At 48.0% G+C, this 71,050-nt stretch overlaps 1 protein-coding gene across 7 annotated transcripts; it reads left to right on the forward strand.

The window, feature by feature from the left end:
• Window positions 1-15,918: 15,918 nt before the first annotated feature.
• Window positions 15,919-34,175, forward strand: MAF (MAF bZIP transcription factor). 7 transcript variants are annotated; one of them, XR_007147427.1, is made up of 4 exons: window positions 15,919-16,405; window positions 16,744-17,904; window positions 30,382-32,470; window positions 32,740-34,175. XR_007147427.1 is itself a non-coding variant. In XM_047836090.1 (4 exons), exons 1-3 carry the CDS (start codon window positions 16,347-16,349, stop codon window positions 30,413-30,415), a joined length of 1,254 nt encoding a protein of 417 aa, XP_047692046.1. In that variant the 5' UTR covers window positions 15,919-16,346; the 3' UTR covers window positions 30,416-30,442; window positions 30,674-34,175. The 7 variants fall into 7 exon arrangements, 6 of the variants coding, with proteins under 6 accessions (XP_047692046.1, XP_047692047.1, XP_047692045.1 ...); XM_047836090.1 differs by having other exon boundaries at window positions 30,382-30,442; window positions 30,674-34,175; XM_047836091.1 differs by having other exon boundaries at window positions 30,382-30,442; window positions 32,340-34,175.
• The last annotated feature ends 36,875 nt before the right edge of the window (window positions 34,176-71,050 follow it).

The following is a 71,050-nucleotide window of genomic DNA, read 5'->3' on the forward strand; positions in this document are numbered from 1 at the left end:
AAACATCCTGTCCTCAAGCGTTTGCCAAGACAAGGTGTAAGTACTTCCTCCTTTCAAGACTGAGAAAAGCCTTGTCTCTGAATATACTGTCATTGCAATTATGTCGTTAAGCTACATAAGGTTAGATGGCCACATAACGTCATACCAGCGAACTTGAAAGCACAGTGCCCTCACCCCAGGTGTTGCTTCCTCACCCCCATCACGTGTCTCTATTCTCTGTTCCTATAAGATGCAAACATGAGCACAGTTGGAAGTCCCAGCCGTATTTATCCCCGTATCTCTCCTCCTGCCTTTTCGTTGCTTCAGAAAGCCTTTCTCTTCCCCACTTCTGAGTGCCTAACATAGGAACTGGGGCAAAATCTATACAGACAGGAGTTTTGCCAAAAGGGCACTTGCCGTGAGAATATATCACTGTATTTGTAGGTGTTAGGTTCAGTTAGATTTGTTTCTTTTTTTTTTTTTGTAAGTTTATTTATTTCTTTATTTATTTAGAGAGAAAGAGGCAGACAGAGAGAGGGAGAGGAATCCCAACAAGGGTCTGTGCTAACAGTGCCAAGCCCGATGTGGGGGCTCGAACTCCCAAACCACGAGGTCATGACCTGATCCCAAACCAAGAGTCCTATGCTTAACCGACTGAGCCACAGGCACCCCTAGATTTTTATTTCTAAGAGCTGGAGATCAGCACAGTGCAGAACGTGGGGAGCATTCATCATATGGCACACTCACTGTTTCCGGAAGAGCTCTTTGGTCCCTAAACTGGACTGCCCCGGACACACCTTTAAACTTTCGAGAGGCTATTCGACTCCATTCAGATTGGTTGGTTCTCACAGAACAACAGGGAGACTAGGAAGGATGAGTTTCTTGACATGGGCTTCTGTCCGTGAGGTGTTCTGTCACCATGAAGCCTGGTAGAAACTCGATGAAGATGCTGGGAGCAATTTTATTCTCCCTCAGCTGAAACCGAATAATCACAGTGCATTCCATATGGAGTAGAGTCTCCTAGAGTTCTGGAGATACCAGTGAGGGGAAAAATTAATAATACTCCACGAGATCTTCACTTCTGGGAAACAAAACCACAAAATGTACTGAGTGCTGGGAGTGGGGGGCATATCCACAACGAGTTTGCTTTTCTGTTCAGATTCTCAAGTTCCTTTCTTAAAGCAGTAGAAAAGTAACATAGGTTCTTTGTCACCAATAGGCTGTTCCACATGTATTCTACAAGGTTGGTGTTCTTGTTATGTCTAATTGGCAAAGATATGTTTGTGCCCAGAAGGTAGTGCAAAGAAGTTCAAAAAGGTAGTGTTGCCTCATTGTACTTTCACATGTGCCCTGGGACTACTAATAATTATGGATCTGTATACAAAAATGGATGGATGGATGGATGGATGCATGCATGCATGCATGCATGGATGGATGCATGGATGGATGGGTAAATGGACAGAAAGATGGAGAAACTGATGGATGGATAGATGGATGGATAGACAGGCATATGGGATGATATGTGGATGAGTCACAGGATTTTATCCTTTATCCACCCAACTACCACAAAGCCTGATATCCAACAAGCTTTCAATAAGTGCAGACCTAACACTTAGTAATCACAGTAATGAATCAACTGGTCACTGCCCTTCAAGACTCAGGCTTGGAGGGAACTCAAAGTCATCTGACCTACTTTGATATTTGTTTATTCATCAAAACCCAGGGATTCAGAAGCCTAAGAGGAGTCTTCATGCATCAGTAAGGCACATGTCTAGATACTTGGGGGTAACTTGAGGATCTCTACTATTCCAAGACAGTTTCTGAAAAGTCTACCCTTCGTAGGATGACACCCAAGAGTGGGGCTGGGGACCAATGAAAGAAGACTTTCCTTCTTCCAGTCTATTTCGGAGACTGTCTAAAGAAAGCAAATGCCAAGCCTTTTGTTCAGTTCCCCCACCTCCTTGCCCAAGTTACTCTTTCCATCCAGCCTGATGAGTCCCCCTGGCCTGAATCACCACCAGCAACAAGGGAGGCTGAAACCCATTCAGGGGTGGCCTCCTAGAAGAAAAGCTGGTGATGGTGATGAGCCCATAATTGTCAAGTGCATTAACCTCACAGGTCCCATACTCCTAGAAAGAGGAGTCCCAAGGAACCAAATTAGGACCAAAACAAACAAAAAGTCTGATGTTCATGCTTCATTTCATCCTCTGTATTTCCTGTGAAGTGGTTCTGGTAGTTGTTGTGTCATTATCATCACCATTCCATTACTCCCAAATGATGCCAATGTTGTTGGGTTGGGGAGGGTAAGAATGTGGGCAACGGGAGTGCTAGCTTTTAGAAATCCAGCTGCTCCATCGTATAACTTTCAACCAGCCCTTTCCTCCCCGTGACACAGAAAATGGACAGCAATCTCATGTCGGTGCTCAAGGTTGGGAAGCGATTCCAGTACAAAGAAAGCGCACGGACTTGTGCAATGGCCAAGCAGGACCGGCGCTGCAGCTGCATTTATCGCTGGGAGTTTCTGGAAACAGATCTTTCTGACAGTAAATTACAATGCAGTTGGTGGGCGTTATATCAATGACTAGACTCTTAGTCACCTTAACGAACTGAAATCAAGTGACACCGGGACGGTGCAGGGAGGTGAGATATTAGCAAGTCCGATTGCAGATGTGAACGTAATTTCAGGGGCATTTTTATAATTGCTTTTATGTTGTGATTAAATGCTTCACATGATCCTAGGCTAGAAGGTGGAAGGCAGGAGTGAAGACAGGAAACCCAAGGGTATTTATTGGCCTTCATGTCCATGCTGCGAGAAGGCCAGGGGAGGGGATATGCTTCCTCGCCACATAAAACACAAAATCTTCACTGTGCAGGCCACCTTGTGCACTTTCACACTCAAACACAAGACCCTGCAAACAGACCGATGCTTATTCGTGTGTAGGCAACACCAATTTGAAGATAGTTCTGAAAATTTCAGAAGTGTCACATGCATCGTTTTAAAAAGGGGGAAGGTGGGGCGCCTGGGTGGCGCAGTCGGTTAAGCATCCGACTTCAGCCAGGTCACGATCTCGCGGTCCGTGAGTTCGAGCCCCGCGTCAGGCTCTGGGCTGATGGCTCGGAGCCTGGAGCCTGTTTCCGATTCTGTGTCTCCCTCTCTCTCTGCCCCTCCCCCGTTCATGCTCTGTCTCTCTCTGTCCCAAAAATAAATAAAAAAACGTTGAAGAAAAAAAAAATTTAAAAAGGGGGAAGGATTAAATGGCAAAGCTCTGTAACGTTTACGTTTGCCGCTTATCTCCTTTTCCACCTCTGTTCCAGGGCCGGTGATTCCCAGCCATGTTCTCTACCCAAAAGACCCAGGAATTCCTTAGATCTTTTCCAACTGAAGTGGCCTGTAAGTCTTAGGGACACAGGTTCAGCCTGGTGTCTTTAAACACCCACCACCCCTGGAAGCCAGAGAGCTCTAGGTCTAGAAATTTTTGCTCACCCGATCTCTCCTCAGACTTCTTCCTTTGAGTCCTTTGTTCTGTGACGAAAAGAAACACAGGAACGTAATAATGTTGTCATGACAAAAACAGTGTTCTCCGATCAAAGGATTCACGCTATACATGTAAAATGGTGCATTCGGTCACCTGGCCAACACTCATCCAACACCTCCAAGGCTCCACGCGGGTGATGCATGTCCTCAGGATGGACACGAAGATAGACCCCTTACCAACATCTGTCATGATATGATATGAAATGATATGGTACAATGATACGATGATATGCAATTCTATTCTGTATTATATAATGCCATGTTATCACTATGCTACATGATAGTATCGTAGAGTATAGTATATATTTCTTTTGTCTATTTGTCTGCCTTGTGTGTCTCTCTCTTACAATAGATAATAAAAGGGAATGGCCGGGAGTGTGGGCTTTGCAGCCATGCCTTGATATGAATCCTTGCACGCTCACCTTGGAAAATCTCCCTTAGCTCGCCCCTCTGTCGCATGGAAGTAACAGCAGCACATGTCCTACGGGGCTGTTGGGGTGATGCAGCGAGTTAAAACTGGGTGAGTAGCAAGTGTGTGTTGGCCATTTGTAATGCCATGATTTGAAGGCAGGCTCCGTGCCGTCGCCATGAGGCACAGCTTCTCCGTCACGCTCAGAGAGGCTCGGAGAATTCCCCAGGGCCCTGCCCACCCCATTTCTGAGTCTGAGTCTGAGTCACTAAGCATAGTTCATCCCTTTGCTCCAGGCACTGGTTCAGGGGTGGGTGGACAATCCAATGACCCAGACCGACTCCATCCGGAGAACCGGACCCTGCTACAACCATCGAGCTTCCGTGGAGAGCCCTGGTCTGGAGTCCACGCGGTAGGATGCAGGGACAACGGAGGGATGGAAGCCGGTTCCCGTGACATCACAGGGCTCCTGCCCCCAGCCAGGCCTGCAGCCAGTTCTGTTCCTACACCTGTTGGTCACGTGAGTCGGCAAGCTTCCTTTTCATTTAAGCCCATTTAGGTGGAGGTGTTTTCACCGACAACTGCAAAGAGGGCTAATTGGCACAACACTATATACTGAGACTCAGAGGGCACACAAAATGCCCCTCGGAGATCACACAAGTAAGGAGCAGAACCCCATGCCTGACCACTCCAAAGCCACACAAGGTTCTAGAAGAGAGGTCAAGCTACAGCTACAGGGACCCAGGAATGACACTTTTGGAGGCAGTAACCCTGCATTAACAACTAAGCTTTATTAAACGCTTATTAGATGCCAGTCACTACGCTCAGAGCTTCATGTGCAACCTCGGACACGGAGGTGTGCCTTGAGGACTGAGCAAGATCTGGGCATGTGGAAATGGAGGAGGGCTGGCCTTCTTATTGGAAGATTACAAAATATTGTCCATGCGCCTGGAGCCCTGAGGAGGCAGCTGTGACTCAAAGCTGAAACAGGGATGTCTTCGGTGACGGCAGTCCGTGCTGGGATACAGACAGCCCACCGTGCTCACGCCCGGGTATTTAATCACCGCCCTCCGCTCATCCAGAATTCCATCCCAGCAAGAGTTACCGATTTCCACTTTGGTTCCAGGGCCCGTGAACCTCAGCCACGTTCTCTACCCGGTGCCATCTCGGGAAGACGTAGGCTAATTAGTGAACGAGATAAGCATCCTGGTAATTGAGGGATGGGCCGATTGGGCTAAGTGAGCAGTGAGCGTAAGAGCAGTCATGTTGCAACAGAACAGCCAGCCACCCTGCCCCCATCAAAGTCAGGTTTTCTGGGACACTTGGCAGGACATTGTGTGCATTCGAACTTAAAAAAAAAAGAAGAAAGAAAAAAGTGGGGAGGGATCCGAGTGTTTATCAGTGGCTTTCAGTTAATAAACATTAATTGAGCACCTGCTGTGCACCAAGCACTGTAGTAGGCAAAGGAGGGGTGAGAGGCGCTGTCCTGGCTTCAAGGGGCTCAGAGGGTCCGCGGGGGAACTCACGTGGTACCGCAGAACTCCAAGGCAGTAGGCGCAGACCAGGCGCCCAGCCTGCCCTGGGGGCTGGTGGGCACGAGGATGCAGGGGAGGCTTTTTAAGAGAAACCCAGGAGGTCACGGAGAGTCAGAATTAGCCAGGAGACCGGACAGAGGGCAAGGAAGATGGGGATGGGTGGAGATCCAGGCGAGCGACGTTGTGCAGAGGCTCGACAGAGGGGGAGAGGGAGAGGAGCCACACGCAGGGCAGGGGGTGACCGCAGCTTTAAGGCAGGAGCATAAGCCAGAAGGAGGGAAATGGTTCCTGACCCCCTGGCGCCCACAAGGCCCTTAGGTGGAAATGGTGTGTGGAGAATGTCAGCAGATACCTTGCCATTTCGAGAAGAGGGAGTTCTGTGGGCACGTACCGGGGGGGGGGGGGGGGCAGGTGGATACCCGGCGACCGCTTGGTGCGCACGCTCACCGTGATCACAAGACTGTCCCCACCTTTGATCCAAGGGGCGAACGAAGGCCGAGAGGTCAGCTGACTTGTTCAGGCGTCACCCCTGGGACGGAGCAGGATTCACACCTGTGTTGGCCTGGTGCCAAAGCACAGCGTCCCCTGAATGTGTCTCCTTCCCTAGCCACGCTCAGAAATCCCTGCTTTACTCCCTCCCTGCCCTGCCTCCAAAGGCTTTCAACGTTGTTAACTACAATCCACAGCATCCCCTGGCCTGGAGAGGCAGGGGCGCGTGGCCCCGCCATGCCGACCCTGCCAGCCTGGCTCGGCCACGTTGACCCCGAAGACAATCTGACTTTGTCATGATGACCCATCAGGGCTCTGCAACGATCCAGCAGGTCAGCTTTCGTCTTTGCGGACGGTTTACTGACCCTATAGTCAACCTCTGAGGGCTGAGAACATTCGCTCCGTGCGATCCAGAATTTTTGTTAACCTCTTCACGCGGCCCAGTCCGTTTGCAGCCCGAAAAATGAGTTGGAGGAAGACAGCGAAACGCTTGGCTGAGGTCAGAGGGTGAATCAGCAGGCTGTCTCCAGGCCAGCCCACGTGCCCCCACCCCAGTCTGCCAGTACCCGCATCACTCGAGTCGTCCTGACCAGCCGCTCTTTGCAGAGCCTGAAGTCCACAGTCAGGGACACTGACCTGAAGAGTTCCGGCCATACCTCCAGAGTCCTGATGCTCCTGGGCCGGGTCTACTCAAACAGCCAATACCAAGCTCTCAGACGGGACATATACCGCAGACAGCAGGTCATAAATAACTCATGGGCCCCTCCTGCTCTCCTTCCCAGGTTTGAGGATGAGATGGGAGTCAGGAAAGGCAGATTCTGCGAAAGCCTGCACACTCAGGTCCTTTTAAGAGAGGCCAGGGGGAACTGATTGCAGCTCAAAGGTGGACCCTGGAAATTCTGAACTCTTCTGTTCAAGAAAACGCCTTGGGGCCTCCTGGCTTCAAAACTGGCATCAGGAAATGGCAGGAAAGTCAGCAATCTAAAGAGAAAAGCCAGGGAGGAAAGAACGGATCTCAAAAAAGCTTTTACACGTACACGGGATTCTTCTGCTTAGTTTCTCTAGGTTTACATCTATTTTTTATTAGTCTCTGAGGTCCCAACTTTGGGCAACTACTCTATATTTTGACGGGGCAACGGCTTATGAAGATCAGGGCAGCTGAGACATTAGACAATTACCTAAATAATCTGTCCTCTTTGACAGAGAACTTTGTCTATACCATGACAAATAAAGTTATTTTAGAATTGATTAGAAGGAATCGTGTAGGACACCCGGATGGAGTAATTTCGTTTTTCAATTTCCCCAATTACCAAATAAGGGTTTTATCAGCTTTACTGGGATATAACCGACAAATAGACATTGTATATATTTAAGGTGCACAGTGTGATATTTTGGTGTATGTATATATTTTTGAAATGGTTACTATCACTGTAATCATGGTTACTATTTTCTGTGTGTGTGTCAGTGTGTGTGTTCCTGTTACGAACTTAAAATCTACTCTCTTAGCAAACAATAGACAATACAGTGTTACTAACTATAGTCACGGTATCATTCAGTTGATCTCCAGATCGTATCTATCCTGCGTATCTGGAACTTTGTACCTTTTGGTCAACATCTCCCCATTTCCCCCACCCCCAGCCCCTGGTAACCACCATTCGATTCTCTGCTTCTGTGAGTGAGACTTTTTTGAGATTCTACGTGGAAGTGAGATCACACAGTATTTGTCTTTCTGCGTCTGGCTTATTTCACTAGGCATAATGTCCTCCAGTTTCATCCATGTCATTGCAAATGGCAGGATTTCCTTCTCCTTTAAGGCTGAATAATATTCCATTATGGTGGTATTATATATATATATATATATATATATATATATGTATATATATATATATATATATTACATTTCTTTTATCCATTCACCTGTCAGTGGACACTTAGGTTGTTTCCATATCCCGGCTAATGGAATAATTCTGCAGTGAATATGAGAACACAGGTATCTCTTTGAGATGCTGAAGTCATTTCCTTGGGACTTCGGGGTAAATTCCGTATGGTAGTTTTAGTTTTAATTTTTCGAAAAACCTCCCTGCTGTTTTTCACAGCGACTCTACGAATTTCTAATGCCACCAGCAGCGCACAAGGGTGCCTCTTCTCCACATCGTCACCAACACTCGTTACCATTTGTCTTTTTGACAAAGGCCATCCTAACAGGTGTGAGGTGACATCTTTTGGTTTCAATTTGCCGTGTCTGGGTGATGCGTGGTGTCGTAGACCCATTCGACTTACAGCATCCACGAGGGGACCTGACTCATCCGTTAGGTCGGTTTGCATAGTGATTGAGGTTGGGGAGGACAGTCTCTCCTGGGGTACCACAGGGCTTTGTCCCTTCCGCTGTTGCTGCCCACAAGTCGGTGGGGGGGGGGGGCGGGGATAGTAAGAAATGTACAAGAGCACCGACCATTGGTGGACCATCTGTGGCCTCACGTGGCGGGAGACACTTCTCCCTGTAACCCTGACAATATCCCACTTTGCAGAGGTGGGACCAGCTGCAGAGAGGTTAAGTCATGTAAAAAGCACATCAGTTTCATTTGGAGCTGGCCCGAGGCTGGGAAGCAAATTCAAACTAGTCGATGGCACATTCTGGATCCAAAGAGATTTAGACAAGCAGGGAACGGGCTGAGTCTAAGGAGACACAGTCTACTGGGATTGTTCTCTGTTCCTGTGCTCGGGTTCAAAAACATAAGCACACAAATGGAAGATGGGGTAGTGTGGGAGGAAAAGACCCTGGGGCCGCGCAATGAGTCACCGGTGTTCTGTGTCTGCCAGAGAGGCTGGTGAAATTACGGTCTGCATGGGGAGCAGACAGACCGCGGCTCACGGAGGTGGAGGGCGGTGCTTGCTCTGTGATGAGAGGCTCACACCTGGGGATCTGGGTTTAGTTTTAGGACCTGAGCCCGCAGACAGGGGAGCAACCAGGTGGCCCCGTCTGGCAGTCAGCAACCAGGAGGCAGGGGCACTTGACATTGAGGTGTAGGTGGAAATGCTAAAGGCACTGACTGTGTTTACAGTGAAAACCAAAAGGCAGGGAGAGGATGTCCTATTGGTGGTATTCCATTCCTCAGAGCCCCTGGGGGATGTGAGGACTCATTATACAGGACCTTGGAGGGTATGAAATCAGGACTCAGGTGTAGACAAAGAGGCTAACTGCATACGAGACAAACAAATGGAAAGCTGTCCTAACAACCTCCAGACCTGTGGAAAAAATAGATGGACAGGGTGGAGGGTGAAAGTGATAGGTAGTGAGTGCCCCGTCACTAGAGGTGATCAAGTGCGTGCTGTTGGGCCACACTTGGACTTCTGTGGGCGCTAGGCACTTTGCGTTCCGTAGACCCCTTTCTTCCATACACAAAATTAAGTATTATTTTATGACCGTGTTGGCATAATGACAGATATAATGCATACTCGATTACATTCATTTCTTTTCGTCTGACTTTAAAAGACAGGAAGGTGTTTTCCCGGGCCCCTAATAGTCTCATGGGCCTGAGGCATGGTGTCTGCTGTGTGTAAATCAGTCTTGCCTGCTGACTCACGGCCGAGTGTTGTGAGGCCAATTCTGATCATGCATTGGTCGGACGGAGGGTGTTGAGGTCAGATGCGTAAACCTCCCCAGGTCTGAGATGCTATTAGGTGAATTCTGCCAAAGCAGAGAAGAGCACTCCAGCTGCTTTTCGAGATTGTCGAGGTGCACGTGTTGCTAACAGCACGAGCTGAGGAACTATGTTGGAGCTGATTCCATGCCATGGAAATACGCTCATGGACCCCCATCGTTCGAGGCCGTAGCGCCCGAGGCCAGGATCAGGGGCTTGGGCTGGATAAGGAATTAGTGGTTTCTTTTGTTTGATATCCTCCTATTTCTGCCTTGTTTAAGTGTTGCTATTTGGCTTGCTAAAAGCCATGTTGCTAAAAGCATGGGTCACTGTTGCGAAACGACCAGAAAGAAATACGAACGTAAGATCTATAAATTGGGATTTGATTTGTATTTGGCTGCCCCCACCTCTTTGTCTGATCAGGAACACTATCATGATGGAGGGATGATGCCGTGAGGTGTCACGGGGCATATTTGGCATTTCCTGCGAACAGAACAGCAGGAGAGAAAGCTCAGCATAACCCATTATGCAACAAGAAGTCAAAGGTAAAAACAGGGCCACAGGGGATCCCTTTGCTCGGGCAGCCAAACAAATTCAGAAACACACGAATTCAGAAATCATCTACATCACCACGTCCCTGGCAATCACACAAGTATTTAAGTTTGGGCTCTGTTTTCCAGAACTTTCGGTTTCCTAGGTGCAGTGAGTGCTAAACGTGTCTGGAAAGGGACCTTCGAATCCCTCCATCCCCAGGGGTAGGAGGAAGAGGGACCCAAACTTCACAGAGCTACCACCCCCAACAGCCTGTCCTCTGAGTTACAGCGGATAAAAGGCACAGCCTGAGTAAACACTGTCCCAATATGAGGCCCCCCCTTTTTTTTTCATTCCTTTTTTTTTTTTTTATCAGTTCTGATTTCAGCACAAGAAACATCTTTGAAGGGTTGAATGCTTTTGAGACGTATTCCCTCATCAGTCTAAGCTGTAAGATCGCAAGGGAGGGGTAAATCTAAGAAGGTCCTAACTGGGAGGCGGGGGTGGGAGGTGAGAAATCTAAGGAGATGGCTATGCCCTGAAAAAAAAAAAAAAAAAAAAAAAAAAAACACAAAAGGAAGTCATGGAAATCTGTTGATTTGGAATGGCAGGGGTGGAGAAAGAGACCTCGTCATGCTGTATCTCTCTCTCTGCTGCCTAAAAACCAAAAGAAGCCTTTTCGTTCAGGGGTTCACGGGTGCGCGAAAGTCTGTCCAAAGCCTCCCGTCTGCCAGGCCATCCTGGGCATCTTTTTTTTCCGGGTGAAGAAAGGGAGTATATTTGGGGAGCTCGTCCCAGGAATGCTCACTTGAAGACATGGCTGGGTTTTTCACATCTCTTGTGCAAAAAGAACAAACGTTTTCATAAAGGATGTGTGTTGTGTTCTGGGGAGACCGAACAGACAAAATAAACAAAAACCGCCAACGGCCAATGCCACGTCACTTCCCTTCCGTGGTTCTTCCCAAGGTGGGGATGACACCTCGTTACAGGCTCTTTCAGGACCCACGGCCTCGCTTGTCTAGACCCTCTAGCAAGCAGTCCAGTGTATCAAGAGCCTAGCCTCTCCGGTGCCTCCCCCTGTCCTCCCCCGCAGACGCACCCCCCACCCCCTGCTGAATGACACCCCCTAGAAAGAGACCCGCGCATCTCCCTTGTCTATATTTTGCTTCCTCCTCATGATTGCTCTCCTCCTTTGCAGCCTGGCTTCCCCGAAACCAAATGAGTTGTTCTCTAACTGCACCGGAAAATCAGAATTTATTGTACATATGTTTGTGTTCCACTTAATAAAAAAACCTATATTTTAAGATAAACTTTGTTAGTAATTCACGAGGTAAGTGACTATTTATGCTAATCAGGCAGAAATATATTCTCAAGCATAATGCATTACATAAATTTGAATGCAAAATGTTCAATTATGAAGTAAATACAGGTAATGCAAATAATAAATTACCTCTAATAAAAATTATAAAAGATGTGTCTTCAAAGAGAGAGCGGCTTTAACTTACAACTGTGAATTGCTTAAAGAGAAAAGAATTAATAAATGCTGAATTACTCTGATGATTATTTAGCACATAATTCACCTATTCATAACGACTCCTAGTAATCAGACTGGTGTTTCACATTCTCCAATATGAGGCAAGACTGTTTCCTCAGCAATTTTACCCTTATCAGATTATCTCGTCTGATTCTATTAATTTTCTTCCATGGATCTGCTCACAGTGATTTGTGATTTACTTACCCAGCTAACTAAAGCCTGTTAAAAGGATTTATCTAACACGAGACCTAAGAACACTATATGTCTTACACCATTCAGTTACTCTGGGCAACTCTTTCCTCAAATCAAGTTAGTTGCTTTCCTGGTGAAGTGAGTGGACACTGGTTAGTTCTGCACCGTAAAATCAGTTTCTGGATAAACAAAGAGTTTAGACGCTGCCCTTGATACATCTTGTTCCTTTTAGATTACAGATGTCTGATTTTGACATGATATACCTGAGTTGCTATAACTCACAGTCAAGAGAAATATGTTGCTTTTAGCGTTTAATCATTGTCATTTGGACATGAACAAGTTTTTTTTTTTTTTCCTTTCTTTTTTCATGAAGTTCCTATGTATGTAGTGACATAAAACTACAACTGAGTCTTTGATGTTCCAGTGTTGCAATCATCCTCTACAGGATTCGACCCATACCCTCCCCCTCCACATTCTTCTATAAATATTCACTGCTTTCAGAAACTTTAATACTACTGGTTTGAATTGGTCAATAATGACAAACGCATGGTTTCTAAATTACTCTATATTGTTCTACAGAGATTACTAGAGTATATATAGCAAGGGGGTATTAAGCAGTAAGAAAACACAGTTCATATTGTATTTGGATTAGACTAGCTTGGAAGAAGTGAAACAATGTTCCCAAAGAAGTCTAAAGAAATGTGGCCTTGCTGTAATTATAGAGAATCAAAAATCTGAATAGTACTAATTAAAATGAGAGAGCTCAATTGTTACAAAAGAAACGCCGCTAACAGAGAACTGTAAATGTTTAGACACCCCTGTGAATCACTAACTAATAAAGCAAAAAGGACAAAAATGAGAATTCAGTTCTAAAAGCACTACTGCTTCCCATCTGAAAAATAATTCTAATCCTCTTTTTTTTTTCAAGAGAAAATGGGAGACTGTAAAAGACTGCAATAAGAGAAAGAAAAATACCATAGCTTGACAGGAGCGTACGAAAATAAACCATAAAAAATGTGCAGATAATAATACATTTAGCTGCCCAAACATGGACATTTAATTTCTAGAAATGATATATAATTGCAACAATTAGGTGCACGGCCATGAATCTGTATCCCATGGTCTTCGTCATTAGCAAACTTTGTTTATAAAGGTTGTTTATTTATAAACGTAGCAGTTTCAGTGTTCCTGGCCAAAAACACTTTCATGAGAGGCAGGGATCCTATCTTGCAGCTTTTAACGAAAATGTGATGCAAAAGGATAAAAAAAAATTAATCACAAACAAAAAAATGCGTCAATAAATACACTTATATTCATTTTCCATGAAATATATAAACTTCAGATTTTTGTGGCTAGTGAGAAAAAAAGGCATAGAAAACTATCACTATGGACCATGCTAAAAGATAGAATATGTTTATGTAATTTAAGCAGTGGATTTTCCTCTGAATGCATAAGCTATAATCTCTGCACTTCATTACTAGGTAAACTACCGTTTGAGAGGAGGAAAGCAAAGGAATTCTGTTAGGTTGCATAAATATTGACATAGTTTCACTCTTTCTTCCCAACTGGTAATAGACATACTTCATTCCATCCCTACAAAGTGCTCCCATAAAACCAAAACTATCCTTATAAACAGCTTCTCTGCAGCAATAATGAAAAGGAAAAAAGCGCTTTTCTGGAAAACACCAATGGCACTGGCCTCTTAGGGTTACGATGTGCCTACAAACCCTTTGGGGAGTCTCTCATTAGGGATTCTGGGTGTGCTGGAGCTGAAGGCTGCCAGCTTCAAAGAAATTAACACAAGTCTAATCTGGTGTAAGAAGCCAATGAGTGCCACCTAAGGTCTCCTTATAAATAGTCAAGGATGCCGTGGGGTGGGTGAGAGCAGTTCTGAAGTGCAACGTTCAAGAAGCTAGCTTAATATATGACTAAGTGTCAGAAGTCAGGTTTTCTGAGAATTACTTTTCAGATAAACAAGTTTATAGCACTGCACTTAATCATACTTACTAGAGACATCTCATTTATCACCGAATTACAAGTAACTTTAATTCTATTGATATTGCCATAAAGCCCGTTGAAAATCCATCCTGGGCACTTTTAAAGGGTTTGGGGCCCTGTTACATGGGAGTCATTTGCAAAAGTCTCTGCAAAGCCACACTCGGAAGGCTTCTGTGTCTTCTGGCCTCTTTGTTGACAGTCGAGGGGGACACTGGGGGGAAAAAAATGACTCCCGCACCTGCCAACACTCTCCTTAGCCCCTTTCCTACAAGGTCGGGTTCTCGCTCTACAGTCAAACTGACTCTCTGTGCCTCAGTCCCCCTCCCACCTTGGAAAACCAGCTTCTTTGCACTTCATCAACAAAACTGGACAGGGATCAATTTCAACTGACCTTTGCCGAAAGGTGGCGCTGTTGAGGTAAAAATCCAACAATAGTTTTCACTCTTGGATTCTTTTGCAGGCTTTTCAGAATTTTTTTTTTTTAAGTGCGCCCTCCTAGCGTCTCCCCCTCCCATAAAGTAAAATAAATATGATTAACACCGAATGCATTTCATTAATTGGAGAAATCAACAGTCTCAACATCCAAGTAGGCGGGCTGGTCTTCCAAAAGCTGGGTCGGCTTGGCGCACGCTTGCTTTCCCCCAAATAAATCTCGGTTTCTCCGACTTGCCTATCGCTTTAAAATCTTAGAAACAGTTGTTGGTTCTTTCTTTTCTCTTCTTTTTCTTTACTTTTTCTTTCTTTCTTTCTTTCTTTTCTTTTTTTTTTTTTTTTTTTTTTTTTTTTGCATAAGCTTTAAATGAATCCATCTAGAAAACTGAATAGTTATTAGCATCTGCAACCGGGAGGGGGAGAGGCAGCCCCCCACCCCACCCCACCCCACCCCACCCCCACTGTGGGTTTCCGGGCTGGTCGAGAAACCGCGGTTTAAAATTTAACCCTTCGAAGGGAGTTGGGGAAGGCTGGGGTGTTGTTTACCCCCACGTACAAACACCCCTTGCTCCTCTCCAGCGCCAAGTCTTGAAATAATTCAGTGAAACTTGAAAGTGCAAAGGGCGCGCGGGACCCTGATAAACAGGAGTCAGATTTCATATGGGGGTGGGTGAGCGTGTGCGTGAGTGTGCGTGTGTCTATGGGGGAGGTGGGGTGAGACAGAGAGAGAGAGAGAGAGAGACACAGACAGAGAGACAAATATGAATCTCTAAGGCCGAACTCCGGCCAGAGTTGGAAGCCCAAGGGCAGAGCCCGGCTGACCAGGCTCTGAGCTTCTGCGGAGTTAACTCGCGTAGGCGTTCGCTCCCCCCCTCCTAGGGCACGCGACGCCAGCGGGCAGCCAGTCCCCGCGCGTAATGGCCCCCGAACAACTTATCTCCCTTCCTTCAAAGAGGGCGACAAAACGGGCTTTCTCCCCGCGCGGACTCGGAACCGCTCGGGCTGCACGCGGAGAAGTGGCGTCCTGCGCGCAGTCGGGACCCTGAGTCCCCAGCACCCTTGCGCCCCCGAGCGCGCGGGCCCCGGGCAGAGGGACAAAGAGTTTGCGCTCTTTGGTTCGAAGCGCCAAGTTTGAGCTCCGGGCACAGCCAAGGCTCGGGGAAGGAAGGTCCCCGGAGCAGACACCTGGGTGCCAAAGGTGGAGCAAAGAGGAAAAAAGATGCCGAGCGAATTCGCAGTCCCGAGGATGGGGGCTCCCGGGGAGGGGAGACAGGCCAATCCCCCGGCAGAGCGAGGGGAGGGCAAGCCGGCGCTCCGGAAGGCAGGCCTCTCTCGCGCTCCGAAGTAAAGCAGAGGGTCCTCCCGGGTTCCCGAAGCCCCTCGGGACTACTCCTTCCCCTCTTGCGCCAAACTTTGCGCCAGGCTTCGCTCCCTCCCTGGGAGGCTGCGGCGCGCGAAGGGTTAAGCCAGCCTGTCCCAGCTGACAGTCAGCTGATTGGGCCCTGATTGACAGCTCCGAAAAGTTTCCTTGTTTCTATCTATTATGCTAATCGCGGCCGCTCTCGCCGCCTCCCATTGGCCTGGAGTACCAGTCAATTTCCCATTTGGACCTGACGTCACAAGTGCTATAAAACTCAGCAATTGCTTTAAACTCTTCTTGCTGGATCAGAGGCTTTAAAATCTTTTTTCATCTTCGAGCTGTGGCTCGGGCTGCTCGTCGGCTCGGCCTCCCCCCTCTTGCTCTCTGCCTCGCCTTTCCCCAGGACTTCGCTATTTTGCTTTAAAAAAAAAAAAAAGGCAAGAAAGAACTAAACTCCCCCCCTCCCTTTCCTCCAGCCGGGCTGCACCTCTGTCTTGCACTTTGCACGGAGAGAGCGCGCGAGGGAGAGAGAGGAAAGGAAAAAAAAATAAAATAAAAAGAGCAGGCAGAAGAGAAGGCGAGAAGCATGAAGTGTTAACTCCCCCGTGCCAAGGCCCGCGCCGCCGGACAGCCGCCCGCCGCGCCTCCAGCCCCGAGCGGCCGCCGAGCGCGCCCCGCCTGCAGCCCGGGCCGGCGAGGCGAGCCCTCCTTATGCAAAGCGCGCAGCGGAGCGGCGAGCGGGGGACGCCGCGCACCCGGCCGGGCTCCTCCGGCTTCGCCGCCGCCGCCGCCGCCGCCGCCACCGCAGCCCGCGGAGGACCTTCCCGAGCCTGAAGCCGCCGGCTCGGCACGCACGGAGGCGAGCAGGCGAGGAGGGGCCGGGGCGAGCGAGCGAGCACATTGGCGTGAGCAGGGGGGAGGGAGGGCGGGCGCGGGGGGCGCGGGCAGGGCGGGGGGTGTGTGCGCGCTCGGAGCTTTCGGGCCAGCCACCGCCGCGCGAGCTAGAAGCGCCCCAGCCCGGCAAGCTGGCTCACCCGCTGGCCACCCAGCACAGCCCGCTGGCCCCTCTCCTGCAGCCCATCTGGCGGAGCGGCGGCGGCGGCGGCGGCGGCGGCAGGAGAATGGCATCAGAACTGGCAATGAGCAACTCCGACCTGCCCACCAGTCCCCTGGCCATGGAATATGTTAATGACTTCGATCTGATGAAGTTTGAAGTGAAAAAGGAACCGGTGGAGACCGACCGCATCATCAGCCAGTGCGGCCGTCTCATCGCCGGGGGCTCGCTGTCCTCCACCCCCATGAGCACGCCGTGCAGCTCGGTGCCCCCTTCCCCCAGCTTCTCGGCGCCCAGCCCGGGCTCGGGCAGCGAGCAGAAGGCGCACCTGGAAGACTACTACTGGATGACCGGCTACCCGCAGCAGCTGAACCCCGAGGCGCTGGGCTTCAGCCCCGAGGACGCGGTCGAGGCGCTCATCAGCAACAGCCACCAGCTCCAGGGCGGCTTCGATGGCTACGCGCGCGGGGCGCAGCAGCTGGCCTCGGCGGCCGGGGCCGGCGCCGGCGCCTCCCTGGGCGGCAGCGGCGAGGAGATGGGCCCCGCCGCCGCCGTGGTGTCCGCCGTGATCGCCGCGGCCGCCGCGCAGAGCGGCGCGGGCCCGCATTACCACCACCACCACCACCACCACGCCGCCGGCCACGGCCACCACCACCACCCGACGGCCGGCGCGCCCGGCGCCGCGGGCAGCGCGTCCGCCTCGGCCGGTGGCGCGGGCGGCGCGGGCGGCGGTGGCCCGGCCAGCGCCGGGGGCGGCGGCGGAGGCGGCGGCGGAGGCGGCGGCGGCGGCGGCGGAGGCGGCGGCGGGGGCGCGGCGGGGGCGGGGGGCGCCCTGCACCCGCACCACGCCGCGGGCGGCCTGCACTTCGACGACCGCTTCTCCGACGAGCAGCTGGTGACCATGTCGGTGCGCGAGCTGAACCGGCAGCTGCGCGGGGTCAGCAAGGAGGAGGTGATCCGGCTGAAGCAGAAGAGGCGGACCCTGAAAAACCGCGGCTATGCCCAGTCCTGCCGCTTCAAGAGGGTGCAGCAGAGACACGTCCTGGAGTCCGAGAAGAATCAGCTGCTGCAGCAGGTCGACCACCTCAAGCAGGAGATCTCCAGGCTGGTGCGCGAGAGGGACGCGTACAAGGAGAAATACGAGAAGTTGGTGAGCAGCGGCTTCCGAGAAAACGGCTCGAGCAGCGACAACCCGTCCTCTCCCGAGTTTTTCATGTGAGTCTGACACGCGATCCCAGCTAGCCACCTTGATAAGTGCTCCGTGGGGGTCCGACTCGGGTGTGGGCTTGCTACTTCCAGAGCCGTGCTCGCCGCCACCTCGCCCCCTCCCCTGCCGAGATAGGCCCCGTGCCCCTGAACACACACACACACACACACACACACACACGCGCACACACACACACAGCCTGCTCCCAGTTGGCGGTGGTGGTGGCTGTTTTTTAATGGGGAGGGAGTGGATGTCTGGCTCATGGATTGCCAATCTGAAATTCTCCATAACTTGCTAGCTTGTTTTTATTTACAAACCGCACCCCCACCCCCCCCCCCACCATGTTCAAAGATCTCAGCAGAGTTCGTCATGCTCACCTTTGAAGCCGGCATCATTCACAGGTTTTGTTTTTGTGGGGTTTTTTTTTTCTTCTTCTTCTTCTTTTTCAGTTCATGAGCTGGTGTTCATTTTCTGTGTGTGTGTGTGTGTGTGTTTTATTTTGTTTGGATTTTTTTTTTTGTTTTTAATTTTACTTTTTTGGAGCTTGCTGTGTTGTTGCCCTTTTTCCCCCGACCTCCACCCTCACGTTCCTTCCACCCATCTCCTCAGAGATAAAAGAAAAAAAGAAAAAGAAAAAAAAAAAGCTAAGTTTTTTTTTTCCTCCTCCTGAGTTCTTCATATGTGAGATTGAGCTTGCAAAGGAAAAAAAAAAATGTGAAATGTTATAGACTTGCAGCGCGCTGAGTTCCATCGGGTTTTTTTTTAGCATTGTTATGCTAAACTAGAGAGAGAGAAAAAAAAAAATCCTCATGAACCTGCCACAATCAAGCCCGCATCAACCTTCTGGGTGTGACTTGTGAGTTTTGGCCTTATCATGCCAAATCTGAGAGTTTAGTCTGCCATTAAAAAACTCATTCTCATCTCATGCATTATTACGCTTGCTACTTTGTCTTAGCAACAATGAACTATAACTGTTTCAAAGACTTTATGGAAAAGAGACATTATATTAATAAAAAAAAGCCTGCATGCTGGACATGTATGGTATAATTATTTTTTTTTCTTTTTTTTTTTTTCCTTTTGGCTTGGAAATGGACGTTCGAAGACTTATGGCATGGTATTCATACTTTTGTTTTATTGCCTCATGACTTTTTTGAGTTCAGAACAAAGTGCCACCCTAGAGCCTTCTTCCCATGAAAGTTTGCATCCCCCAAACTGCTTTGAGTTACTCAGAACTTCAGCCTCCCATTGGAAATGCACTGAAGGCATTCCTTGTCAAAGATGCCAGAATGGGTTAAAAATCTAACAGTAAAGAACTCTTCATGTTTTCTTTTTAATAAGAATGACACCCCACTTTGGGGGACTAAAATTGTGCTGTTGCAGAAAGCAGTCTAAAATTTATTTTTAAAAAAGAAAAAAAAAAAGAATTCTGCCCCGTGATTTTTGGTTTGTTTTATTTTTATTATTATTTTTTTTTTCTTTTTGGCTTTTGGTCATTGTCAAATGTGGAATGCTATGGGTTTCTAGTATATAATTTAATTCTAGTTTTTATAATCTGTTAGCCCAGTTAAAATGTATGCTACAGATAAAGGAATGTTATAGATAAATTTGAAAGAGTTAGGTCTGTTTAGCTGTAGATTTTTTTAAAGATTGATGCACTAAATTGTTTACTGTTGTGATGTTAAGGGGGGTAGAGTTTGCAAGGGGACTGTTTAAAAAAAGTAGCTTATTCAAGCATGTGCTCGCAACTTAAAATATAAGTTGGATATCTGTAGTCTTTGCTATACCACTGACTGTATTGAAAACCAAAGTATTAAAGGGGAAACACCCCTGTTTATATCTGTAGGGGTATTTTACATTCAAAATGTATGTTTTTTTTTTCAAATTTAAAGTATTTGGGACTGAATTGCACTAAGATATAACCTGCAAGCATATAATACAAAAAGAATTTGCAAAACTGTTTAGAACGCTAATACAATTTATGCAGTTATAAAAATGGCATTACTGCACAGTTTTAAGACGATGCAGATTTTTTTACAGTTGTATTGTGGTGCAGAACTGGATTTTCTGTAACTTAAAAAAAAAAAAAATCCACAGTTTTAAAGGCAATAATCAGTAAATGTTCTTTTCAGGGACTGACATCCTGTCTTTAAAAAAAAAAAAAATGAAAAGTAAATCTTACCACAATAAATATAAAAAAATCTTGTCAGTTACTTTTCTTTTACATATTTTGCTGTGCAAAATTGTTTTATATCTTGAGTTACTAACTAACCACGCGTGATGTTCCTATGTGCTTTTCTTTCATTTTCAATTCTGGTTATATCGAGAGAAAGAATAATCTACAATAATAAACTGCATTTTTTTTTTTTGATTCTGTGCTCAGCTTCTTAGCGTGCAGTTTAACTGGGCCCAAACCCGCATTAGAAGTGTAAAATGCATCCTTTTCTCCAGAGGAAGGATTAATGGAGGAGTAGGGAGGCAATCATTCAGGGTGAAACATAGGCTGTTCTGTGTGGCTGGGGGGAGGGGGGGACAGTCCCTTTGAATAATTAGCAATATTTAATATAAATGTAAATTCTGACCTCTCAAAATGCCCTTCCCCACAAGTTTTCAGTTTTCAAGTGAGTTGAGACATCATTGCCCTCTGGTGAAAACAAACAAACGAAAATCCCAACCAGAGAGAGTAGGGCCTTCTCAGCATTGCCCTGAGCTTCCGGTCCAACAGCAAGCCCATCTAGAAAGAAATGGGCCGGGCAGACGGGGCCTGGCAGACAGGGCTTGGACACATATGCATTTAATGGTAAAGATAAACAATTCTTGCCTTTTCGCTAAAATTGAGTATTTTTCCTTCTTCCCTTTACACACTATGATTTTCTTGGTAGCAAGGCCTGCCACGACTTAACATCAACACTTTGGACAAATCAAGTTGTTTGTTGGTTTTTGGGTTTTGGGTTTTTTTTTTGTTTTTTTTTTGTAATTTGGAAGGTCATTTGTCTTAAATAGGAACAAGAACCCCCCTCCTCCTTACTTACATAACCCCAAGTACATCTCTGGATTTGAACTGTGTTATTAAATCATACTTCACTGTGAATATTTAGCAGAGGGCTTCTCCACTTAGGCGAGTTGGCAGTGATTTCCAATCACCTTAACTCCAGAAATACAAGCCAGCGAAAAGTAATGCCTTGGTCGAATAAAGGCTGTGCTTTAATTGATGGGTATTTGCCCCTAAAGAGGCTGTGTCAGGAGGCTAACTTAAAAAGATGACTGAGAAAGTCAGTCCAGCCACCTTCCCTAACAGCACTGACCTATTTTAAAATGACACAAATTCATGCAACTAATGTTACAAATCCGTGCAGTTTGCACTCCTAATCAACCTCCCAGAGAATGCTAAAAGAATGTTAGACAAAGCCAACCCTGTTCGCAAAATATAGCCAAACATGATGACTTCTGTTTTATTTTGTTTTCGGGCTTTTGGGGGTTTTTTTGTTTTGTTTTGTTTTGTTTTTTTAAGATAATACTGCAACTCTGAACGGAGGCCTTATTTTGCAGAAAACAGGTTGCGCTTGGCGGGGGTGAGCTCTGACCAGTCGATCATCTTGTCTTCCTTCCTCTTTTTCACAGAACGCAAAGACACTATACCCACTGCATTTAGACCTTCCCTTTGGGTGCCAGTTTGGATTGAACTCCTGAATCCACACTTAATGTGGCTTAACAAAAGTCTTCATGGTACATGCACTTCTTCGGTGTGCTGAACTTAGCTAGCTGTTCTCTGTTTTGCAGATTTTTGTTTGTTTGTTTTTTCGGGGTTTTTTTTTTTTTCTCTCTGATTCCCAACGAGGAGATACGCAGTTTCCCCCTGAAGAGGCAGAAATGGAGATACCATTTATGCAAGACGCTCGGCCTCAGAGGAAAGCTTTTAGGCAAACGCCTTCTCAAAATAAGAGTGCCATGCAGGATGGGCTTCCCTGCAGTCACCTCCTGCGGGACGGGACTTGGGAGGAAAAACAGTCGTGCCACCCTTAAGCATTTTGTTAGGACTCCACAGGGCAGCTCAGTATCATAAGCGGGGTTTGGCCCCCAACGTTACAAAGCAGAGAGGCCCCGGCAGAATGGGGTTTGGGTGGCTGGTTTTAAGAGAAGGTTAACTCCTTAGTGAAGGGCAGTTTTAGAGATCACCCTTACTAAAAACTTTGCAGTGTGCCAAGAGAGGCAAATGCAAATGCACGCGCGCGCGCGTGTGTGTGTGTGTGTGTTTAACAAAGAAACCCCAAGTTCTACCGAAGTGCCCTTAGCAGAAATACGTCTCCAAATTAGAAAAAAAGAGAGGAATCGTGTAAGGAAATCTAGCTTTCCCTTTCCACTGCATCTGAGTCCTTGTCTAAATAGTGTTAAAATTCCTTTCATTCCACTTACAGAACTGAGCCCACTCGTGAGTTGGAGCCATCAGTGGGATACCCCACGTTTTGGAAGGCCCAGCAATGCGTACCTGCCAGTGTACTCACAAAATGAAATCTATGCGCGAACCGTACATTAAAAATGTATTCTTGTTATTATTATTTGCGGCCTTGGACAACACCCTGCCCCTGACTTCTGTTTAGTTTCCTTTTTAAAGAAAAATGATTGTGTTAGAGAAGAAAGCCAGCAAATGTCTAACCTCTGTGCTGGTAACTATCCCCCTGGCCTGAAGGTCTTCTCTGCCAACCTAGAGGAAAACGCGCATGGATGCTTCTGGCTCCACGACGCGACAAACTAAGATAGGTGCCATTGTTTTCAGCCTGCAAGATCAGCTTTTAAAAATCCACTGAAATTTAGAGGAGATCTCCATGTCTGTTTGTAAGAAGTTTCCCAGAAGGTAACAGCTAGCGTTTTGGAAGCCTATGTAGACACGCACACTCTAAATAGTACTTTTCCACACTTCATTGTTTCTCTGGCAGATAATGTTACTAAGAAGAAGAAACAAAAATTGCTCGCCTCCCCCTCCCCAAGCGGATGCCATGGGTAGGAGTTTTAGCCCAGCCGAAGCGGCCTGGCTGTCTGGTAGGCCCTGCATAGTATCGTATTGAACGCGTTCATTTATCAGCCATCGCTGTAAGTGAAAACACCGCCCGGCAAAACACAAAGTTAGTTAAACCACACCCTCCAGGTGCCTTTTTTTCCTCCACTTTGCCGCTCCCCGGCCATTCATAAAATCGCCTCCCTTGTATTTTCCTGCTTTATATTTTTTTTTTACAAAAAAAAAAATAAATAAATAATAAATCAAAAGCGTAAGAACCTTTCCCAGTGTGTCTGACACGGTCACAGACTGACGTCGAAACAGAGATGCCACGTCCTGATCTTGGTGAGGACACGATGTCTGGATGCCATGATTTTCCGCCTCCATGCCATACCCATCTGGGCCCCTTTCCCAATGGGAAATTATTTATTATGTAACGCAAGAGTCTAATGCCCTGATTTTTTCTCCATCCTACCTTTCGCCCAGTAGTTTTTATTTAGTAATATCAACTCTGGATACTTCTGTTCTCGTACAGGACCTCCCCTATGCCAAACCACCGCTTTCCTGCTGAACACGATGAACAGCGCAAGCCACAGCCACCTTCACAGACATGGTCTGCAGCAGACCTGTAGGTCTGTGTTCTCAGTGCCTCCCTGTCTGAATAACTGAAGTTGCTTCTGACACAAAGCTTCCCAGCCTATAGTACGTTGGGAGGCTTTTGTTGATGTTGCCCAGGCTTTGTTTAGGCCAACTTACTTCCGTATTCACACACTCTTGGCTTTAGAAAACATTCTCCTCTGGTATTCTAGGCCAATCAATATTTTTAAAAGTCTGCTTGCCACACAGGTGTCTCTATTTTTTTGCCTGTCGGTAGTTAAAGCCTAACCGAGGTGGATGGGAGGCTAAAATACGTGAGTGACAACCTCCAGCCATTCGGCTTCCTTGCCAGGGAAACACACAGCCAGGCTCCTGGCCTTACTTTTCATGTAAACACGCATAAAAGGAATCGGGAGGCCAGATTCCTCCCCCTTTAGATGGCTGATTTGAGAGGCTCCCCCCTGTGATTAACTTTCATTTGATTTCTCAAAAATAATGTTGCCCCTTTCTATGAAGAAATGTCTTAGTCTTGTTTTTGTTTTATGGGAAGATTTATCCACAGTGATGGGCTATAATTTCCACCGCTTCTGATTATTCCTCAAGATGCTGCATGAGTTCTTCGGGGTCGGTGTCTTCCTTGCTCTTTCGAGGCAAATAAGGGAAACCTGAAGTTTGCCCTCACTGCGGGCTCGCCCTAAATGGGAAAGATGTCCCAGGTCCAAAGCAGGGCCTACAGCGGCCGTCCGTGTGAGTGATGGTCCAGGGTCCGGACGTCTGAGTCAGGATTTGTTTGTTTGTTTTTGCATTTGTTTTAAAAGCAAGCAGGAGCCCTACCCCACCTTCTGATAACCCTGCTTTTCTCACTTTTGATATAAATCTTCAAACCCTAGACATCAAACAGCCCCCAGAAAAGGGGAATTCTCTTCAAGCCTTGCTCCGCCCAGGCTCCTGAACAAACCCAGCTCTGTCTAGCACTTTTTCTCCAGCGGGGGGTAGGGGACAGGGTGAGAGAATTTCAGTCTCCCAGGCTGTCTCATGATTGTCGGGGCATAAAGGAGTACAGTCCTGTAACAATGCGGGAACATCTTTACCCTTTAGAGAGGGACAAAACAGAAAACAAAGCAGATCCAATTGCCCTGTGCAAAGGCGTAGCAGGACCCCGGGCTCCTCTTCTCTGCACCCTCTGTGGGCGGTGAGAAATGAGGGTAGCAAGGCAGAGTGGTGGGGAGGACTCGGAAGGCAAGACTCCCGGGAATAATCCCAGTGGCCAGTCTGAATTTCACTTGCTCGCTGGCTAACAACAGGCCCAGCGTTCACAGGGGCCAGGTGCAAACAAGGTCTGACGGCCCGTTTCCTTTTCCCAAACAGCCTCAGCGCTCACACCCAAACGGAGGAATCAGGGGAAATTGTCACTGTCTCAATGTTGGGACCTTTGTAAAGGTATCAGTGTGCCATTTTACAGCGGTGACATTTTGGACCAGACAGACAGGTTCTGGCAAAACGTATAGGGTCCCCGTGGTAGGTTTTAGGAGGTCACGGCCGTTTTTATTGTTTCAATCTGAAAGCACTTGGTGTGTATGTGTGTTTTCCGGAAGTTTGCCCGCTGTAGTAAGGCCGAGAAAGAAAGAACACGTCCGTAGCACACGGAAATCAGATCTTTATATGAATTTTGCATCGGAGTTGCACGGTTTGAAGACGCCCACAAAACACATTTGCCACAGAGAGGCTATGAGTGGAATGACAGTCCCTTACTCAGAGCATAATCATCTCCTGAGCACCTCTTCCTCTGTTCAACAAAATTCATTTTCCTCTCCTTTCTTTTTGTCAAATAACAATTTCACCCCCCCCCCCCCATAATTAGGACTTTGGATTGCAAAATCGCATTCCTCTCTTCTCCACAGATTCTTGGATCTTTAGTGGCGATTAGAAAGGGGCATTAATTCAAGAAGGGAGGATGAGGGAGGGGTGTTTGTGGACATTCGGGAAGAGGAGGGCAGGAGAGGAAATAGTTCTGTGCTCACCCCCCACACCCCTCGGCCCCCGCCCAGCCCAGGCCTGGGTGTGAGCTCCACGCTGGGGATTTGGATTCTGAGTTTATTCTAAGTATTCTGATGACCAACCTTGAGCATTTCCAAGCTAAGATTCCAAAACATGGTTTTTCCTTGTGGTCGGTGGTTTCAGTCAGGGAATAGGAGAGGCCATGAAGCCTTACAGAACCGGGCAGAGACGCGTGAAAACCGCTCTTCTGTGAGGATCCCCCAGGATGGCTGCGAAGGGGATCCTGGGCTGAAAAGTCCGGTCGGGGGTGCAGATTCCCTTTTGCAGCCAGAATTTGCCCCTGTCCCCCGTAAGTGGGTTCCTGGCCTTCTTTGAGGGCATTCTCCAGAAGGAATGCTCTGAGGGTCTCGGAGTGGATAGGCCATCCCAAACTAGGCCAGAGGAGCAGAGAACAGGAGGGGTCTGGCGTGCAGGGCTGGGGAGTAGTGCTCTCAGAAGCCAGCCTTCGCTTAAGACCCCAATCCAGGGATCAAAGCTAGGTCGGTCCCGGGGCCCCACCTCACCGCAGAAGTGATCTGCTTGCAGGGTGACTGACAAGGGACTGGCAGACCCCGAGATCGCCATGATTCCTAAGTAGAATGACCCATGTCCTGAGCTCCAGGGCTTTGGCCTCTTATCACCTGACCCTTGCCCCATTCCAGTGCCCTCTCTGTAATCGTTACCACCTCTTTCTCCCAGGCCTAGTTGCCCAGGGCCATCAGAGAGTCGGAGGTCATTGCCCTTGGGCCAGAAGGCAGTGCCCAAGCTAAGGTCGTGGTCAAAGTCCCTCCTGCCCCAGTTTAGGTGTGGCCAAACCCAGGGCTGGAGAGAAGGGCTGGCAAGCTTGGATGGGAGAGGAGCTGGGAGGTGGCTCTGGAATGTTCAGCACCGCTGCGGCCTCTGGTGCCAAGGGTCTTGAAGCCTGGAGTGCAGGAGATGAAGGCCCCGGAGGATGCTGAGGTTGTCCACCTCCGGGCTTCCTCTCCCGCCACCCCCCGCCCCGCCCCCCTGCACACAAACACTCTGTTCTCGCCCCGTCTCTGTATACACTCTTCGGGGCCCATTGCCCTGGCCACCACCGCCGGGACCTGACTGCTGGGGAGTCGTGGGGCCAGGTATGCGCCCCACGCTCCGGGGTCCGGGCTGGGACCGGGCTGGGCAAGGCAGGTGCTGAACGACAGAAGGCAGGAACGGCGGGGGCGGGTCCTGGAGGCTGCCTGAGGTCACCTGGCAGTCCCTGCTCTCCCCAGGCCCGAGGCTGCGCCCGCCCAGGAGGCTAGCGCGCTCCTGGATGCCGGCCACCGGGCTCCCCTCGGAGAAGCCCAGGATACCTCCCCGGCGCCCGGGGGCGCTAACCGCGGCGGTCCCCAGCGCGCCCCTGTGCCCCGCGCCCATCAGGCGCGCACGCCCCAGCGGGGGCCTCGGATTTGTATTGGAATTTGGTTTATTTTCCAAGAGGACTGCCCTGGCCAGAGTGGAGCGCCAGGGGACATCAAAACTGTCAGCTCTTCGGCGCTCCCCGGTGGGCGCAGAGGGAGGGAGCCTGATTCGGCCCTAAAAGGCTCCACCCCTCACCTTGGGACCCCCACCCCACCCGCCAGCGGACCCGGGAGCTTGAAGATCATCGGCTCCAGATCATTTGATTTTTTTTTTTTTCCTCTATTAATTTCCCGGCCTATTTTTTCAGATCTGTCTTTTTTCCTGCTCTGGTTAGAGAGAGGAGGGAAAAGAGAAAGAAAGAAGGAAACCCAGATAGCAAGTTTTACAGGCTTCCCAGAGATCTCTGTATGGTTGGTTGGGGTTTCCCGTGGTAGGGTTTGATGTTCCTTACACAGGAAAGCCAGTCAAGCCAACTTTGTTAGGATTTCGACAGCAGCCCCAGCAAGAGGGTCCTGCTTGCTTTCGCGGATTTCACACAGTGCTCCAGGCCAATCTGGGGCGCTCAGGCCCCCCCCCCGTTTTACCACCACAGATTTTAAAAGCACTAATTTCAGAAAGGAGTCCTCCCATGTAGGGCCTGTTACTTATGGGGACCCTCAGTTTTTTCGATCCACAAATACGGAGGCAAGGAACATTACACTTTCTTAAATAGATGTCTCTTTTCTTTTTCCGTCCCTCCAGGATGGATTTGGTAATGTGCAGAAAAAATATGTTAAAACTGAAACAATGATCTCAGCATCTGAGACAATTTTACACCGTCAGATTGCACTAAAGTCCCTTTTGATAGAAAGGGGGGGGGGAACCTTGGTAATCCTTCTAAGATTAAATCTGTGAAAAGATGGTATTTCAGTCTTTCCCTTTTCGTGCAATAAACGCAACATATTCTTCGATCTGCCATTTATCTATCCATCAATCTATGACCCATCTATCTACCTACCAATCTAGGGAACCCTTTAACGCACTGTAGACGGAGAAGCTACTGGAAGATCAATCTGCAGTTTCCACATTACAAAATAAACACGATCACATGACAGTGAATCCCTCCACTCCGTAATTTTGTAGGCATGAGCAAAACCTACTCTGAAATGTCTGTCTTAGGGTGATTTACCCATAAATCCTTCGCCTACTTGGGGCGATGCGGGGCAGTGCAGAGACACATGCTGACCATCCACGGCGTATTTTCAGGGTGCCCGGTCCATGTTAATTCCCTGAGCTGGGTGGGCACCCAAACCTTTTAAAATCTCCCTTGGAACATCACCGCATGTTCCTATGCTATTTAAAAATACTATTTAATCATTAGGTGAATGTCTCCAACTGTTGGAGGCTCTGCGCTGACAGACGTCTGGCCTGGATGACACGATGGTGGTCCAGCTCGAAAGCCTCCGCTTTCGAGAACCCCTTGCCCCCACCACTCTTCCCCAGATGACTAGCCTGGGTAAAGCTGATGAGAACAGAGAAGCCGCATTGGCTTTTGGACTCTATTCAGGTGTAGGCACAGAATCTCTCTCCCCCGCCCTTTTGAAAGTAAATGCCTTGATAACAGGATGGGCTGCCCGGATGGCCAAAGAGTAGAGGTCATCTTGAGGAAAATGACACCAATGATCTAAAAAGGACATCTACTTTATGAGATTGCAGGCGAGATGCCAAATATTACATTTAATGAGGCCTGATTCTTTTTCTCCAAAAATAACAGAGACTGTCAATGAGACTGTCAGGAAGACAGAGGAGCATTTTGCAAAGCCTATGTTCAATTATTGCTTTGTAATATTTTTCTAAAATTGAAAAACGCCTCACAAGTATATGATCTCATGTAAATACTCCTTGAAGAAGCTTAACATATGTTTGCACTGCCCCAAAGGAATTACAAAAATATTCTTTCCGCAATCTCTTAAGCTTTTAAAGTATTCACTTGCATTTCTAAAAGAATCTGTTTTTCCTAAAGTTTTTTTTTTTTTTTTAAACGGGGCGGTGGGGAGGGGGAACCTTAACTAGAAAGGGTTTTTGTTTGTTTGTTTGTTTGTTTTTTTAGAGATTAGCCCTCGGAACTTCAAATGAAGAACAATTGATGTTAGTGATAACATTTCCAGGTTTTTAACTTTGTGTTTTCTGTTTCCTTTTTTTTGTTGTTGTTGGCATAGAAATAATATATTTAGCAAAGATTAATAGATACTATCACACGAAGAAAAGTAGTCTGGACTGTAAGATTTTGAAGGCATTTCTAACAAGATGTGTGAATGGAGACCCATGATGTGCTCGGGGCAGCTCTGACAGAAAGAAGAGCACAAACGTGTTTGTCCAGATGTTTTAATGCATAGTTATACCATCCAGAGAGGGGGCATTTGAAAAAACCGGCGAGTTACGCTCAATGAAAATTTAAGTAAAGACAGATTCTATGGGCAGTTACAGTAGCCTACGGATTTCAGCATGTGTATATGTAGAGTGAATTTGTTCGTACCCGTGATCATTTGGAGTTAACCAAATAAAAGTGTGGGGGATTAAAAGGAAATAAGCGAGTATCCATCTTGGAAGAAAAAAATCAGATTGACTTACTGGTTTATGGCAGCAATTGTACACAGATTCTCTGTAACCATGTTGAATTTTTAACGTTAGATTTTAAATATATTTTGACAGTCTGAACTTGTATGGTGTGACTAACTATAGGGAGAAATGACAGGTCTGCTTTGTTATTAAGCTGCTGTCTGGAAAATATTGGACTCTGTACAGTAAATGATAATTATTTTGCCACTTACATTAGTGCGGCTAATAGCAATAAGGGTTTTTTGAACCATAGAAAGCTAACTACTTTGAATTACTGTGCTTTGTTATTCACTGTGAGGCAAGAAGGGTTTTTTTTTTTTTTTTAAAGCAACCTCATTTTCATATCCTGGCTTTAAGAATTCCCTGCTACTAATTTAAACAGAGAGGAAGTTAATAAATAAAAGGGTGGTATCTGAACGTTTCTATTTGTTGAGAGAATGTTTGTAGTTAAGGTCAGCGGTACCAGCAGAATAGACCAGAGCAAGGAAGGAGGAGGGGGAAAATGGAAGAGAATGTGCCCTAGCCAAGATCCAGGGGAAGGGGGAACCGGTTGGGCTCCCAGAAGGATGGGCTTCAAAGCTGGACTTCAAAGCTGATCCAGACTGTCAGGCGAGTAAGTATCTCTATATCTCAGCCTCCTTGGGGTCAGAGCCGTAGTCAGAGGGGGGGGACCTTGCCTTGCGTGCCATTCTCTTCCGTGTGAACCCCTCCTCTGGCAGGTCTGAGGCCAGGATGCCAAAGCAAGTGAACCTAAATCCCTCTTCCTTGGGTCTAATTCTGCCTTTTTCATAGATAGCTAGGCTGCCTTTGACGTACTGTCCTTGAAACCTTCTTCATGGTTATTAATTACCCTTTGTTTATTTTAATATATTTACTAAATCAGGTACCCAAGGGAATCCTCTACATCAGTGATGTGAAAAACCCTGTTGCCTGAAGTCAAAGAGGTACATCTTGATTTCTGATTTGCATGTGCTCGTTTGAATAACTTTTCTGTGAGGGAGGAAGCAAGCAAGCAAGGAATGCTGATAATTTCTTAGGTGTGAAAAGCTCCTGCTTTGGTAATTGTAGTCTCTGGGTTTCCCACGTAACTGAAACGGTGATCCGGGAGGCTGAAGGGGAGATCCAAGTATGCGGGACCAGCATGCATGCATTTCTGCATTTATCTCATTACGTAGGTGTGGTGGACAGAGTGATCGATTGGGTTTGAGGAAACCTCACATCTTTCGCCTTAACCAGCATGCATCTCTCCTGACTCATGGAGCCAGGCCTGATGTTAGAACATCACGCATTTTGGGTGAAGCTGTACAACCGGCATCCGTGGTCGTTGGCCAGCTTTCCCTGGGCCTCGTAAACATGCCAAATTTACAGACTCTTAGGATTCACTCCATACTCACATTTGGAAAGTTTGGTGTCCCGTCAAAACACAGTATGTCCCGCCCCCCACCCCCGTATCCAAATGTGACTTTGGAGCCACTGCCCGCTTCGATTAGAGACAGAAGGAAAGAGTGAGAGACGGGTGGGAGGCAGAAGTCTCATTCTCCTCTAAAAAAAAAAAAAAAAAAAAAGAAAAGAAAAGAAAAGAAATTAAGATATTTAAATCGGTTCTCAATTGTAAGCATCCCAGAGTGAATTTAATAATGAAACCTCTTCATTTAGAAAGTGAGTCTGACACTTGCACCCCAACAATTATTTAGTGTCATTGTTTTATGTGTTCTTGTGACCTCTTATTGGCTAATGGAACAAAGTTTGATTTTTTTTTTTTATTAAAAACTTGCTTGCTGAAAAATCTGCATGAAATACAGTTTTTGATTTCTAGAGAAACCGAGGAGGGGGGCAAAAGTCACACTGTCAAAATGCTACTCTTTGTGAAGGAGGCACTTTAAGGATCCAATGAATCTGAGAGTGTTGGAAACCAGAACCCTACTTTCCGCCATTATTCAAAAATAGTGTCAGATTGCTTACTTTTACACACTGCTTGAATAACCTGACTGTGAATATGTAACTCTGATTTCTTTCCTAGCCTTGCACGGAATTAACCTTTTCCTGAATAGTTCTCGCACACAGATTTTACCTTGATGTATATGTACCTTGGGGATTAATCTGAGTGTCCACACAGTTCCAATACTTTATTCCTCTGGTTTTTATTCCCGTCTTTGGTCTGTGTCTTTATAATTGCAATTTGAAAGCCATCTATTAAATGTGATGATCTAGGCCCACCGACAGGTTTTGTTACATGGAAACCATCCATTTTGAGCAAAGAGTTAATGAACTTTTCAGGCAAGGTTCACACTGGTCCTGACCCTCCTGGTAATTTTTCATATAAGGTTACGGGTGGGAGAGAAATCAAATTTCATCTGTGAATTTGATTGACAGGCGAGAGCAAGGAAGAGAAAGACATTTGGTCAGATGGGGAATCTTGGGGGAGGACAATTCCTCTGAGTTACTCCAGGATATTAGATATTATAAGCGGATATATGAAAAGTTCAATACTTGATACTCCTGGGAGAGTTACTTAGTGTATATTCAGAGAGTCACTTTGGCTAAGGGATTTCAGTAGTGAAAGTCAAAAATGGAGAGCTGCTAGCTTTCTTCTCTCTTGCTAATTTCCACTATGTACAGCGGGTGGCTCATTTCTGGCAATTTTCTAGCTAGAGTAGGAAAATTAAATCACACACCATTTGGGAAGTCATTTAATTACCTTTCATTTCTTCTCAGAAACACAGTCTGGATTATATTATGGTTCTTGGGCCTATTACAAAATATTCATCTTAAGCAGTATCACAAAAAGATGAAATTCTCCTTTGCTGCAGCATCTCCGATCCTGACTCGCATTTTCTGTAGGTGCATGTTATATCTTAAGGTGTGCGAATCTACCCAAATTGCATGGTTTGTCAAGATCGTGCCTTCTAAGGAAGGTCTTCTAACATGAACGTCCACAGAGACCACAGCTGTTTGATGTCACAGTTTCCATGGTGAGCATCCTTGGGTAACGTGATGTTAGCGCCTTGGCCATGGAAACAAGTGATGATGTCGCTTGACCCTAATAATACCAAAGGTGGCTTTGGAATCTGCCCTAGGGACTGTCCCTCAGCTTGAATTAACTAACCCAACTTCCCCTGGTTTGCACCAATGTTGAAAGTAGGACTTCAAGACATGTTCTTTCGTCTTGTGTGCTGTAACACTGATTTGGAAGGTGGTGATGGATCTTAGCCTGCTCATGTCTATGCTCTGCCCATTTCAGATGTTCCTGACATTGGCTAAGACCCATCCGGAAGCAACCAAGCCTTACAGAGCTGCCTCGGGGCAGGGCAGGTGGGATACATACATAGGGGAGAGGCCCATTTGTAGCTTTCCTGTCGCCTATGGGAGAAGCTGATGGAACTTGTATAAATAGTATTTCCTGGGTTCGAAGTACCCATCAGTTTGTTTGGTTTTTTTTCCTCCCCTCTAGTCTTACACTTAGCTGAGTGGACATGTTTTATCCTGACTGTACCTATGCCAATCTGAATGCAAAGAAATGTAAGGAAGGGTTCACTGTTTTATGAACTGGGATAAAAACCAAAAGTGAAACGGAACCAAGCAAAGACAGTAGAAGTGTTCAGAAATCTTTTCATTTTGTATAACTTGACCTCCCGTGTTGCCCATGAATCATCTAGAGAAATAAAACGCAAAGCATGGTTTCCCGATGCCCATTGTCCACGTGGGGGCCTTAGCACAGCCTGTTTCATTCAAACGTAAAATGAAGTATGTCATAACCATGTTTCCCTTGCAGAGCCCATCAAAATCTTTTACCAGAAATGGTGAATCAGGTGTTCTCATGCAAAGGACATGTGAAAACACAGACTGTAAGTTCAGAATTCTTGGTGCCTCTGTTTAGAAAGCCCAAGTGAGAACAGTGGCTGGTCTTGACTCTGTCTTCATCACAGGCCCCTCAGGGCTTCTAAATACTCCGTTTTTAAAGTACGCCCTCCATACCCCCAGGCAACAAGGAACAGAGCGCTGTCTTACATGCAGACTTGGAGCGGACCAATCCATCAAAAGTTCCATGAGTGTGTCTTAAGCGAATTACATCAATGGATTTGTTGGCACTGAGAAAAAAAAAGGGGGGGGGGGCATACTTTCGCTTGAAGCGTGTATTCCGCGGACTTACTTGTTTGTTTGCTGTTTGTTTATTTAGGTCATGCTCCCACATAACCACCGTCTCACCCCCTTTCTAGACAAAGCCTGCCGAATGTTCTTTCGGTGGGGACTGGCCCCCTCCTGGGCTGATGTAATCAATCGGGGCAGGTAGAGGATAACGAGCCATATCAAGTCATATTTTCCGTGAGCTCTAGGATACTCTTGAGGGGGCAATTTAAAGAAAGAAACGGTATGCATTTAGGGGGGAAGAAAGGGAAGAAAGAGTTTTTGCAACAAGTACGGCCCTCGTGACTTAAAACAAAGCCATGCTCCTGTAAAAGAGTGTTCCCGCTGAAAGCACACATTCAGTCATTCACCTGCCAGAGCCTCAGATTTACTGCTGCCGTTCGCAGATGCCAGTGCTGAAACCCTCTTCACCTGCGGACTGCTGAATCTTCCATTTCCTCCATCCAAAAATCACTGTCAAGTTGTTGTTTAGTGTCTGCATTGTTTTTGCTTTTCCTGGCACCTAATGAAACTATCAGCAATAAATGAGCTAAGCAGAAGGGCTGGTTTTGATTTTGATTTTGTAATTTTTTTAATTTTTTTTTTTTATTTTTTGGTCTTTTTGCAATATTTGGAAAAGGCTGGGACAAGGTCAGCCAGTGGGAAAATTGGACATGCCCCTGTTTTCAGCATCCACAGGAAATATTTCAAAGCCATTGGGGCATACATAGTTTCAGGTGGGAAGTAACACCAAGGAGGGGGAGGGGAGGAGCGGTTCCAGGCGGTGGGTGGAAAACGCAGACCCAGCTGTGGGAATCACAGGTCTTGTCACTGGAGACCACACAGCCACAGGAGCAGTGTGACCTCAGGTGTAAGACCCTGGACCTAATGAGGAGTTATTCACACGCAACCAGTAAGAACGTCTTTTGTTCATTTTGGGTCTATTGAAAAGCAGGGTAGGTTCACTTGCCGGTGGGTAGGCAGTGGAGGGGAGAATGGAATTGATACGAAATTCACCTTGAGGTCACACTTCCTTTAAATTAGGTTCTACAAAGTTTCTTTTCTTTTTCCCTGACTCCTTCTGCAGCAGCTGTGTGTCCTGGGTTTACAGTTATGTTAAGGGGATTCTGAACCACGGTTGACGCCCCTCTGCCTCCAACAACAACGTGAATCAAAACGGAGACCTTTTGTTACCAATAGTAGTTAATTAAAGGGCTTGATTCTGTGCCGCTGTGGTGCATGCCTCCGGCTTGTTCATACTTGAAGACGAATTTCACCTGGCGTGTACACGAAATGGGGGGAAAGCTGACATGGGGGTCTCTTCCTGGGCTGAACGTTTTGAATCGGAGAGTAGGATTTCCTGTTTACCTTTCTGAAATTTCTCTTCGTTATTTTCCTGCCCTCTCTCTTTCTTCATCAGGGAGCTATTGGAATCCTTACAAAATATCTTACGGGGCATACGGCACGTTTCGCAGTGTTCGGAATCATGCGTGGCATTTTAGAAGGGCATGTGAGTCTGCCCGAGAGGATGTATAGCATCCCTCTCCTCTCAGCAGTAGCCAAGAGAAATCAGAAATCCCTTCACCCATATTGACCTTTTCGACACAAGCTAAGAACTGCTTTCTTCCCCACTCTTTGCTCCAGTGAGTAGCACATACAGGTAGCTCTGTGTTGATGCTCAAAGACTGTTTTGTTTGTTTGTTACTGGGCCCTCCCAGACTTTTTATTTGATTTATTTATTTATTTTTTATTTTTCTTCTGTTTTCTCCTTTTAAAGCCAGGAAGCTCTTTCTCCCCACTGCACAGAAGGCAAGTGCAAAGCGCGCGTGCTGGCACGGGCTTTCACAGGCAGTTGGGAGGTTTGAGCCCGGGGTTTTCGCTCACCGCAAAGGAGGGAGAGAGTTTGTGATGGGGACTGGGTTTCTGGTCAGCCTCGGGGCTGCTTTGCTGCCCAGGGCTGACGGCTCCCAGCTGCCCTTCTCCCCAGCCGCCTTCCGGAGACCCCCTCTGCATTCCAGGCCCCTTGGCATCGCCGTCTGGCCTTGGACGCCACGGCTTTCCACGTGCTCCTTTCCACGTGCTCCGTGTTCTAATCCAGCCAGCGAATCAGAATGAGCAGGGCTGCTGCTGCCTTCACTATCGTCCCCACCTTAGCCGTTGGTGATGACCTTGTTGGCAAAAATGGGTGTGTTGTAAACATTAGTCACCGTGGGTAGTTTGGCAAACCTAATTATTCAGAACTTACGTGTTTGATCTGAGCCTCAGGTATTGACTCGCATCCTGACAAAACCCCAGTCCGAAGGCGAAAAGGTCATTGGCGAAATAGCACAGGACAGGTGCAATCAATCCTCCCCACAGACGTGTGGGCGGATATAACCCCCGGCTCCCGACCTGAGCGGGTGGGATTTGAGTTGGAGCCTCGACTCCAGCAGGAAAATGCAGGGTACAGCTTGGATCCTGACTGAGAGCGGGAGGTTTTCCCTGTCCAGCTGGAGCTCGGAGATGTCCCGGAAGCGTGGGGAAAGTCGCCCTGCCCCGGAGAGGAAGAACAAAGTAAGGAAGGATCTGTTTTTATTCTTTTTCCTTCTATTTTATTTGAGCCAGGTGATAGTAGTGATGAGAAACTTTCCCTGTTGCTGGAAAACTTTTGTTTTTTAAGGCATTGGTGGGAATGGGGGGAGGGAGTGCAGTTTCTGCAAGGTGTTTGTGTCTGTCTTGACTCGACATTTTACGGTGTCATTCAGATTCCCCATTCCCTGCCCCATCGTTTGCCGCTACAATAAAAAAGGCACCTCTCCATGTTTGCCACGGTTAACCGGTCAGATTTTCACTTTAGGGAGGATGAGTTCCGAGTGTGTGATTTCAACTATAAATTCATCAGGAGTTATTTGCAGAGCTATTGCCGATATGCAGTTGTTCTGAGAATGCATGTTTTTTATGATTTCTGTAAAATTTAATTGGGATCAGGTCACTGTGTGGCTTTGACTCAAGGACTTCTTTCTTTTTCTCCTTCCTCCTCCTCCTCCTTCTTTTTTTTTTTTTTTTTTTTGGTGTTGCAAGCTGCAGTAAGTGATTTGTAATTTATAATCAAAGTTTGGTATCGTTACACTAAACTGTAAAAACTGGCTTTGGGAGTTTGCTCATAAAATAAATATTTGAAAAAATATAGCAGGGAGGCTTATACAGTAGAGGCAATGTCAGTACGTATATATCTGCGTAGGTGAATATATATGTATGCATAGTTTTTCTGGAGACTCTTAATGCTAGTCCCCAAAACGCATCTTACAAAACTGTGACTTTCTGTAGCCCTTCCAGCCTGAGCGTAGTCTGATAAGCGTGTAAGCACATTTTCTTTAACGAACTTCTAATTTGTTTTTACAACTCCGTTCATAGTTCACATTAACTTATTTTTTCAGCTATTTTATTCTTACACTAAAGAGTCTGCGTATATGTGCTAGAATTCTCTGTCTGTAAGCTATAGTGCTCCTTAGCTAGAAAGACTTTTTTTTTCTTTGCTCCTAACAAGGAAGCTCATTTAGAAAGAAATGTTTATGTGAAGTGCTTGTCAGTTGGCATTTTTACTGGTTTGCTAACCCAAAGGTAAAATATAAAGCCATGTCTATTCCTTGCTGGCTTGTTGTTACTAGAAGGGTCCCTCCCTTGTTAGCTTGATAAATAATTTTACTAGGGGGACTCTGCTGTATTTTTATGCTCGCTGTCTATTTTCTGCTTGCTGCAAATAAATTTCTGTACTCAGAGGGCACTAAAACTCCAAACACATGGTATTTTCCCATTTTGCTGCTGGTCGCCTGAAATATTTATTTCATCTCCTGTTTTTAATTAATTTTTTAAAGGAAAAAAATAATTTGCGGTTAATATCGAACAGAAATTTGTCATACATTTCCCAGGACTGTGGGGTTCGAACAGGGAAGGAGAGCGTTTTGAGATGCTTCGTGTGTCAAAGCCGGTCCCATATTTGTCAAATTGAAGACAGGAGTTATTTATTGCGGGCGGGGGAGGGTGTCCTGAAGTTTTCTCATTATAGATTTCCTTGTCTGTCTTTCCAACTTTAAATATTAAGCTGTTCATATGAGGAATGAATAGAGCTGTAGAATTCTATCTAGAAACAAGGCACTCCACAATAAAATCTTTACCTTTGAAAAATGATACATGGCACGAAAGTAGAGATGAAATCGATCATAGGTATCAATATAGGTATCAGCATCCACCTGAGTCCCAGGCATTTTGACCTGGGATTCGTCGCTGGTGTGAACTTGGCATGGGGCCCTGGGGGAAAATGGGTGGTACCTACCTAAACAAACACGCCGTAAAACAATCCAATAAAGTAAAATTAAAATTAATGTTTTCTATAATTAAAACGAACATAGCATATACTGGGTACACAATGAAATGTTTAAGGAAGGAATGACATACACATCGGGGAAAAAAGTGATCGTTTTAGATGAATGCCAGATTATTACAGGGATTGAAATACAATCTTTTGCGAAGCAGAGACTGCTCTTTGGGTGTGATTTGTTATTTGCTTATCAGCAGGGTTTTGTTTTGCAAAATTGGAAAATACTAAAAATTTTTTTGTTTTAATGTTTATTTTTTTTTTTATTTTTTTAAATTTTTTTTTTCCAACGTTTATTTATTTTTGGGACAGAGAGAGACAGAGCATGAATGGGGGAGGGGCAGAGAGAGAGGGAGACACAGAATCGGAAACAGGCTCCAGGCTCTGAGCCATCAGCCCAGAGCCTGACGCGGGGCTCGAACTCACGGACCGCAAGATCGTGACCTGGCTGAAGTCGGACGCTTAACCGACTGCGCCACCCAGGCGCCCCTTAATGTTTATTTTTGAGAAAGAGATGGAGGGAGGGGCAGAGAGAGGAGAGACAGAGAGATAGAGAGAGGGGAGGGGCAGGGAGGGAAGGAGACACAGAATCCAAAGCAGGTACCAGGCTCCGAGCTGTCAGCACAGAGCCGGACACGGGGCTCGAACCCACAAGCCGTGAAATCATGACCTGAACCAAAGTCAGATGCTTACCCCACTGAGCCAACCAGGTGCCGCTGGAAAATATTTTTAGAAAGGTGCTAGAGACATAAATTTAAAACCAGAAGGCCAGCACATGTCACCAACATCGACAGTATTGGGGAGACTGAGTCAGAGGTTATCTGGAGTTCAGTTTCTGCAACGATCACCACGATGAAGAAGAAAACCTAAATAAGGATTTTGAACACTGATTTTCTTGGGTTTTTGAACTCGGAATACTTGATCCACACGTTTTCACTATAGATACATAGGTTGGTTACCAAAACACGTATGTGTCTTACCAAACATGTGTGAATGTTACTTTCATATCCCGCTTCTCGGGGATTTCAGAAGTTAGCTAGACTTCAAGATGATGACTTGTTCTTTCCTTTCAAGTCGGCAGTTTATAGACCTGTTCAGAATCGGTCTTTGTGAGATTTAAGGGAGAGTTGATAACTCTGTACTTCTTCGGGGTGATGCCAATTGGTCAGAGTTAGAGCAAACTTCCATGGGGCTGGAGACCATGATGTTCCATCCTGCTCTTTGGAGGTCATCCAAAGCCTCACAGGCATTGATGAGGACAGCTGCCATTGATCTAGGGCTTCCTGGGAGCCAGGACCTACACCATCTTTGATCGTTAGAACAGCTAGAGGGGCAGATATTTTAATCCCCTTTGTACAGATGAGGAAACTCGGGCAAAAGCTATTAAAATATAATTTGAGCCTCCGCTGCAGTCATGCAGATCTGTATTTCCAGATAGACCCCGTGCCGCTCTGCCCTGATCGCCATATTCCCTCCTTCCCAGCTAAACAGCCCAGCGTTGTAACCTTGGCACATGCGGTGGGGGCTTCGTAGCCCTCTCCTCTGTGGTCATCTTTTTCTGAGTTGGGTTGAGTGAGGCCTAGAAAACAACTATTATGATCTCATCAGTATCTAGAAGACGGGGACTGGTCCCTCTCATGATCTTGACCCCAAGGACCCCTCCAGCTCGAAAGTCGAATGATGCTGTGGTTTGCTTTCAGTGGGTAACAGCAGCCATTTCCTACTTGAAGATCAAGATGCTTATTTCAAGAGCATGTACAAAATAATAGATGGTCCGTTTCCTTAATACCCTGTCATGTGTAAAGTGTCAGGTGGACAAGTGACACTCGGGAAAGGGCAGGATCGTGAAGATAAATCAGCATTAAATCACTCCACTGAAAGCCCCATTTGATACAAAGTTGTCAGCGAGAGCTGTAGTAACATGAGAAAGAATACACAGTTTTTGCATCTGTAAAATAGGGTTGTAAATGAAGATTGGGCAAAGGATTAAATACAATAATGTATGTAAAGCACCTGGCACAGAGTAAACACCCTGCCATGCTTGGCCTTGATCAGTTTTAGACAGAATAAAACTTTGACCTTCACACCTTGCAGGCCTCGGTTTGTTTTTAGAATAACTGTGCTTTAGGATACCAGGCTCCTTCCCCTCTAAGTGTTGTCAGATTGGAAAATTTGAGAAAAACCTAGAACAACAGTTTTCTTGAATTGTTTAAAATGTTTATTTTTGAGAAAGAGAGAGAGGCAGTGCACGAGCAGGGGAGGTGCAGAGAGAGAGAGGGAGATACAGAATCTAAAGCAGGCTCCAGGCTCTGAGCTGTCAGCACAGAGCCCGAGGTGGGGCTCAAACTCAGGGACCACAAGACCATGACCTGAGCTAAAGTCAGATGCTTAACTGACTGAGCCACCCAGGTGCCCCTGTAGTTTCTAACTAGTTTCCTGAAGAGGGGGGAAAAAAAGCCATCACCCCTTAACCTTTTTTTTTTTTTTTTTTTTTTTTTTTTTTTTTTTAACAAGGCATGTTTGGGGAATTCTGTGGTCAAGTACTTTAGGGAAATCATGGATTGGGCAAAATCAAACACTTAATTTTGCTGTCCTCCATCTCAGAGCCTTTATATGCTAATATTATCGTGAGCCCTCTACAGGAAAGGAACAGCACAGATAACACACTGTCTTCCAGACTTACTTGAACATGGGACCTGTTCTGTAATGAACCGTTTTGTGGAACTAACATTACATCGGACAGTTGTGAAAAATGGCTGTTAAAATACTGAAGTCTGATCATTTTATTGAGTACGGGAGGACACTTGTACCAATTTCCCCTTGTGAAACTCATGTTCTGAAAGATGGTTTGCAATTCGGTGTATTTGCTTTTATTAATCAGAACCGTCTGGAACAGCAACGGGGCATCTGGTCAGCAAGAGAACGGGCATAATCGATTCCATTGACGTACATGCAGTGAAAGGCCAAGAATAGCTTACCGTGGGGGGGGGGTGGCTCATGGGTGCGGTTACTACTTTCATGTGCTTGCTCCTCGGGGGGTTTCAGGACCCGGGTTTGGGACCCTGTGCTCTGATAGAAAACCCAAGATCACTGTCAAATCTGGCCTGGCCGTTTGTGATGGGATGCGCCCTCCAAGGAAATGAGAGGTCCTGTAAGGAATATGTTATTTTTCTAGAAGGCTGGCCAGGGATTCTTTGGACATAAAAACTTGGAGGTGGGGTCCAGAAGCTTCCTTTTTACACCTGACTGAGCCACGAAGCAGCCATACAAGCTGGGCAGGCCTATTCCCCTGGGGTCTCATTCTTCTCGTTTGGGAAATGGGTCGAGTAATCCAGAGTCAGAGACCTTCTAGGAGTCTACAGTCAGCCAGGTGACCAGGTCATCACAGATCCAGCATATGAACCAAAGGGTGGAGGTTCCTTCTTTCTGGCCCGTCTCTCTCCTTCTCTGTTTTTGTACACCTGCTTCATCCTCCCCTCCGCAGGCTAGGCCTTCTCTAGGGAGAACACGTGATGTCTCCAGTCACTGCTGGCTTCCACCCCAACCATGCTTTTGAGCTCCCAAGCAGAGCCCCCGAGAGACTCTTAGAACTCCGTTCTAGGAAGAGAATGTCCATTGGCTCACTGGGGTCAGGTGTCGATCTCTCCTCCGATCAGCAGTAGCTGGGGGAGGGTCCTCCAGATTGTGTTGGGAGGGGCGTCTGGCCTTCCCAGTATGATTTCCTGAGAATGGGGGGGTGGGTGGCAGGTTTGGAAGGTGGGCGCTTCTCCACATGGGGGAGGGGAAGTCGTACCCCGGACTCCTGTGCACGCCCTTTTGGAGATAGACGCGAGTAGAATCAGGCTATGAACGGATCCTGCACCTGGGAACTGGGTTGTCAACCTTGGATGCCCCTGGGGAGCTGTTAAAAAACTGTTGATGCCGGCCCCAGACCAATGACTCCAGAACTTGAGGCCTCAGTGTTTTTTTAAATAACAACTGCCAGGGATGCTAATGCACAACCGGAATTTAGAACTCCTAGTAGAGGAATTCAGGGACACAGTTCTTCATGGAAACCAAGAAAGTGAAGAAATAACTGGCGAATAGCGCATATTTTATTGTTCTGTCTCACAACTCGGCGTTTTTCAGGTCCGGTGAAATTAAAAGGGATGAACAATTGCTTTGTGCTTTCCCTGCTTTGTCTCTTCTTCCCAGACCTCTTATTGGCATCAAGTCTATATAAGGAAGGAGTAAGGAAGTCAGATAAGGCTCACAGGGAAAGCCAATTGGAGGTGGGGTCCAGAAGCTTCCTTTTTACACCTGACTGAGCCACGAAGCAGCCATACAAGCTGGGCAGGCCTATTCCCCTGGGGTCTCATTCTTCTCGTTTGGGAAATGGGTCGAGTAATCCAGAGTCAGAGACCTTCTAGGAGTCTACAGTCAGCCAGGTGACCAGGTCATCCCAGATCCAGCATATGAACCAAAGGGGATACTGAGGATTTTGCACTAGCAGAATCGCTAAGTTGACTTAAAAAAGGTTGTTTTAACATGTTTGTTTATTTTTAAGAGTGAGAGAGACAGAGCATGAGTGGGCGAGGGGCAGAGAGAGAGAGAGAGGGAGACACAGAATCTGAAGCAGGCGCGAAGCTGTCAGTACAGAGCCCAATGCGGGGCTTGAACCCACGAACAGTGAGAACATGACCTCAGCCAAAGTCAGATGCTTAACTGACTGAGCCATCCGGGCACCCCAGAATGATTCATTTTAAACTTACGATGGTACTTAAACAGCATTCTGCATGAAAAAGAGAATAATGGATTTAGTTAGCGAGTTACAAGGATAGATGCCTTCCAGATTATTTGCACAAACTCTTATAAGTACCGAGGAGGTGTTTTATGATTCGTCGTCAACACCACCAGGCACTTCTTGAGTATGTGATTTGGCTTAGAGTAGAAACAGGACCGGGGCAAATGGCGCTGGCTGAGATTAACCAAGATGTTTGATCGCACACTGTCAGGCCCATTGATCCTCCACTAAAGCATAGCATTAAACCACACAAATGGCCCGCTCTGAAGGCATACTTCCCTCTACTCTGTGAGACAATTACCTTTTAAATTTCTCCTCTCCTCTTGGATTCTCAAGTCTGTGAGCAAGGAGTCTGCGCCTCATTTATTTCTGTGTCCGGTACAGGCCTGCATCGGTGAGCAGCACCACAGCATTTGTGCCTCAGAACCTCTCTGGAAAGTGCCAGAGCGTTCTCAAATAAGCAGGGCCACAAGCGAGCACACAAACAGGTAATACGAGTCTAGTAACAGTTTCCTCAACGACAAAGATGACATCTTTGCAGTCTGTCAAAATTAGAGGTTGTTCTCTTAATCCCTTCCCCGCTTTTCAAAAGACCCATATCCTGACATTTCCTTGACACTTCTGTGGGCTAGGTTTCTTTTCCTGGACAGCATGTTAAATATAGTCTGCACCAGCCAGACCTATTTCTTAATGTCCTTTTTTGGAGAGCTATTGGAAAATAAACCCCTTTTCTCTGGCTGGTTTGGCATCCGAGTTCTTAGGCTTTATTTTAGGATTTAACTCCATGAACACTTACTGGGCAGTCCCTATACACTGGAATATGGATTCAATGCTGGAACATTCGGAAACAAATAGGACACGGTTCTTGCTCTCAAGGTTCATGATTGAGGTACACCGACAAAACAAATAAAACGCTTGTTTTGGATAAACGCTTTCCAGAAGATGGGTTTGCAAGGTGAGCAGGAGGGTTGTCATTTTGTGAACACCCCACGCAAAAACAAAAGCTCCAGAGGTAGCAAAAGGAAATTAGGCTCCTTTTTATTTTTTTATTTATTTTATTTTTTTTTAAACGTTTTTATTTATTTTTGAGACAGAGACAGAGCATGAACGGGGGAGGGTCACAGAGAGAGGGAGACACAGAATCTGAAACAGGCTCCAGGCTCTGAGCTGTCAGCCCAGAGTCCGAGGCGGGGCTCGAACTCACGGACTGTGAGATCATGACCTGAGCCGAAGTTGGACACTCAACCGACCGAGCCACCCAGGCACCCCTAGGCTCTTTTTTAAACTTGGGATGGGGAAGATCTTCCTTAGCCTGACCTAAAACCCACATACGGTCCGACAAAGCACGGATCACTCTACGTAAGCATTTAAAATCTACGTGTCCCGAGAACACCCTAAACAAAATCAAAAGACAAGTAGCAAAGTGGGAAAAATCCCAACCCACCAGAGAGGCAAAGGCCTAATTTCCTGAGGATGAAGAGCTCTTACCGAGACGACCAACAACTTGATGGGAACATGAGCAGAGAAGAATGGGCAGCTTTTAGAGAAAGGAAATACAAATGACCAATAATCTTAGGAAACCATGTTCTTCCTTGCTCATAACCAAGTAATAGAAAGGATAACCTTGCATTTTAGCTGAAATGAATGGTGATAGGCACCCACACGTGTGCTTGTGAGCCTGTGAATTAGCCTCTTAGCTTTTATAAGATTCCTGGCACATTTATCTAATAGCAGATGCCAGTTTGTACACATTTCCTGTTTGGGGAATTTTTTTTAAAGTTTATTTTGAGAGAGACAGAGTGAGCGGGGCAAGAGCAGAGAGAGAGGGAGACAGACAGTCCCAAGAGGGCTCTGTACGGTCTGCACGGAGCCTGATGGGGGGATCCAACTCGGGAGGCCGTGAGCTTGTGACCTGGCCCGAAACCAAGAGTCGAACTGACTGAGCCTCCCAGGTGCCCCTCCAGCAGCGAGGGTATAGCTGGAATAAACAGTGTGTTCATGGGTCTGCGGTGGGGAGGAAGGACTCTCCTGCACAGGGACCGGTGGGTACCCTGGGAGAAGAAAGGGGAAAGCCAACCAGAGAGGGCGTGGAAACAGAGGTAGAAAGCAAAGCGGAATGAATTCGGGTGGGTGGTGCCCTGACGGCTTGCACCATCCGCTTTTCTGGAGCCACTTTGGTCCATGTCTGTGTTGACCAGCGTGAAACCATCCAGGTACAGCCCCTCCTCTCCATCAGTCTGTTCCTGCTCCGTGCTCCCCACCGGATAAAAGACTCATTTGTGTTAATTGAATTAAGGCGGGTATTGTTCATTGAGTCGAGGAAGCCGTTCCTCTGTTCTAGCCCTTTTCTGTATCATCGGCATTGTCACAGCCAAAAAAAGTGTTGGGGAAGAGGGGGGGCGGGTGGCAGGGAAGGAGAGAGGGAGGGAGGGGCTTGTTTCAAAGAACTACGTGGGGATTTGGTCACGTGTCTGCCATTAACATCAATCGCAGGCACAGGGCAGAAAAGCCCGGCGCGTTCCTACACACACCTCTTTGAACAAACGTCCCCTCTGGTGTTGCTACCAGGCTCCCCTCCACTGATACAGGATTTGGGGGCTTTGAAGTCGGTTGTGGAAATTTCACTGCCTTCTTTGACTCCAGCAAATTGCTCCAAAATGCTACAAATGTAAAAAAGACTAAGGGAGTTTTAGCAGCAGCTTAGAGGTGGAATCCCCTTAAGCCATTGACAGAAACATGCGTTTCTTCTTTCAGTTTTTAATTTGGGAGTTATGTGTTAAAATACAGCAGTGCGGTGGCAGTCTCCTCTGAGGAAGTCAGGTTCCGGGCGGGGAGGAGAGGGGCAGATTCCAGGCCCTGGTTCTTTAGAACTCGTTGTGTGAAGGAGCCAGCCTTGACTCGGCCTTGACTCGGGGGCAAAGCTGCCTGCAGAGAAATCCTGTAAGACAGATTTTTTGCCCAATGGGCTTGAAAAGCGTTGGCCATGCGGGGTCGGGCGTTTCCAGGGTGAATCTGGATTTGACTGGGTGTCGAGGCAAATTGGATGCCCAGCCCAGAAATCCTTGCAGACTGGTGCTGTGGGAATGCCGGACCACCCAGAACAGGGTCCAGGGTCAGTGGTTAGTGACCTGCTCACAGTCTTGCCTTAGGACTTCCCCCGTTTGGGGGAGGAAGTAAATTGGGCTTGGATGCAGTTTCTGAAAATCTCCGCAAAGTTCTTTTATTCCCACAGTACGTCCCCACTGTACCAGGTGAGCAGGGGCAGAGCTCTCCAGGCTTCTGTTACCACCTCCATAAATACTATGTCCTGGCAGCAATCGTGGGTTTTCAGACCCGTCTTGTTTCCACAGAGGAACCATTTCGAAAATGAAGGTGTATGGGGGGAATCCCTGTAGCAAAAAGACAGAAGAAGCCACTGAGGGTGGAAGCCGGCCCTCCAAATTGTCAGCTGTTCCCCCCCCCCCCCCCCCCCCAGGACTCTGAGATCTCTGCAGAGGCTCTCGGAATATCTTTGAGGAATAGTTGGCTACGGGAAGGCTAGCTCACACAGCCTTTGATGGAGCAAAGGGCCCCTTGCCCTCCCTGGAAACACTGAGGGATTCCGCAGAGTGCCGCAGCCCCCGTGGTGTCAGTGTCAGGGCTTTCCGGCTTTGTGACTTCGGAGAAGTCCCTTTCCTTCGACAGACGGGATGGCAGAACCAGTCACATGGAATTCTTAATACAGGTCAGGTGAATAAGCAGAGGAAGTGTCTGCTAAGTGCAAAGCCAGCTGGCTGCTCCCATTACTAAGGGGACAGGCAGGCGGGACCAGTCAGAACCATGTCTTTTTTGGCTCAATACTATGAAGGATCTTTTTTTTTCCCCTGAAGCCGGGGGGAATCCCATAGTTGAGTTGGCAAAATCGACTCCTCCCTCCTTTATAGCTACCTCTTACCTGTTTCTCAGCCTGTCACGTGTCACTGTGAAAGGCAGTGTTGTCCCGTAGACCACACCAGACTGTGATCCAGGACCTGTACCTTCCATGCCTCGGGCTCAGCGTTTAGCACGGGGGCTGTCACAGAACAGCTTCCGGGGAGATGGCGCCTGGATGGCTGACCAGCCGTGTGTGGGAGCCCACTCCTGGGGGCTCGCGAGAACCAGTTGAGTGGATCTCTTCCCGATTCCCTATTTAGGTACTGGCAGCATGAAATTGGTCGGGAATATTTGCAGCAGGGGATGAAAATGCTACAGAATCAGACCCCTTTTCCTTGCTCCCATCCACCGCAGAGCTGTTGCTGATCAGCACAACGCTGGGTGAGATGCCCAGATTTTTAAAAAATGGAAATTGAACAGAGTAGAAGCACATGTATCGAAAGCGTCCCCACTGATACTGCTGTTCCGGTGGTGAAGCACAATAGAATCGGAGAAGGGAAGAGTAATGCAGGCTGGAGGCCTCAGAGAAGGATCTTGAAGGCTGGAGTTCACGGGTGTCTGGGAAGAAGTCCTAGGCTGTACAGGTTCTGGGGACAGGGTGGGAAAGGACGCGACCAGAGTAATAGGGCAATGTCTCGCCTTGCCCGGGTCTGCGGAGGGGCAGGTGAGCAGCAGGACAGTGATGAAAAGGCGATGACAGGACGGAGCGATTACTTTAGCTGGACCTGGAAGGATGTTCAGATACTGCTGAACAGACAGCTGAATTTCATTGCCGCCTGCAGCGACGATCCCTGCCCCTTGCAGATACGTCCGGTTTAATGCAAAGCATTCACCTGCCAAGTTTACTGGCCTCCTTAACCTCTTGAGCTGGTGCAGAGTCCCACTAAAGAGCTTCCCAAAAGTCCCGAAATTTAGGTAAATCGATGGTAGAGGGATCCAAAAAAGGAAGCACACACGTGAGGACCCGGGCTGAGTGAGGCTGTGGTTTGAGACTGAGAGCAGAGAGAACCGCTACACTGCCCTCGTTGTTTCTGTCCAAGATTCCGGCGGACGGGTCATGGGACCAACCTCAATGGTTTTTAATTTGAGCGCTTGGGACATTGACCAGTGCCTCCCTGAGAACCTGGGTCAGCTCCCTCTAGGTCGGTGGTTCTCAACCTCAACTATTCCTGAGGATCACCTGGAAGGCTTTCAAGACCCTAGTGCCTGAGTTCACCCCCCACCCCAGCTCAACGAAGTCAGGATTCCCAAATGGTGTCAATTTTTTTTTTTTTTTTGGAAGGTCCCCGGGTGATCATAGTGCACAGCCGAGGCTAAGGCACGCTGCTGTAAGGCACTGGCTTTCAACTTCGCAAGTTTCAGGCTCCCCCCGCCCCCCGGCTAGAGTCCCCAGCCCTCGAATTCCCTATTTATGCAGTCTGGGTATGGGGGCTCAGAATTTGTATTTGGAACCAGTTATCAGGTTCTGGTGTGAGGCTCCATTTAAAAAGCCACTGCCCCAAGGTCACTGAAGCAGCATTTGGAAAACTATCTAGTGGAGGTGTCTGAGACCGACCCTTCCCAGCTCTGCGGGATGACAAGTAGTCTGAAGCAGTGGGTGCTGAACCGGGGTGATGTTGCTCTCCACGGTGCAAGGAGCAACATCCGGAGACGCTTTGGGGTGTCATGACTTGGGGACCGGGTGGGTGGAGAACAGGGGTGCTGTTGAATGCCTTAGAAGGCAAGAGACAGGTCATGCTGGGATTGAGCAACCCTGGTTTAAAGCCTCTGAGCTTCCTTTCGCTTCATATATGAAGTGGGGAATAGTCACACTTTTTTCTCTAGATTGTTGCTAAGAATAAACGGCATCCCGTAGATGAAGGGCTGTAGGCAGGAAGTGCTCAGAAAACGGTAGATGGTCCACCCTTGAACAGGGGTTTGAACTGTGCAGGTACACTTAGAGGCAGGGTTTTGTTTTGTTTTGTTTTCAATCAATCAATAGCATCGCAACTCTATTTTCTTTCCTTAAAAATTTAACAATGTTTTCTTTCCCTTAGCTTACTTTATTGTAAAAATACAGTACGTAATACAAATAATATATAAAATATGTATTAATCGACTGTTTCCATAAGGCTTCTAGTCAACAGGAGGCTTTGCGGGGGGGGTCAAAAGCTAAGTGTGGATTTTGGATAGCACAGGGGTCAGTGTCCCTCACCCCTGTGTCGTTCAAGGATCCACTGTAGCTCTGAACCTCCCGGGTGAGCCACTTCATGATATAAAGTTGGCTGAGGGATTTGACCTCCATGGACCTGTCCTCGCATCTGTAAATTGGGCACAGTAGTAGAACCAAACCCTGAAGGATAGTTGCAAACGTGAAAGGAGAGGATCTATGTAAAATCCCTCAAAATGCTCAATAAACAACTATTACTTTGATCTTCCATTATATCTTTGCACAGACCTTGACTGTCTCCCTTGAAGGATCTAGGACGCTGACTTAACACTTGTCATTGGCCAGGCCGGTTATATAGGTGGAAGGTTGGCTAATTTCTGGTTTTCAGGTTGCGAGGGCTCAGGAACACAGCAGGAATAGGGCAACCTCTTAGCCTTCCAGGCCAGACCCGAGACTCCCGAGCCGGATGGGGCTTTCACAGTGCCCGGATGCATGCGGCGGCTCACAAAACCTGATGTTTAATTTTTGCTTCCATCTTGACAGGTCTGCTTGAATGAGATTGTAGCGATGTGAAAATTTTTAGAAGACAAAACATCCCCGGACCCATATCCCATAGGTAGATAGACCTCCAGGCACTGAGTGACAGAGGGCAGTGCCTCACCCAACCTTGCCCACTTTTCAGACTGAGCAGGGATTTGAACCCAGGTCTGTTTGACTCCAGTGCCTGGTTTTCTCATGAGCCTGTGGGAGGAGACCTTAGGGATGACCACGGGCCATCCAGAGATCCCCGTCTTAACAAACCTGCTGTGTAGAGAGTTCCTGCTCCCGTTCTAGCGACAGCCTCAGAGGTAAATGTCCTTTCTCTAATCTGCACACAAAATGGATTTTAGCAACTGGATTTTATTGAGGAACAGGCTCCCACTTCCCCCACCCCCAGCATTCGAAAACATATTGTCTTCTTTACTGTAGTTCATTTTGCTTTCTGGGGTGATTAATGAATTAAAGATGCAGTGTATTTATTCTTTTGCCTGATTACCATTCTGTAATAAATCTAAGCTCCGGAGTCTGTCGATACAGGAAGGCCAAACTGCCTCTTCGGAAAATAAAGGTTTGTACATTAAGCTCAACTTCCAGCTCTCCGGCACAGGGGAAAATTCACTTTTAGAGCCTTGTAAAAATAAGAGGGAAGCTCACACAGACACTGGCTGGTCCCTGAAAGGTGCTATTTCTGTGAATGGGAAGGCATTTTGCACACACATCTCCCTAGACACGGGAAGGCCTGTTGACCTATAGACGGGATTTATTTATTGGGAATACCGAATATCAAGCTATTCGTGGAGGTGATGGTGGCGAGGGAGGTGACGTCCGTAAAGACCTTGTTCCAGCCCTGGGTGAGATCTTACCGTCACTTTGAAATGGTGCTGACTGCTAGCTGCACTAATTTTTGGCTGATTGGCCGTGAGAGCTTGGGAGAGTGAGTTACTGGGTTCCAGGAGAGCTCCTGGAAGGCAGGGCACTGGCTTGCCTAGGGGACCGGGAGAGCACGGTGGCCAAGAATACCGCTGGACATAGCTGTCCACCTCTGTCCATCTGGCTGTGTGACCCCAGGGATGTTGGGAGGTTGGCTTGCCCCCAGCACAGGTGCAGGGGTGGGACAAAACGTGGCTTTCTTAAAGCTCTCACTTTGTATCACCCTCATCCAACTTGACCTGTACCAAGATGGGAAGCACCTAAAAAAGAACCAAGCAAACAAAACTAGGTTGGTAATATCATTGGTGACTTCCTTTCCTGTCTTTTTTATTTTTGAAAAAGAAAAAGCAGGGGCACCTGGGTGGCTCAGTCAGTGAAGAGTCGGACTCTTGGCTTAGGCTCAGGTCATGATCTCACGGATCCCAGAGCCTGCTGGGGATGCTCTCGCTCCCTCGCTCTCTGCCCCTCCCCCACGCACACTGTCTCTCTCAAATAAAAAAATTAAAACAAAAATTTTTAAAAAATGAAGAGAAAAAGCAAAACAAAAATAATTTACTTAGCTTGTGATTTACACTGGTCCATTTGATTGAATGAGTCTGTTTCAAAGACTTTATAAAATCCTCTAAAAATATTCATCATTCTGTCCAAGTCCATTTTTCTGGAAAGAGGGTCCCTATCTTCATCAGAGCCTCAAGGGAATCAAAAGCCAAAGACCGTTTGGAAATCAAACCACAGGTTCTAAAGGCTTTCTCTGTGCACATGAGGTTCCCAGCCAGGCACTGGTGAGGGTGAGGCAGGCACAGGAAGTTTCCAGGCCGGACCGCTGGGAGGGCTAGCCATCGGGCAGTGTAGTGCCCAAGCCCTGACCTGCACCCCCTTTCGTGACCAGCCCGCCCTCCTCCGAGCCTCCCCGGCTCCTTCAGAATGCTGCCAAGCTCAAGTCCCTCTCTGCAGGACAGACTCCCAGGTGGGTGGGCTTTGGATGAGCCAGCACGACCCTGTCATGGCCGCTTCCGCACTCCTGGCTGAGGGTTCCACTGTGACACCCGTGACCCTGTTCAGCTGCAGACTCCTTCCTCACTGGTCCTCCCCCAGATTCCTCCTCCCTGCCCCCTGCAACCAGAAAATGGCCGGTGCAGGTAACAGATGCCAGAGAGAAGCATCCCAGCAAGGCAGGCTTGCATCCTAGGACCAGGAAATACACTTCCTGCCTTCTCTTCCACAAATCCAAAAATTGCCAAGGTGGAGAGAGAGGCAATCCCTGAGGACACTGCGTTTAATTATGCAGTGAAAGCCTCTTCCTGGGAAGTCCCAGGAGGCCTGAGGGGATGGCCCTGGAGGTGGGGGAAGGGTTCTGTTGCCAACAGGGCTTCCTCTACTTGACATGGATCCCACCTGGAAGGTTCTCCCTTTCTGCCTTTGCACTTCGTGCGACTGTGAACGAGATTAAGAAGGAGCTTCAGACCTAAGCTACTCCTTTGGGGGTTGCCTTTCCCAGCCTCCCCAGGTGACACAAGTGATTCGGCTCTGACGACTCTGGGTGACACTGTTTGAAAATGAAAAACTTTATAAGGGGCAAGAGGCTCCCTCTTTCCTGACCAGAATTACGGATAGGAATTGGATAGGAGTCCGAATCGGATAGGAAATCAGATAGGACTCTCTGCTGAGATTATCCAAGCAGTCAGACTCCGTGTGTGTGTGTGTGTGTGTGTGTGTGTGTGTGTGTGTGTGTGTGTGTGTGTGTGTGTGTGATCATTTTTGCTCGCTATTTATTTATGGAAACATCTAGAGCATTGCTGTCCAATAGAAATATAATGTGAGCCACACTTAAAATTTTCCATTTTCTAGCAACGTTTACATTTAAAAATGTGAAAAGAAAAAGGTGAGATCAGTTATAGTACTGAAAACCCAATCCACCAAAATACTATGGTAACATGTGCTCAGTATAAAAGTGTACTGATGAGATACGTTACCATTCTTTTCTTTTTGTGCCAGGTTCCCAAAATTCGAAGTGCATCTCAGGCTGGATGCTAAACGTTCAATGGTTAATGTGACACGGAGTCCGACTAAAATAAAGTGTGCTTAACAGGAAAAAAAACAAACATTGTTATGCTGCTTCGGTTTTCTTTTTAATTTTTTCTAACGTTTTTATATAGTTTTGAGAGAGAGAGACAGACAGAACACTCGCGGGGGAGGGTCAGGGAGAGAGGGAGACACAGAATCCAAAGGAGGCTCCAGGCTCTGAGCTGTCGGCCCAGAGTCCGACAAGGGGCTTGAACCCACAGACCTTTCGATCATGACCCGAGCTGAAGTCAGACGCTTAACCGACTGAGCCGCCCAGGTGCCCCTAGGCCACTTCAGTTTTTAAATTTAAAGGTACAGTAGTTAGAGTCAAGTACAATTAAAAAGTCTGTTCCGCAGACATGTCAGCTACCTGTCCAGTGCTCGGTCGCCTCGTGAAGCCAGAGTTGCATCGCTGGACGGCATAGTGAGCTCTAGACTTGAGGAGTTATCCGAAGGATCTGGTTGAAAACCACTAGGTGCCAGCTTGAGTTTTAGCTTTGTCTGGTATTGGGCACCTCTGTGTGTTCGGGCCATCGCCTTCAGCCTGTATGGCAGAACCACCAGAGGATAAGTGTCGGCCTGTGTACTGGAAACACCTAGAACATGTGCCTGCACGTAATGTGGGCTTAATATTTGCCAAGCGGATGGGTGAACAGAAGGGACCTATTAAGGACTTCCTGCCAGGTAGATCCGTATGCATTTAAAACCGAAGCCTGGAGGAATTCTTGGGTTTTGTCGTGTGTGTTGGGAGCAGGAAGGGGTGAAGAAGGCAGGAAGGGGCTACTGTATTTCCTGGACCAGGGGAGGTGCATGTATGAAGGTCTCCTAGCCAGAGCCGCTCCCTGGGTGGGATTATGTTTCCTCCTCCCCCTTCTATTTGTTCTAAGGAGTAAGACTTGGGTCAGAGGCCTAGATAGCTGCTTCCCAGTAAGTGTGGGGCCTTCCCCACAGCAGGGAGGCTTACCACCAAGGGTTGGAGAGAGCGTGAAACTCTCCCAGGCCTGAATATACAACCTATCTTCCCAGACTCAGAAATAGTCTATAGTGTTACTTGGCATCCGGGGCATAGATAACAGAAGAGTGTTCCATGCTTCAGTTAGCCAATAGACCTTGAAGCTTTTAAACTGGATTCTTTGTTGAGGGCTAAGAACTGTGTCTCTGACTTCTAGGTCTTGGGACATGGTAAGAAAGTCCACTCGCTCATTTATTCCTCTTTCCATTAATTTAGGCATCCACCCAATGTGTCACCTATTAAGAAACTGTTGTTGGGACAGGGGGATGCTGGAAGATGTAGACGGGAGCAACACGAACCTGGTCCCTACCCATCCACAGCTTCACAATCGGTTGGCAAAGCTGGATGTGAATCAAAGATCTTTTTCAGTTGGGCCAAAGTACCATAAAGGCTGAGACCAGAGTGCTTTGGCCAGACCTGGTCTGGATATTAGGATATGGGGGATCTTTATCCTAGGGGAAGTTTTTATCCCTAGGGGGATCCTTATCCTAGGAGGAGTTAGGAGAAGGTACAGTGAAAGGGGGAATGTGTTGTTCCAAGTAGTATAAGGAATCTGTTGGATGGCTGGATGGGAAGGAGGTGAAAGCTGGCTGGCTGGAGGCAAACCTCTCATGTCAAGGCCAGAGACACTGTCGTGTCCCTTCTGGGCTCCTCTGTACCTATCTTGGTGCCCAGCATGTGACAGGTGCTCCACAAATAATTTCTGAACTAGGGAAGGCAAAGAGTTCTCCTGGGGATTCCTAACTTTGGTGGGGGGGGGGAACTCATGTCAAGCACCCAGATAGACCACCTCTTTGCTCACCCACTGGGTTCCATTCGGAATCTCGAGAATCATTGTTCTCCCTTTCCTTGGCTTTGGAGAACATGGTCAGCGCCTCTTCAGACCTCTCCCACAATCCCAAATTTTTGTGAAAAACGATAGCATTCAGGTTATTTTTTAATTCTTAGCTATGTAGCTTATGGGTCTTTGTCTGTTTCTAATTTTAAGCACTACCTTGGTTCTACTTAATTTGAAATGCCCGTATGGGAGGTTGCATAGGTTTCCTCCTCTGCCCTCTCAAGTCTTCCTGATTGCTCTGATTTAACCAACTCGGTATCCAAAGCAGTATGTGACTTAATGGAATGTCTTTAAAGAGTAGTGTTAGTGGCACAGACATAAGAGAGAAACCTAAAACAAATTAAACCAAACGAAGGGCGCCTAGACGGCTCAGTCAGTTAACCATCCGACTCTTGGTTTCGGCTCAGGTCATGATCTCTCACTTGGTGAGATCGAACCCCGCGTCAGGCTCTGTGCTGGCGGTGGGGGGCCCGCATGGGGTTCTCTCTTCTTCTCTCGGCCCCTCCCACTCGTGCGCGCACGTGCTCTTTCTCTTTCAAAATGAGTAAATAAAAGTAAAAGAAATTTATATAAAAAAAAAAGTAAACAAAACGAACAGAACCCAAACCATGATAGGGTAGAAGTTTCAAGAGCCCATGTTCCGCATTGCCACATGTGCTCATCGATATCCAAACCATTAACTGATGTATGGAGAGGAAGGGGAAAAAAAAAAAAAAAAAACAACCAGGAGTGAAATACAGCACCATCAGCATTTTTCATTTCTGGTGGCTCCTCCAATTTAAAAATGGAATCATGTTTAACATCTTAATTAGGGACAGTAATGTACAACAGTTTTTTTTTTTTTTTTTTATGAACATCTAGTAATTTACTCTTGAAGTAAATTATAGTCCATTTATCTACAGTGACAAGTCAATAAAACAGCGCGAGGCTCAAGCCTTTCAATCACCTGATACTTGTTTCCCGTTCTTCCTTCTGCTTGACGGTCAGGGCAACAGGTAAGGAATGTGCGCAGCTCAGGGTGGATGCTGGGGCTTTTGCAGTCTGCCCCTTGAGGCTCCCCCTCTGAAAGGCCCAGCCCAATTTTTGCCAGTTGTTGTGAGTCTGGAATTTGCAGAAAGATGCACAGTGTTGAGGAGGGAGATGACTGGGGCCTTTGGGTTCTTGATATGTGGATGGTCAGGGCGATTCAAGTGGTAAACCTTACTACTGTCTGCTTTCAACAGTGGCTCATTCGGAAGAGTGGTAAGGGCGTGCACAAACCATCAGCAGCTGGAATCAAGGGGCCTCCCCGGGCTTTCTTGTTGGTGGTGCAAGCTTGGTTAATAACTAAGCTCGCTCAAACCATGGCCGGTGTCCTCAGGCAAGGCACTTGGGTCTGATGGCTTGTCCTGTGGTTTCAGAAATGGCAATTAGATCAAAGTCAACAGCCCCCAAACACACAGGGACCAGGCAAGATTGCAGAGACCCACCCTTCACGGAGGCTTTTGTGGTGTGGCTGTTGGTTCAGAAGAGAAGTACATGTGTCCGGCCAAAAATAAGCACATTTTGTGAATAACGGGCCTAACTTCAGAGAAAAGAAGCAGGAAGGTTACCTGGTGATCATCTCCTATAGTTAAAAAGCTTCCCAAGGAAAGGGAACTCCCACTATGAACAGGGGAACCACGTTCAAAATCCTAGAACCCAGGGAAAGATTGTGGCTTTGTTTTCCCCGGGAGAGCCATTGGCCTCGTGAACGGAACCCCAGCTAGATGGCAAGATTTAGGAGGATAGGGAGTATCCGTTTTGCTCAACGGTGTCTCCTCAGGGCTGAGGATGGTATTCCAAAGGTACTGAAGATCCCTCATTATCTGCTCCTTTAAGGGAGTCAACTACCCCTGTGCTCTGCTCTCTTTGTATAATGGAACTGACCCCAAGAATTTTGATCCAGCCTTCCCTTTTCTCGTAAAGGAGAAGACAAATAATGATAGGAAATCAGTTCCAGTAATAACCTTTAAATTGAACCCCGAAAGGCAAAGAGTTAAACTAGGGTCATTTGAAAAGACCAATCCATTCAATGTGATTAGATGGAAAGAAGATTACTCAACAGTAAACCCTGGAATTTCCTTGATATGGGGGTGCTTGAACCAACCAACCTCCCTCCCTCCCTCCCTTACACACTTTGATTTCCACTTCTTCCAACAACCACTATGCTCATACCGTGGCCCCCACGAGCCAAAGCAACCTTCTGGTTGATTCACCGGAAGACATGTTGGCTTGGATGGCCTCTGCCGGCTCGCTGCATGCAGCGGTCAGGTTCCAGGGCCGAGCTTCACCAAGCGGGTGAGAGAAGGCAACACGCTTCCCCTGAACAGCCCCTATCGTATCATGGAATATTCACGGCCCTTCCTCAACGCACCCATCGGCCTTGGCTTAACGCTTGCTTCCCAATGGAAGCCTTCTCTTACTGCTTAAATTAGGCTTAGAGGCTCAGATTTATGGCCCCGTGCCATTTGCACATCTCCTTCACATATGTACAGCACAGCTCCCTGGGATGCATCTGTGTGTCGCCTCCTGTATCCTTCCCCTTCACGGAGTACTCGGCATATTCCAGGCACTTAGGATGTATTGGTTGAATACGTGAGAAACTGCACACGACCCCTGTCTCTGTAATACTAAGTGGCATTACTCAAGGATGACCACGGTCAGGTGTGACAGACCTTAAGAGCTGCCCTCTGTTTTTGCATCCCTAGTGTGCAAATGAGGAAGCTGAGTCAAAGAGAATCTGACACGCTTATGGCCGTATAACTAGTCAACAGTGGGGCCGGGGGACGAGTTGAGGCATACAACCAGCATCCAGGACCCAAAGAGTCCCAGTCCAATTGCTCTCTGCACCGGGACTAACGCTCCTGGTGGATGCTTCTTGCTCACAGGCAGGGATGTATTCACTGACCCTCTGCTCCCTGGAGGACTGGAAAGCGCTGTGACAAGACTGTTGGCAGAGAAGTTCCAGTATTCTCCTCCTCTACCCTCAAACCGCTGATCTTGGCCATTGTCTCATTTTCTCCTCCAAAAATGGAAACTTCGGGAAATTACCTTGGCAGCAAAGCCTTTCCTAGCTCTTCCCCAGCAGCCCGAGCACTGATATAGCTGGCATTCACACTGGAATTGAATTAAAAGGGGGGGGAAAAGAAAACAAAAAACCTTACTAGCTGAAGTTTGTTAAATGGAGTGCTGGCCGAAAAGAGTTTGTCTGTGTGGAAAAGATGGCAGAGAATCCATAATGGAAAATCCCCACCAGAGCTGACACTTAGGAAGCATTTTCCTTGTGTTAAGGACCGTTCTATGTGCTCCGTACAGATCAACAGCCCTATAAAGTGGTGGCGATGAATGATACCCATTCTTTCAAATGAGTACATTGAGGCATAGAGAGATGATCTGATTTGGCCTAGATTGTGCACATAATACACGAAGGTACCTGTTGTGCTTCGGATGAAGAAGAACGGAAAAACAATTTCAAGGTCCGGTTGACGAGTCTGTGCTCAATTCTCACACTGATGCTCAGCAAAGATGAGAGCCTGTATACCAGAGAAATCAGCAGATGCAAAAATTCTGGGCTTCCCCAACCTCCAAGAGCTGGTTGTTAAACATTACCCATCACACCCCTGTTGAGAGGTAAGGAGTATCAAAGGTATTAAGGGACAGTGGATGTATTTCAGAGACGACAGAGGATAATTTAGACAGTGTTGGTTCTTGGCTTAGCTCAGGTTTCTGAAAACAAACAAACAAAAAACAGAGCCTGAGGCAAGCATTAAGCACTCATCATTCACCGGGGAAGTACCATCCCAGGGCAGCATGGGTAAGACTCCTGGGAGGTCCAGGAGTGGAGTTGTAAACAAACACAAGGTGACAGACTAGTGGAGAAGAGCAGCCCCAAGAAACTGAGGGAGCGTTTAAGATGAGTCCAGGACTGTTTTCAAGCTTTAGCACGTAAGAGTCAGTTGTGGGGGCTTGTCCCAAGGACCGGTTTCTGGGACCCATCGTGAGAATTGTCTTCAGAACTGGGGTTGGGCTCGGGAGTTGCCCTTACTAGTGAACATCCCAGGAGAACTTGACTCGGGGGGTCCCTGGGCCCAGCCAGAGGAGCAAAAGTGGATGCCAAGGGGGCCCCCAGCTTCTGCAAGCCTCCTCATCCACCCTTACTGTTTTCCTGTCCTCCCTCCTGACCAATGGCGTATCTGAAATGCCATTCGGACCTTGAGAAGTCTGATCCGGTTCTGACTGCGATCAGCCTCTCCGGCCAGCCCCCACGTCCCCTTGAGGTGGCCTTTCCCTCCATCAGGGCACCTGTGGTGGCTCACACGCACACCTTCTGCCATCTTCCTCACGTGTAAGGATGCAAGTGTCTGAGAGATGGGCTCTAGAGGCCCGCAGGTGCAGGTGTGGGTGACTTTCCTCGGTCCCCGGACCTCTCCCGGCTCCTCCGTTTCCTCATCTGCAGATCGGAGACCCAGGTCCCCGCCTCGTGGGGTCACCGAGAGGGTCCCACTGGGGGAGCCTTGTGCTGTGACTCACGTGGTGCCTGCACACGGTAACTGAGCGGGGCACTGGTGTCGCGATGGTATCGAGCTGTGGTGACATTGCACAACGGATCTCTTCCCCAGGTCAAGTGCTGTGGAAACATGGTGTCTTGAAGCTCCTTCCAGAAGGCAGGGAAAAGAGATCGGGGACTTGCAGCCGTCCCCAGGGGTTCCTTTGTAGGGTCGGAGGCAGCGGGTTGCTGGGCGCCCTGAGCCCTGAGCCTCCCTGTAGCGGAGACAATATGCCGGGCTGTCCCTTTGACAAAGGTGCTTTCTGAGCATGGGCTGACTCCGGACTGTCTGCTGGAGCCTCCCCCGGTAGAGGCTTCTGGAACTGCGGTGCCGTGAGGCTCCAGCAGCATAAGGGTGGGCTCACGCTGGCCTCTCTGCTCACTGATGTCCTCTCCTGGGCCAGGGACACGGAGGGACTGGGTCTGTGGAAGGCCGTCCAGCCACTGCCAGGTACAGCAAGCTTCTGTTGCATTGTGGAGAGTGGCAGAGGGCCGAGGTAGCCCCTGGACACGGGGTGCCTGTGGAGGAATGGGCTCTTCCCTCATAAGGGACCCATGTGTGTTTCCTGGGCAGACGTCCCATGTGACAGCTGGCATTTTCTGAGCACCTACTATGCCCCAAACGCTTTGTTTTCTCGCTTGACTTAATCCTCCCCAATCTGCCGGGTTGGGGATGTTAGTAGCCCCCTTTACAGGTGGGGAGATTGAGGCTCAAAGGTCCTATAAATTGGGAATTCAGACCTCAAGTGGCCCACACCCCAAACCTCTGTGCTCTTTCGACTGTCTCGTGGAAGCGTGGGGCCCTTGTCCCATCTTCCTGCCCTTGCCCCCAAACCTAACCGGTGTGGCAGAAAGGAGTCTGGTAGCCCGGGGTTGGAGCGGGGACAGTGGAGCCGCAGTCCCGCTCGCTCATCTCGCCAGCCAGCGTTTGCCGGCTGTGCGTTAGCCCTGGAGCGAAGCACGGTCAACGTGACCGCCGAGAAAATGTGCCCCCGTGGCAGTCACGGTCCAGTTGCAAGAACTCCGGGACCGGCTGTCTGTGGTTAGTGAAGCCCAATGATGAGGGCTTGAGATCCTGTCCCAAACAGGAAAAGGAGAGGAGAGGAACAGGGGGTGGGGGCGGGGGCAAGATACCAGAGCCTTGAGAAAGCGTGAGGACAAAGGTAAGACTGGAAATTGGCCCCATGGCAGGAGGGGGAACTTGCCAGGTAGTCAGAAGAGCGTGGGGTTTCAGAAAAAGAAGCAGCCGGTGCAAGGGCTCAGAGGCATGAGGGACTGGACGTTTTCCAGAACGCCTGCGTTCGTGCTGATAGCTGGTGCAGCAGAATGGCCATCTGGACCAGTGGGTCTTAGGACGTGGTAGATCTCCTAGCGAGTAGGTCTCTGGTCTTTTTGCCCAGCTGACGAGTGTGCATTTTATCCTACAAACAGTTTTTGAAGATCTGTGTTCCTTAGAATCCCAAAGTATAAAAGACACAGCAGCAAAGTGGCATTGAAGCATATAGTAGAATTGGGTAGGGCAAGGTCCAACCCTCAGGACCAGTGAGAGGCAGAACCCTTCTGTAAAAGGGCCAGAAGGCAAGTATTTTCAGTGTGTTCTCTTCTTGTTGCTCGACTCAGCCACTGGAGCAAGAGAGTATCCACAGATATGTACGTGATTGGGTGTGGCACAAATTCTTCTTATTTACGGACACTTAAATTTGACCTTCACGTGAGTTTTCATGTGTCACAGAATATTCTTTTGATTTTTAAAAAACTCATTTTAATGTCTGTTTATTTTTGAGAGACACGCAGGGTGCAAGCAGGGGAGGGGCAGAGACAGAGAGAGAGAGAGGGAGGGAGACACAGCATCTGAAACAGGTTCCAAGTTCTGCGCTGTCAGCACGGAGCCCGATGTGGGGCTGGAGCCCAGGGACCACCAGATCATGACCTGAGCCATAGTTGGATGCTTAACCAACCGAGCCACCCATGCACCCTGTCTTGGGTTTGCTAAGAAGCCATCTAAAATGTGAAAACTGTTCTTAGTTCCCAGTCTGTATGAAAACAGGCAGTAGGGATCTGGCCCGTGTCCCATAGTTTGGTGACCCTGACTCAAAGCCATCAGGTGGCCCCTACAAGAGGGTTGTGGACCTTAGAGCCACCACCCAGGGACACGGCAGCCAGCAGGGCGTTGAGGAAGGTGACCTCTGTTTCAAAAGATCCTGGAGACAGTATGGGCCACGTCCTTCTCACTTGTAATCGTCTGAGTCAAGTTGGGAATCTCAAGAAATGGGGGAGGGCTTCCCCCAGCTTCAACGTGTCCCTGTGCTTCCCTAATTTCCCCTCGGGGGTGTGTGTCTGGGACAAGCACGTTGCAAGGAAGGAGAGGGACTGTGAATGAGAGGATGGCCATCATGTATACGTGTTGCCAAACTGGCAATCGCGCCCTGGGTGCCCTTGGCGGCCAGGCCCTCTGAGGAGAGGAAGAGGAGCCCTTTGAGGACCGTGGCCGCTGCGCTTCGCGGGAGCGCAGCTGGGGAGCGAGTCCCGGTCGGAGACGTAACACTTGTGAGGTCGTCTCTTCCCGGGTCACCCCTCTGAACGGTGAGGGTGTGGTCTTGCCTACAGCGGTCCTTCAGGGGAACGGCCCGGGTTGGGGTGCTGTGTGGCTCCCACACGGCAGAGGGCCTGTGCCCATCAGGCCTCGGTGCGCTCGGCCTGCTCTCTGGGTGGCGCAATGGCCTTCTAGGTGGACCCTGACCCCGACCATGGTAGAAGCGGCCCGTGGAGGCCCCGGAGGCCATGGTCCTGGACGTGACCTGCAGCCTGGAGAGGCTCTTTCTCGAGCCATCTCTGGCGCCTTGGAGGGAGACCGTTAGCGATGCAAGGAGCTTCTCTGGCCTCGGTGGTCGATGTTTTCCTGTGTTGACAGATCGTCTGTGTAGGAACTCGGCTCACTGCCCCGTGTGCTCTGGACCCAGAACCATTTAGGAGGTCGCTTTCCTTCCGGTTGTCTTTAGAAGCACTCCTTGACCTGTGCAATCATCACTCCGTAGGCTGCTGTCATGGAAAGGTCATTTTCCCTAGATTCACTGTATGGAGGGCAATGGTCTTGAACCTTCCGGGTTAGTGAGAATCAGGACTGCTGAGGGGAGTTGGGGCTCTCTTGCCTTTCCCGCTATGGTGTTTGCCGTGGCACTTTAGCAGACGCTGCAAGGTGACCCACGTTGGTGGCAGGCTCCAGACAGACAACATGGAACCAGAGGGGATCGTTTTCACAGGGAGGTCAACCGGAAGGGAGGCCTCCACCCTGAGGAGGTGGCCAGTGTGATGGAAGCTGGGCTTCGCCGGCTGTGACAAGGGCCAGGTGGAGAATCGGTAAAGTTCCGTCCTTGGCGAACACACGCGGGTTCCCCACCTGGGATTTGCCACCGATGACCTGAGACCGTTGAATAGCTTAGAGCTCCCACGCGCTTTGCTTTCACAGACAGCGTCTTGTCCTGAGGAGTGGCTCCGCCCCATCTTGGGCGCTCTGCTGTTCCCCCAGCTCTGCTGTTCCCCCAGCTCTGCTGTTCCCCCAGCTCTGCTGTTCCCCCAGCTCTGCTGTTCCCCCAGCTCTGCTGATGCGAACTGACCTTGTCTCAGTTTACCCAGCTGTAAATGGGGGATTGTCTGTAGGACCGCCCTCATGGAGGTGTTGCGGTCCAAGGGGCAGATGCATCCTTGGTCATGTGCCCTCTGCCGGGGACATCCTGGCTGCTGTCCCAGCTGTTCGCCTTGTTAGCTACCATCCTCCTTTGAAATAGATCCCAGCAGCTGCCAGCTCCGAGCACGGGGCTCAGCCCTTTGCAAGCGTCTCCTCATTTAAACGGGAGGACCACCCTCCAAAGTAGGTAATGCGGTTTTTATGCGACAAAGATCCTAGGCTAAGATTATTTGCTTGTGGGTGGAAGGATGGAGAGGATGGTTTTCTTTTGGATGACGGTGACATCTGCTAACGTAGAAGATGAACCACGTCAGCCCGGATCCCGCCGTCCCCGAGGCGCCCACGGGGCGGTGGCTGGTTAGTGAAGGTTTTCCTTACCCAAAGATGTTGAAACGTCATGGTGGGGGGCTCCGGGCTCCCCTACTCTGCCATACCGCCATACTACTCAACTTTTGGGGTGTGGGCCACTCTCCCTAGGGCACCCACAATCCCGGGGTTCTACCGAGCTGTCTTGTCATGAGTCCTTGAGTCTGGTGGGCAGGGTACCAAGGTGTTGGCTCGTCTGGTAGTCTGTAGAGAGGCACCAAGACGAGAGAAGGAACAGAACACTTTGAGTCCATTAAAATAAAATGTTTCCCAGAATGTTATGCGACTCTCCATCTTCAAGGCCGTCTATGTAGCCACAGACTAATTAATGGTCACTGGAGATGTTGTGCTAGAAGCCTTGTGGAAATGTTTCGTAACGTGTCCGTAAATCCAGAGATTGAAGACGAATCAACCAACATGGGATCCCCCCCTCTCCTGCCCCACCAACAAGCTGTTTTTACCTTGTTATATCTTAAGCTTCTTTCCTCTCTGAATCGGAGAGCTGAGTAATTCATTACACAATTGGACGTTACGGTTTGTTTATGCTGATTCCGATCACAGAATGAATGACTACCTGGAGTAAAGAAAAAAAAATAATGAAAAACAGGCATCAATCCAGAACATTTATGAATAAAGACTTTAAACATCCATACTTAGAAATATAGATGATATTTAGAAATAGATCCGCAAAGACTTATGTAATGTGTTTTAATCAAATCTTGAAGAGAAATTGGCCAATAAATCAAATCTTGAAAAGAAATTGACCAATAAATCAAATTTAGAAAGAAAGTGACAGATAAATCAAGTCTAAAAAAGAAAACAACCACTACATCAAATCCATGATATGTTTATTAAAAGCAACAGATCTCAGTTTTTTTGTGAACCTGTGTCTCTCCTGAGCCCATGTGTTAGGAATGTGTTTAGGAAAAAAGAGGCTTATACTGTATATGCTCTATTATGTGTATGGGCATATCCTGCACACACATATAATTTGTAAACGAAAATAAACTAGGGGTCTGGACTGGGATAGTGGAGAGGGACGAGAGAAAGAATCACTTGTAGACAAATGTCTAGTACCTGCCTCGCTTCTGTGTGGTTTGTAGGATTCATGCTTTATGGAAACTTCTATTGTAAAGCATCTGCATAAACAGCCTTTAGGACATCAGCAACCAAACTCTTTGGGACCTAACTCAGCTCTGATGAATCTTAAATACTCCTTCATGGTGAATTGAGTTAAAATCCATTCCAGAAGGAGCTATATTTTGCATCTATGCAGCAATATAGAGGCCATGGTATTTCATTTGCTTTAAAATTAATTTAATTTTAGGAATTTTCCACAAAGGTATTAAGGTATTTCTAAGTATCTTTTCAAGATCAAGTCATGTGTGTATGTATGCGTCTTTTAATTAAAATTTGGTTTCATGTTTCTTTATTTTTGAAAGAGCGAGAGAGAGAGCTAATGGGGGAGGGGAAGAGAGAGAGAGGAAGACATAATCCAAAGTAGGCTTCAGGCTCTGAGCTTCCAGCACAGAGCCTGATGTGGGGCTTGAACTCACGAACGCAAGATCGTGACTCGAGCCGAAGTTGGCCGCGTAACAGACCTAGCCGTCCGTGTGTCCCATATGTGTGTGGATGCTTCTGAGTCTCCAGGTGTTTGTGTCTTCACTGTCTCATTCCCTTCACCCATAGTACCGTGTACTGAATTTCATAAAAGAAATTCTCGAAGAACAAAAAAACTTAAGACTGGTACTCCGGTCCTTCCCAGTCACACGCCCTGCATTTCCCGACAGAGACGTGTGTTAAAATATTCTATATCCTTGCCCCCATAAGTGAGCTGTGGTTGTCAAATCCTATGTCCCAATATCTGAGCCTAGAAAGTTATTTCTCTGTATTTAGATTGCTCCTTAGTTACAGTTCATAAATATTTCATAGAAGTCCATCCTCCCCAATGTAATTTCCAATGTTAATATCAGTAGTTGGTCAGTTGTCTGGTTAAGGTTTTTTTTTTTTTCCTTTTTTTAATTGGATAAATTTGACCTGCAACCTTGTATAAATTGAAGGTACAGTGAGTGACTTTGATACATTTATATATTGCAATACAGTTGCCATGGTAATAATATTTATTGCATTGCATACTTTACAACAATTGTTGATATTCACTGTACTGTATTATGGGCCTTTTGTCTTTTTTAAAAATATTTTTTTAATGTTTATTTATTTTTGAGAGAGACAGAGACAGAATGTGAGTGGGTTAGCGGCAGAGAGAGAGGGAGACACAGACCTCAAGCCAGGCTCCAGGCTCTGAGCTGTCAGCACAGAGCCCCACGCGGGGCTTGAACTCACAGACCATGACATCATGACCTGAGCCGAAGTGGGATGCTTAACTAACTGAGCCACTCAGGTGCCCCTAAAAAAATTTTTTAATGTATATTTTTGAGAAAGATGGCGAGTGAGGGGGGTGCAGAGAGAGAAAGGGAGACACAGAATCCAGTGCAGGCTCCAGGCTCCGAGCTGTCAGCACAGAGCCTGACGCGGGGCTCTAACCCATGAACTGTGAGATCATGACCTGAGCCGAAGTCGGACACTTAACCCGCTAAGCCACCCAGGTGCCCCACCCCCCCCCCAACCCCAGTAGTTAAGGATGGAATTTCAAGCCACGGAGGGAAAGTCTCAAAGACCATCTAGTTAATATTCTAGGAGTTAATAAGGAAACAAACGACAGAAATGCATGTCCAGTGGTCTCCTGGGAGATGATGAAGGACACTCCCTTCCTCTGGGGAACCAGATGGCCTTGGCTCAAGACTGAGCTCATTCACAATAGCCCTGGAGTTTTCATGGGGTCATCTCAGCCATGGCCAGGCATAAATAATACTAAAGAGTATCAAGCCTACCAATTTGATATTATCAGGATAAATCTGTGGTGTTAGGTTTGCCCTTTTGAGGTAGTGGTGGTAGACTGATACTAACCAGTTCATAAACATGAATGCCATTAATGTGCAATATTGAGACCTGAAACGTTGTTTCTAGTGTTTTCCTTTACAGGAAAAAAATAATGATAGGGTGTCCTTTAGGAAAATAACGTTTTGAAATCACTCAGAATTCCTAAATCTCTACCTGAGCACTGTCCCATAGAACTTTCTCAGATGATGAAAATGGACATCTGTGCTGTCCATGGTGGTCACCCCCATCCATCTGTGATGAAATAAGGCTAGTGTCACAGAGGAACTGAATTTTTAATTCTAGCGAATTTTTGTTCACTGAAATAGCCATCCATAGCTGGTTTCTGCTGTGCCACACGGCACTCAAGAGTGGGGTGCCTGCGTGGCTCAGTCGGTTAAGTGTCTGACTCTTGGTGTGGGCTCACCTCATTATCTTATGGTTTGCGAGTTCAAGCCCTGCTGGGGGCTCTGCCCTGGTGGCATGGAGCCTGCCTGGGATTCCCTGCCTTCCTCTCCCTGTGCCCCTCCACTGCTCACACTGTCTCTGTGTCTCTCAAATAAACAAACCTAAAAATTTTTTAATTAAAAAAAAAAGAGTCGTTGCTCTTACTTTGTGTGTGCTCATCCATCCCATAGCCAGGCTTCCTTTTCCCCATCACCGCCACATCCTCCTGTCTGCTCTGTGGCTTTAAAAATCTTCCCTTTATAGACTTGCAAACAGAAGTTGACAAGCATGTCCCCATCTTTTAGTCCAAAGTGCAGCCAGAGGCTCTTGGTGTAATGGATTCGTATGTAGCCTGAGACATTGCTCAGCTGCACACTTGAGCTTTGAAACTCGGCCATACCGGTGGGGTCCCGGAGTGTGCCATCCCAGAAGATGGAGTGTTTTGACAGAAGAGCATTGCCTTGTCCGCTCCCAGGAAGTTACTAAAAGGTGGGAGAGAACAGGTTCTGGAAAAGCAGGAGGGGGTCTTGCAACACCCAGGTGTTTGTCGTGCATTCGCCGTGTGTCTGTCCCAGCCCTGTGATCTCAGCGCCAAGGCTTGAGCATGGCTCCCTTGGGATCTTATGCGTAGGGACAGCCAGAATGGAGAAAGCACTGGAGAGGACAGGTGCCATCGTGCCAATGTTAGCCCCAGCTCCCTCTGGCTCTGAGCCCCCTTCTGTCCCCATTGCTGCTATCTACAAGACCCTGGGGAGTGATACAGACTGACATAGGTAGTACCCGCTGGCCTTTGTCTCTTGTCCTTTGACAAGCCTGGGAAGGACCTGTCCCTGCACATGATGTTATCACCTGAATAGCTTTGTCCAGTGAGATGCAAAATTCACAGCGGCAAGATTCTGCTTTTTAACGTTTATTTATTTTTGGGACAGAGAGAGACAGAGCATGAACGGGGGAGGGGCAGAGAGAGAGGGAGACACAGAATCGGAAACAGGCTCCAGGCTCTGAGCCATCCGCCCAGAGCCCGACGCGGGGCTCGAACTCCCGGACCGCGAGATCGTGACCTGGCTGAAGTCGGATGCTTAACCGAATGCGCCACCCAGGCGCCCCAAGATGCTGCTTTTTAAAAAAAAAAAAAAAAAAAAATCTCAATGTTGCTGATTTTTATTGCTTACATGGTTGTGGGGAGTGGTGGAGAGAAAGACACAGCTGTGTGCACGCACGCATACACACACACACGTGTGTGTGCTAGGTGTGCCAAGCCCTGAGATAGTTTCTTCTCTTTTATAGAAAAGGCTCTGTCAACTTAGGAAATAAAGACCGCGCAGGGTGTAGATTACGCAGAAACCAACCACCTCGAAACTCCTCCCTTGAAATCTATCGCCATCTGCTTGCTGTGGTCGCCAGGGCAGGGCAGGGAGCCGCCGCGGGGTGGAGGTGTGAGTCCCCAAGGGAAGGAAGCCAGTTTCTCCGAACCTGGGAAACCCAGCTGACCCATTAGAGTGGGGGCGGGGGGCAGAAAGTCTGAGCTCCCAAGAACCATCTAGGGCCCCGGGCGGCTTAGCTCGCCAGCAGGCCTGACCCTGTGTCCAGCCGTGAGTTCTCATGCCAGGGAAGAGCACAGTTCCCCCTTTCTCCAGCAGCTCCCTCGTTGTGACCCATGAGCCTCGGAGAGCGCCGAGGCCGCTGGGAGCATCGTGATCTGGAATCCCGCCACGGGCCTCACCCCCCGAGCCGCTGACCCGAGTGGTTCGGGCGACACCGGTCTGGAAACCGGCCTTGGCTCTATCTAATCCAACAGGCTTACTTATCACGTGGTCCGGTCCAAAAATAACATGCACCAGGGGGACCTTGGGGACACCAGGCCCAGCCAGCGAGAGGCCCCACAGGCCCAGGAGTCCGCTTTCCTGTTTGCCTTCCTGGCTATCGGCCTCTCGGCGCTCGCCTGGCCTTTGTGCTTCCTCAGGGTATCGAGGTCCCAACTGCTGTCCCTGCTCAGCTGCGTCCTGCAAAGGCTTTCCTCCAGGGGCCCCCGAGTCCTGCGTTCCCAGCGTCCAGGTCATAGAACTTGCCGTGAGGATTCTCATGAGTAGGCAGAGGAAATTGTCAGAGTGACCGCAGTGCTTGGGAGTCAGGAAAACTGGGACGCCCCAGCTCAGCTTCTCGTTCCAGAACCTATCTCTGGCCATCAGGATGGTGGCCCATGCCAGCACCCAGGCTCCTTTGGAATCGTAGAAAACCCCAGGAGCGTGGGGACTGCAGGAACCCTGGGAGCGCTTTGTCCGAATGTGGGCCCTGCCATTCTGCGGCTGCCCCAACTTGGGCCTCTCCCTTCCCCACTGGAAACCACATCTCATTCTTGGCAGGAGAACGATTCCACAGTGGCAGCAATTGGTGGGGGACAGGGACAGGAGTGAGGATGATGTGGTACATCGAGTTCCTACAACGACCCCACCAAACTTGGAGCCATCGGTTGGCCGCTTGGCTCAACAACGCCTGGGACCACGGGCGCAAATGTTTTCTGCACCAGCAGGTGCAGAGACGGAGAACTTTCCGACATGAGGCAGAGTAATTGCATTCAGGATGATCTCCCCCAGTTCAGGCACGCGTGGTTGCTGTGAACGCACAGAACTTCCTGGGGTCACGACAGTAACTATAGCAGCTGCAGCGGCAGCAATGGTCGTGCCATTAGAAGTTATGGCAGCAGCGGTCCCAGTAGTCGTTAGCGGGGACAGTGCTAATAGCAATAATCATGGAACGATATTGACAGTGATAGGAGTCCCAGTTCACTGTGGTTATGCCCAGTGGCTGATGATGCTAATCTTTTATGCACCGACTCCTTGCCTTCTCCTGAGGACCTTCGGGTAGCCGCTCTGCCCTACATGCAACAGAAGGGGAAAAAGTCCTAAGGCTCGTATTTAAATGCAGAATCGTTCATTTCCAGCCTGGGCTGTGAAAGACTGCACCTCCATTGTGTACCTCGTTGGACCTTCCCCAGGTGACCCTTCCACCTCCGTGGCGCACACAGGGAAACGGATGCCTTGCAAGGGGAGCTCACGATGGGCAGCAGGTGTCTGTTGGAGATGAGCAGGGTGGGGATGGGGAGGGGGGAGGGGCGTCCTTTGTATGCGGACACCCTTGCACTCACTGGGGGGCTGAGCGGTCAGAGGACTGGTATCAGGATTGTTGGGATTTCACTACTCTGCTGGTAGTCAGTGAGGCCAGAGTTTGTTTGTTATTGAGACACAGAGAGAGACAGAGCATGAGCATGGGAGGGGCAGAGATGGGGGGGGGGGGGACACAGAATCTGAAGCAGTTTCTGGGCTCTGAGCTGTTAGCCCAGAACCCAACATGGGGCTCGAACTCCCAAACCATGACATCGTGACCCAAGCTGAAGACGGACGCTTAGCTGACTGAGCCACCCAGGCACCCCCCTCCCCACCTTTTTTTTCCCATTTGACTTGATGGTTGGTGTTTTCCTTGTTGATTTCTCATAGCTATTTATGTGTTGTGGCTTAACCCTTTGTTATATTTGTGGTAAAATAGATTGTATTTTTACATGTGCAGAATTTACATCTAAATATATTCTTCCTTTTATGTTTAGAAAGACTTTCCTCATTTGTGTCAGTTAACTCTTCACTCCTACTTTTTTATTTTTATGATTTTGATATCTGGCTTTTAAATATTTAATCCATCTATAATTTATTTTGGTATTAGATAGGGGATGTAGACTTTGTTTTTTTCATAAATAAGAAGTTTTAAAACAGCATTGTCAAAAGGGTCTTCCTTTCTCCATTGGTTCTGATGAATCTTTTATTGGCTTTAATTTCTCTCTCGTGCACCTACACACATACAAATGTTTCAAGGGTGTTGCATTTCATTGACCTGTTTATTGATTCTTATAATAGGACAGAACACTTGCATGATATTTATGTTAAACTTTCATATTTGCTGGAGTAATCATCCTTTGTGTTCTTCTTTTTTGGAAATTGTCTTGGAAATTAAAAAGGGAAAGTAGTACTTTGTATTTCTTTCTCTCAATACGAGATCTAGAAGAGAATTCACAGTGAGCGGCCACACAGATAAGGACTCCAAGTCTGACTTTTCAGATCGTTGACTGTAGGCCCAAGTTGTTTTGTCTTCCTGAGCTTCAGCTTCCTCGTCTGTGAAAGGGGGTGAGATAGTGTCCGTGTCAGATGGGCACCTTGCATACGTGTATCACGCCTGGAAGCCAGGGCCTGAGACATGGGAGGTGCTCAGACAATGGTGCCTGTCATTCTCAGATTCGGATGACCATCCCTGACCTTATCTGGTGGGGTGGAAAAGATGCCAGCTGTCTCTCTGGCACCCACAGCCCCTGGGTTTGAATTTTGCTGCTTTGACATTTCAAGGTGGCAGATCTCATGGCATCTGAAGAATTTCCAGGAGGCATCTGTTCTCAGGTCCTGTGCCACAAACAACCTGTTCCTAGTTGGACAAGACTGATGGGGTTCAGAGAGCTCCGGAGCAGATTCCAAGTCAGAGTGACAACCGTCTATGGTCAGGTTTGGTCAAGAACAAAGGGTAACGAGTCTGGTTTTGGGGTTAGGCTGGGCGAGCTCGTAGACCAGCTCCAGCGTTGACCGCTCTGAGACCTCAGGCCTGCTGCTTAACCTTCCCAAGGGCCAGCCAGCGTCCTCGGCTGTAAAATGGGCACCCCTTCTAGAATTTTTGTGAGAAGTCAGCCTGAGTTTGAATATGAAACGCTCATCAAACTACCCGGCCCAGTAAACGCACGATGATGATTAGAGGCTGACAGTGCTGATGTTATGATCAGGTATCGGTGTGTGTTTGGGTGAACCTGTTC

The sequence above is a fragment of the Prionailurus viverrinus genome, chromosome E2, assembly GCF_022837055.1.
Source record: "Prionailurus viverrinus isolate Anna chromosome E2, UM_Priviv_1.0, whole genome shotgun sequence".
In the NCBI taxonomy this organism is placed as follows: Eukaryota; Metazoa; Chordata; class Mammalia; order Carnivora; family Felidae; genus Prionailurus; species Prionailurus viverrinus.

Bases quoted from the DNA above. Each gene is read 5' to 3' on its own strand.
- MAF (XM_047836087.1), top strand. From the start codon at position 16,347: ATGCAAAGCGCGCAGCGGAGCGGCGAGCGGGGGACGCCGCGCACCCGG. The intron at 16,406-16,743 runs CGGCTTCGCCGC...CGGCGGCGGCGG, and splicing joins CGCACCCGGCCGGGCTCCTC to CGGCGGCAGGAGAATGGCAT. The intron at 17,905-22,308 runs GTGAGTCTGACA...TTCCACTTACAG, and splicing joins TCCTCTCCCGAGTTTTTCAT to AACTGAGCCCACTCGTGAGT.